Source organism: Arctopsyche grandis, chromosome 10 (genome assembly GCF_051622035.1).
Source record: "Arctopsyche grandis isolate Sample6627 chromosome 10, ASM5162203v2, whole genome shotgun sequence".
Lineage (NCBI taxonomy): Eukaryota > Metazoa > Arthropoda > Insecta > Trichoptera > Hydropsychidae > Arctopsyche > Arctopsyche grandis.
In genome coordinates, this window is record NC_135364.1 from 32,028,708 (window position 1) to 32,100,796 (window position 72,089).

Here is a 72,089-nt window from a genome sequence, read left to right on the forward strand (position 1 = left end):
ATTGGACTTTGCCAAAATATCCACAAGACAAGCTTACCTCACCATATTTTATCCAACCTAACCTTACTATCACTGAAGTCAGAGAATTCGACATTGCCAAAATTTCCACAAAAAGTTCTTATCCTACCAAACCTCAGCCATCTGAACCTAACCATCACCGAAATTAAAGAATTTGACATTGCGAAAATATCCACAAAACGTGCTTGCCTCACAATACCTAACCCAACCTAACCTAACCATCACCGAAATCAGAAAATTCGACATTGCCACAATATCCACAAAAAGTGCTTATCCTACCAAACCTCACCCATCTGAACCTAACCATCACCGAAATCAAAGAATTGGATATTAAAAAAATATCCACAAAACGTGCTTGCCTCACAATACCAAACCCAACCTAACCTTACCATCACCGAAATCAGAAAATTCGACATTGCCAAAATATCCACAAAAAGTTCTTATCCTACCAAACCTCACCCATCTGAACTTAACCATCACCGAAATCAAAGAATTGGACATTGCGAAAATATCCACAAATCGTGCTCACCTCACAATACCTAACCCAACCTAACCTAACCATCACCGAAGTCAGAGAATTCGACATTGCCGAAATTTCCACAAAAAGTTTTTATCCTACCAAACCTCACCCATCTGAACCTAACCATCACCGAAATCAAAGAATTTGACATTGCGAAAGAATACACAAAACGTGCTTCCCTCACATAACCTAACCCAACCTAACCTAACCATCACCGAAGTCAGAAAGTTCGACATTGCCAAAATATCCACAAAAAGTGCTTATCTTACCAAACCTCACCCATCTGAACCTAACCATCACCGAAATCAAAGAATTGGACATTAAAAAAATATCCACAAAACGTGCTTGCCTCACAATACCAAACCCAACCTAACCTTACCATCACCGAAATCAGAAAATTCGACATTGCCAAAATATCCACAAAAAGTGCTTATCCTACCAAACCTCACCCATCTGAACCTAACCATCACCGAAATCGAAGAATTAGACTTTGCCAAAATATCCACAAGACATGCTTACCTCACCATATTTTATCTAACCTAACCTTACCATCACCGAAGTCAGAGAATTCGACATTGCCAAAATTTCCACAAAAAGTTCTTATCCTACCAAACCTCACCCATCTAAACCTAACCATCACCGAAATTAAAGAATTTGACATAACGAAAATATCCACAAAAAGTGCTTACTTCACAATACCTAACCCAACCTAACCTAACCATCACCGAAGTTAAAAAATTCGACATTGCCAAAATATCCACAAAAAGTGCTTATCCTACCAAACCTCACCCATCTGAACCTAACCATCACCGAAATCAAAGAATTGGACATTGAGTAAATATCCACAAAACGTGCTTACTTCACAATACCTAACCTAACCTAACCTTACCATCACCGAAGTCAGAGAATTCGACATTGCCAAAATATCCACAAAAAGTTCTTATCCTACCAAACCTCACCCTTCTGAACCTAACCATCACCGAAATCAAAGAATTGGACATTGCCAAAATATCCACAAGACGTGCTTACCTCACAATACCTAACCCAACCTAACCTTACCATCACAGAAGTCAGAGAATTCGACATTGCCAAAATTTCCACAAAAAGTTCTTATCCTACCAAACCTCACCCATCTGAACCTAATATCACCGAAATCAAAGAATTTGACATTGCGAAAATATCCACAAAACGTGCTTCCCTCATAATACCTAACCCAACCTAACCTAACCATCACCGAAGTCAGAGAATTCGACATTGCCAAAATATCCACAAAAAGTTCTTATCCTACCAAACCTCACCCATCTGAACCTAACCATCACCGAAATCAAAGAATTGGACATTGATAAAATATCCACAAAACGTGCTTACTTCACAATACCTTACCTAACCTAACCTTACCATCACCGAAGTCAGAGAATTCGACATTGCTAAAATTTCCACAAAAAGTTCTTATCCTACCAAACCTCAGCCATCTGAACCTAACCATCACCGAAATTAAAGAATTTGACATTGCGAAAATATCCACAAAACGTGCTTCCCTCACAATACCTAACCCAACCTAACCTAACCATCAATGAAGTTAGAAAATTCGACATTGCCAAAATATCCACAAAAAGTGCTTATCCTACCAAACCTCACCCATCAGAACCTAACCATCACCGAAATCAAAGAATTGGACATTGATAAAATATCCACAAAACGTGCTTACTTCACAATACCTTACCTTACCTAACCTTACCATCACCGAAGTCAGAGAATTCGACATTGCTAAAATTTCCACAAAAAGTTCTTATCCTACCAAACCTCAGCCATCTGAACCTAACCATCACCGAAATTAAAGAATTTGACATTGCGAAAATATCCACAAAACGTGCTTCCCTCACAATACCTAACCCAACCTAACCTAACCATCACCGAAGTCAGAAAATTCGACATTGCCAAAATATCCACAAAAAGTGCTTATCCTACTAAACCTCACCCATCTGAACCTAACCATCACCGAAATCAAAGAATTGGACATTAAAAAAATATCCACAAAACGTGCTTGCCTCACAATACCTAACCCAACCTAACCTAACCATCACCGAAATCAGAAAATTCGACATTGCCACAATATCCACAAAAAGTGCTTATCCTACAAACCTCACCCATCTGAACCTAACCATCACCGAAATCAAAGAATTGGACATTGATTAAATATCCACAAAACGTGTTTACCTCACAATACCTAACCCAACCTTACCTTACCATCACCGAAGTCAGAGAGTTCGACATTGCCAAAATATCCACAAAAAGTTCTTATCTTACCAAACCTCACCCTTCTGAACCTAACCATCACCGAAATCAAAGAATTGGACATTGCGAAAATATCCACAAAACGTGCTTACCTCACAATACCTAACCCAACCTAACCTACCCATCACCGAAATCAGAAAATTCGACATTGCCAAAATATCCACAAAAAGTTCTTATCCTACCAAACCTCACCCTTCTGAACCTTACCATCACCGAAATCGAAGAATTGGACTTTGCCAAAATATCCACAAGACAAGCTTACCTCACCATATTTTATCCAACCTAACCTTACTATCACCGAAGTCAGAGAATTCGACATTGCCAAAATTTCCACAAAAAGTTCTTATCCTACCAAACCTCACCCATCTGAACCTAACCATCACCGAAATTAAAGAATTTGACATTGCGAAAATATCTACAAAACGTGCTTATCTCATAATACTTAACCCAACCTAACCTAACCATCACCGAAGTCAGAGAATTCGACATTGCCAAAATATCCACAAAAAGTGCTTATCCTACCAAACCTCACCCATCTGAACCTAACCATCACCGAAATCAAAGAATTGGACATTGCCAAAAAATCCACAAGACGTGCTTACCTAACAATACCTAACCCAACCTAACCTAACCATCACCCAAATCAGAGAATTCGACATTGCCAAAATATCCACAAAAAGTTCTTATCCTACCAAACCTCACCCTTCTGAACCTAACCATCACCGAAATCGAAGAATTGGACTTTGCCAAAATATCCACAAGACATGCTTACCTCACCATATTTTATCTAACCTAACCTTATTATCACCGAAGTCAGAGAATTCGACATTGCCAAAATTTCCAAAAAAAGTTCTTATCCTACCAAACCTCACCCATCTGAACCTAACCATCACCGAAATCAAAGAATTGGACATTGATAAAATATCCACAAAACGTGCTTACTTCACAATACCTTACCTAACCTAACCTTACCATCACCGAAGTCAGAGAATTCGACATTGCTAAAATTTCCACAAAAAGTTCTTATCCTACCAAACCTCAGCCATCTGAACCTAACCATCACCGAAATTAAAGAATTTGACATTGCGAAAATATCCACAAAACGTGCTTGCCTCACAATACCTAACCCAACCTAACCTAACCATCACCGAAATCAGAAAATTCGACATTGCCACAATATCCACAAAAAGTGCTTATCCTACCAAACCTCACCCATCTGAACCTAACCATCACCGAAATCAAAGAATTGGACATTGATTAAATATCCACAAAACGTGTTTACCTCACAATACCTAACCCAACCTTACCTTACCATCACCGAAGTCAGAGAGTTCGACATTGCCAAAATATCCACAAAAAGTTCTTATCTTACCAAACCTCACCCTTCTGAACCTAACCATCACCGAAATCAAAGAATTGGACATTGCGAAAATATCCACAAAACGTGCTTGCCTCACAATACCTAACCCAACCTAACCTACCCATCACCGAAATCAGAAAATTCGACATTGCCAAAATATCCACAAAAAGTTCTTATCCTACCAAACCTCACCCATCTGAACTTAACCATCACCGAAATCAAAGAATTGGACATTGCGAAAATATCCACAAATCGTGCTCACCTCACAATACCTAACCCAACCTAACCTAACCATCACCGAAGTCAGAGAATTCGACATTGCCGAAATTTCCACAAAAAGTTTTTATCCTACCAAACCTCACCCATCTGAACCTAACCATCACCGAAATCAAAGAATTTGACATTGCGAAAATATCCACAAAACGTGCTTCCCTCACAATACCTAACCCAACCTAACCTAACCATCACCGAAGTCAGAAAGTTCGACATTGCCAAAATATCCACAAAAAGTGCTTATCCTACCAAACCTCACCCATCTGAACCTAACCATCACTGAAATCAAAGAATTGGACATTGCCAAAATATCCACAAGACGTGCTTACCTAACAATACCTAACCCAACCTAACCTAACCATCACCAAAATCAGAGAATTCGACATTGCCAAAATATCCACAAAAAGTTCTTATCCTACCAAACCTCACCCTTCTGAACCTAACCATCACCGAAATCGAAGAATTGGACTTTGCCAAAATATCCACAAGACAAGCTTACCTCACCATATTTTATCCAACCTAACCTTACTATCACCGAAGTCAGAGAATTCGACATTGCCAAAATATCCACAAAAAGTTCTTATCCTACCAAACCTCACCCTTCTGAACCTAACCATCACCGAAATCAAAGAATTGGACATTGCCAAAATATCCACAAGACGTGCTTACCTAACAATACATAACCCAACCTAACCTAACCATCACCCAAATCAGAGAATTCGACATTGCCAAAATATCCACAAAAAGTTCTTATCCTACCAAACCTCACCCTTCTGAACCTAACCATCACCGAAATCGAAGAATTGGACTTTGCCAAAATATCCACAAGACATGCTTACCTCACCATATTTTATCTAACCTAACCTTATTATCACCGAAGTCAGAGAATTCGACATTGCCAAAATTTCCAAAAAAAGTTCTTATCCTACCAAACCTCACCCATCTGAACCTAACCATCACCGAAATCAAAGAATTGGACATTGATAAAATATCCACAAAACGTGCTTACTTCACAATACCTTACCTAACCTAACCTTACCATCACCGAAGTCAGAGAATTCGACATTGCTAAAATTTCCACAAAAAGTTCTTATCCTACCAAACCTCAGCCATCTGAACCTAACCATCACCGAAATTAAAGAATTTGACATTGCGAAAATATCCACAAAACGTGCTTCCCTCACAATACCTAACCCAACCTAACCTAACCATCAATGAAGTTAGAAAATTCGACATTGCCAAAATATCCACAAAAAGTGCTTATCCTACCAAACCTCACCCATCAGAACCTAACCATCACCGAAATCAAAGAATTGGACATTGATAAAATATCCACAAAACGTGCTTACTTCACAATACCTTACCTTACCTAACCTTACCATCACCGAAGTCAGAGAATTCGACATTGCTAAAATTTCCACAAAAAGTTCTTATCCTACCAAACCTCAGCCATCTGAACCTAACCATCACCGAAATTAAAGAATTTGACATTGCGAAAATATCCACAAAACGTGCTTCCCTCACAATACCTAACCCAACCTAACCTAACCATCACCGAAGTCAGAAAATTCGACATTGCCAAAATATCCACAAAAAGTGCTTATCCTACTAAACCTCACCCATCTGAACCTAACCATCACCGAAATCAAAGAATTGGACATTAAAAAAATATCCACAAAACGTGCTTGCCTCACAATACCTAACCCAACCTAACCTAACCATCACCGAAATCAGAAAATTCGACATTGCCACAATATCCACAAAAAGTGCTTATCCTACAAACCTCACCCATCTGAACCTAACCATCACCGAAATCAAAGAATTGGACATTGATTAAATATCCACAAAACGTGTTTACCTCACAATACCTAACCCAACCTTACCTTACCATCACCGAAGTCAGAGAGTTCGACATTGCCAAAATATCCACAAAAAGTTCTTATCTTACCAAACCTCACCCTTCTGAACCTAACCATCACCGAAATCAAAGAATTGGACATTGCGAAAATATCCACAAAACGTGCTTACCTCACAATACCTAACCCAACCTAACCTACCCATCACCGAAATCAGAAAATTCGACATTGCCAAAATATCCACAAAAAGTTCTTATCCTACCAAACCTCACCCTTCTGAACCTTACCATCACCGAAATCGAAGAATTGGACTTTGCCAAAATATCCACAAGACAAGCTTACCTCACCATATTTTATCCAACCTAACCTTACTATCACCGAAGTCAGAGAATTCGACATTGCCAAAATTTCCACAAAAAGTTCTTATCCTACCAAACCTCACCCATCTGAACCTAACCATCACCGAAATTAAAGAATTTGACATTGCGAAAATATCTACAAAACGTGCTTATCTCATAATACTTAACCCAACCTAACCTAACCATCACCGAAGTCAGAGAATTCGACATTGCCAAAATATCCACAAAAAGTGCTTATCCTACCAAACCTCACCCATCTGAACCTAACCATCACCGAAATCAAAGAATTGGACATTGCCAAAATATCCACAAGACGTGCTTACCTAACAATACCTAACCCAACCTAACCTAACCATCACCCAAATCAGAGAATTCGACATTGCCAAAATATCCACAAAAAGTTCTTATCCTACCAAACCTCACCCTTCTGAACCTAACCATCACCGAAATCGAAGAATTGGACTTTGCCAAAATATCCACAAGACATGCTTACCTCACCATATTTTATCTAACCTAACCTTATTATCACCGAAGTCAGAGAATTCGACATTGCCAAAATTTCCAAAAAAAGTTCTTATCCTACCAAACCTCACCCATCTGAACCTAACCATCACCGAAATCAAAGAATTGGACATTGATAAAATATCCACAAAACGTGCTTACTTCACAATACCTTACCTAACCTAACCTTACCATCACCGAAGTCAGAGAATTCGACATTGCTAAAATTTCCACAAAAAGTTCTTATCCTACCAAACCTCAGCCATCTGAACCTAACCATCACCGAAATTAAAGAATTTGACATTGCGAAAATATCCACAAAACGTGCTTGCCTCACAATACCTAACCCAACCTAACCTAACCATCACCGAAATCAGAAAATTCGACATTGCCACAATATCCACAAAAAGTGCTTATCCTACCAAACCTCACCCATCTGAACCTAACCATCACCGAAATCAAAGAATTGGACATTGATTAAATATCCACAAAACGTGTTTACCTCACAATACCTAACCCAACCTTACCTTACCATCACCGAAGTCAGAGAGTTCGACATTGCCAAAATATCCACAAAAAGTTCTTATCTTACCAAACCTCACCCTTCTGAACCTAACCATCACCGAAATCAAAGAATTGGACATTGCGAAAATATCCACAAAACGTGCTTGCCTCACAATACCTAACCCAACCTAACCTACCCATCACCGAAATCAGAAAATTCGACATTGCCAAAATATCCACAAAAAGTTCTTATCCTACCAAACCTCACCCATCTGAACTTAACCATCACCGAAATCAAAGAATTGGACATTGCGAAAATATCCACAAATCGTGCTCACCTCACAATACCTAACCCAACCTAACCTAACCATCACCGAAGTCAGAGAATTCGACATTGCCGAAATTTCCACAAAAAGTTTTTATCCTACCAAACCTCACCCATCTGAACCTAACCATCACCGAAATCAAAGAATTTGACATTGCGAAAATATCCACAAAACGTGCTTCCCTCACAATACCTAACCCAACCTAACCTAACCATCACCGAAGTCAGAAAGTTCGACATTGCCAAAATATCCACAAAAAGTGCTTATCCTACCAAACCTCACCCATCTGAACCTAACCATCACTGAAATCAAAGAATTGGACATTGCCAAAATATCCACAAGACGTGCTTACCTAACAATACCTAACCCAACCTAACCTAACCATCACCGAAATCAGAGAATTCGACATTGCCAAAATATCCACAAAAAGTTCTTATCCTACCAAACCTCACCCTTCTGAACCTAACCATCACCGAAATCGAAGAATTGGACTTTGCCAAAATATCCACAAGACAAGCTTACCTCACCATATTTTATCCAACCTAACCTTACTATCACCGAAGTCAGAGAATTCGACATTGCCAAAATTTCCACAAAAAGTTCTTATCCTACCAAACCTCACCCATCTGAACCTAACCATCACCGAAATCAAAGAATTGGACATTGATTAAATATCCACAAAACGTGTTTACCTCACAATACCTAACCCAACCTTACCTTACCATCACCGAAGTCAGAGAGTTCGACATTGCCAAAATATCCACAAAAAGTTCTTATCTTACCAAACCTCACCCTTCTGAACCTAACCATCACCGAAATCAAAGAATTGGACATTGCGAAAATATCCACAAAACGTGCTTACCTCACAATACCTAACCCAACCTAACCTACCCATCACCGAAATCAGAAAATTCGACATTGCCAAAATATCCACAAAAAGTTCTTATCCTACCAAACCTCACCCTTCTGAACCTTACCATCACCGAAATCGAAGAATTGGACTTTGCCAAAATATCCACAAGACAAGCTTACCTCACCATATTTTATCCAACCTAACCTTACTATCACCGAAGTCAGAGAATTCGACATTGCCAAAATTTCCACAAAAAGTTCTTATCCTACCAAACCTCACCCATCTGAACCTAACCATCACCGAAATTAAAGAATTTGACATTGCGAAAATATCTACAAAACGTGCTTATCTCATAATACTTAACCCAACCTAACCTAACCATCACCGAAGTCAGAGAATTCGACATTGCCAAAATATCCACAAAAAGTGCTTATCCTACCAAACCTCACCCATCTGAACCTAACCATCACCGAAATCAAAGAATTGGACATTGCCAAAATATCCACAAGACGTGCTTACCTAACAATACCTAACCCAACCTAACCTAACCATCACCCAAATCAGAGAATTCGACATTGCCAAAATATCCACAAAAAGTTCTTATCCTACCAAACCTCACCCTTCTGAACCTAACCATCACCGAAATCGAAGAATTGGACTTTGCCAAAATATCCACAAGACATGCTTACCTCACCATATTTTATCTAACCTAACCTTATTATCACCGAAGTCAGAGAATTCGACATTGCCAAAATTTCCAAAAAAAGTTCTTATCCTACCAAACCTCACCCATCTGAACCTAACCATCACCGAAATCAAAGAATTGGACATTGATAAAATATCCACAAAACGTGCTTACTTCACAATACCTTACCTAACCTAACCTTACCATCACCGAAGTCAAAGAATTCGACATTGCTAAAATTTCCACAAAAAGTTCTTATCCTACCAAACCTCAGCCATCTGAACCTAACCATCACCGAAATTAAAGAATTTGACATTGCGAAAATATCCACAAAACGTGCTTGCCTCACAATACCTAACCCAACCTAACCTAACCATCACCGAAATCAGAAAATTCGACATTGCCACAATATCCACAAAAAGTGCTTATCCTACCAAACCTCACCCATCTGAACCTAACCATCACCGAAATCAAAGAATTGGACATTGATTAAATATCCACAAAACGTGTTTACCTCACAATACCTAACCCAACCTTACCTTACCATCACCGAAGTCAGAGAGTTCGACATTGCCAAAATATCCACAAAAAGTTCTTATCTTACCAAACCTCACCCTTCTGAACCTAACCATCACCGAAATCAAAGAATTGGACATTGCGAAAATATCCACAAAACGTGCTTGCCTCACAATACCTAACCCAACCTAACCTACCCATCACCGAAATCAGAAAATTCGACATTGCCAAAATATCCACAAAAAGTTCTTATCCTACCAAACCTCACCCATCTGAACTTAACCATCACCGAAATCAAAGAATTGGACATTGCGAAAATATCCACAAATCGTGCTCACCTCACAATACCTAACCCAACCTAACCTAACCATCACCGAAGTCAGAGAATTCGACATTGCCGAAATTTCCACAAAAAGTTTTTATCCTACCAAACCTCACCCATCTGAACCTAACCATCACCGAAATCAAAGAATTTGACATTGCGAAAATATCCACAAAACGTGCTTCCCTCACAATACCTAACCCAACCTAACCTAACCATCACCGAAGTCAGAAAGTTCGACATTGCCAAAATATCCACAAAAAGTGCTTATCCTACCAAACCTCACCCATCTGAACCTAACCATCACTGAAATCAAAGAATTGGACATTGCCAAAATATCCACAAGACGTGCTTACCTAACAATACCTAACCCAACCTAACCTAACCATCACCGAAATCAGAGAATTCGACATTGCCAAAATATCCACAAAAAGTTCTTATCCTACCAAACCTCACCCTTCTGAACCTAACCATCACCGAAATCGAAGAATTGGACTTTGCCAAAATATCCACAAGACAAGCTTACCTCACCATATTTTATCCAACCTAACCTTACTATCACCGAAGTCAGAGAATTCGACATTGCCAAAATATCCACAAAAAGTTCTTATCCTACCAAACCTCACCCTTCTGAACCTAACCATCACCGAAATCAAAGAATTGGACATTGCCAAAATATCCACAAGACGTGCTTACCTAACAATACATAACCCAACCTAACCTAACCATCACCGAAATCAGAGAATTCGACATTGCCAAAATATCCACAAAAAGTTCTTATCCTACCAAACCTCACCCTTCTGAACCTAACCATCACCGAAATCGAAGAATTGGACTTTGCCAAAATATCCACAAGACAAGCTTACCTCACCATTTTTTATCAAACCTAACCTTACTATCACCGAAGTCAGAGAATTCGACATTGCCAAAATATCCACAAAAAGTTCTTATCCTACCAAACCTCACCCTTCTGAACCTAACCATCACCGAAATCGAAGAATTGGACTTTGCCAAAATATCCACAAGACATGCTTACCTCACCATATTTTATCTAACCTAACCTTATTATCACCGAAGTCAGAGAATTCGACATTGCCAAAATTTCCAAAAAAAGTTCTTATCCTACCAAACCTCACCCATCTGAACCTAACCATCACCGAAATCAAAGAATTGGACATTGATAAAATATCCACAAAACGTGCTTACTTCACAATACCTTACCTAACCTAACCTTACCATCACCGAAGTCAGAGAATTCGACATTGCTAAAATTTCCACAAAAAGTTCTTATCCTACCAAACCTCAGCCATCTGAACCTAACCATCACCGAAATTAAAGAATTTGACATTGCGAAAATATCCACAAAACGTGCTTCCCTCACAATACCTAACCCAACCTAACCTAACCATCAATGAAGTTAGAAAATTCGACATTGCCAAAATATCCACAAAAAGTGCTTATCCTACCAAACCTCACCCATCAGAACCTAACCATCACCGAAATCAAAGAATTGGACATTGATAAAATATCCACAAAACGTGCTTACTTCACAATACCTTACCTTACCTAACCTTACCATCACCGAAGTCAGAGAATTCGACATTGCTAAAATTTCCACAAAAAGTTCTTATCCTACCAAACCTCAGCCATCTGAACCTAACCATCACCGAAATTAAAGAATTTGACATTGCGAAAATATCCACAAAACGTGCTTCCCTCACAATACCTAACCCAACCTAACCTAACCATCACCGAAGTCAGAAAATTCGACATTGCCAAAATATCCACAAAAAGTGCTTATCCTACTAAACCTCACCCATCTGAACCTAACCATCACCGAAATCAAAGAATTGGACATTAAAAAAATATCCACAAAACGTGCTTGCCTCACAATACCTAACCCAACCTAACCTAACCATCACCGAAATCAGAAAATTCGACATTGCCACAATATCCACAAAAAGTGCTTATCCTACAAACCTCACCCATCTGAACCTAACCATCACCGAAATCAAAGAATTGGACATTGATTAAATATCCACAAAACGTGTTTACCTCACAATACCTAACCCAACCTTACCTTACCATCACCGAAGTCAGAGAGTTCGACATTGCCAAAATATCCACAAAAAGTTCTTATCTTACCAAACCTCACCCTTCTGAACCTAACCATCACCGAAATCAAAGAATTGGACATTGCGAAAATATCCACAAAACGTGCTTACCTCACAATACCTAACCCAACCTAACCTACCCATCACCGAAATCAGAAAATTCGACATTGCCAAAATATCCACAAAAAGTTCTTATCCTACCAAACCTCACCCTTCTGAACCTTACCATCACCGAAATCGAAGAATTGGACTTTGCCAAAATATCCACAAGACAAGCTTACCTCACCATATTTTATCCAACCTAACCTTACTATCACCGAAGTCAGAGAATTCGACATTGCCAAAATTTCCACAAAAAGTTCTTATCCTACCAAACCTCACCCATCTGAACCTAACCATCACCGAAATTAAAGAATTTGACATTGCGAAAATATCTACAAAACGTGCTTATCTCATAATACTTAACCCAACCTAACCTAACCATCACCGAAGTCAGAGAATTCGACATTGCCAAAATATCCACAAAAAGTGCTTATCCTACCAAACCTCACCCATCTGAACCTAACCATCACCGAAATCAAAGAATTGGACATTGCCAAAATATCCACAAGACGTGCTTACCTAACAATACCTAACCCAACCTAACCTAACCATCACCCAAATCAGAGAATTCGACATTGCCAAAATATCCACAAAAAGTTCTTATCCTACCAAACCTCACCCTTCTGAACCTAACCATCACCGAAATCGAAGAATTGGACTTTGCCAAAATATCCACAAGACATGCTTACCTCACCATATTTTATCTAACCTAACCTTATTATCACCGAAGTCAGAGAATTCGACATTGCCAAAATTTCCAAAAAAAGTTCTTATCCTACCAAACCTCACCCATCTGAACCTAACCATCACCGAAATCAAAGAATTGGACATTGATAAAATATCCAAAAAACGTGCTTACTTCACAATACCTTACCTAACCTAACCTTACCATCACCGAAGTCAGAGAATTCGACATTGCTAAAATTTCCACAAAAAGTTCTTATCCTACCAAACCTCAGCCATCTGAACCTAACCATCACCGAAATTAAAGAATTTGACATTGCGAAAATATCCACAAAACGTGCTTGCCTCAGAATACCTAACCCAACCTAACCTAACCATCACCGAAATCAGAAAATTCGACATTGCCACAATATCCACAAAAAGTGCTTATCCTACCAAACCTCACCCATCTGAACCTAACCATCACCGAAATCAAAGAGATGGACATTGATTAAATATCCACAAAACGTGTTTACCTCACAATACCTAACCCAACCTTACCTTACCATCACCGAAGTCAGAGAGTTCGACATTGCCAAAATATCCACAAAAAGTTCTTATCTTACCAAACCTCACCCTTCTGAACCTAACCATCACCGAAATCAAAGAATTGGACATTGCGAAAATATCCACAAAACGTGCTTGCCTCACAATACCTAACCCAACCTAACCTACCCATCACCGAAATCAGAAAATTCGACATTGCCAAAATATCCACAAAAAGTTCTTATCCTACCAAACCTCACCCATCTGAACTTAACCATCACCGAAATCAAAGAATTGGACATTGCGAAAATATCCACAAATCGTGCTCACCTCACAATACCTAACCCAACCTAACCTAACCATCACCGAAGTCAGAGAATTCGACATTGCCGAAATTTCCACAAAAAGTTTTTATCCTACCAAACCTCACCCATCTGAACCTAACCATCACCGAAATCAAAGAATTTGACATTGCGAAAATATCCACAAAACGTGCTTCCCTCACAATACCTAACCCAACCTAACCTAACCATCACCGAAGTCAGAAAGTTCGACATTGCCAAAATATCCACAAAAAGTGCTTATCCTACCAAACCTCACCCATCTGAACCTAACCATCACTGAAATCAAAGAATTGGACATTGCCAAAATATCCACAAGACGTGCTTACCTAACAATACCTAACCCAACCTAACCTAACCATCACCGAAATCAGAGAATTCGACATTGCCAAAATATCCACAAAAAGTTCTTATCCTACCAAACCTCACCCTTCTGAACCTAACCATCACCGAAATCGAAGAATTGGACTTTGCCAAAATATCCACAAGACAAGCTTACCTCACCATATTTTATCCAACCTAACCTTACTATCACCGAAGTCAGAGAATTCGACATTGCCAAAATTTCCACAAAAAGTTCTTATCCTACCAAACCTCACCCATCTGAACCTAACCATCACCGAAATTAAAGAATTTGACATTGCGAAAATATCTACAAAACGTGCTTATCTCATAATACTTAACCCAACCTAACCTAACCATCACCGAAGTTAGAAAATTCGACATTGCCAAAATATCCACAAAAAGTGCTTATCCTACCAAACCTCACCCATCTGAACCTAACCATCACCGAAATCAAAGAATTGGACATTGCCAAAATATCCACAAGACGTGCTTACCTAACAATACCTAACCCAACCTAACCTAACCATCACCCAAATCAGAGAATTCGACATTGCCAAAATATCCACAAAAAGTTCTTATCCTACCAAACCTCACCCTTCTGAACCTAACCATCACCGAAATCGAAGAATTGGACTTTGCCAAAATATCCACAAGACATGCTTACCCCACCATATTTTATCTAACCTAACCTTATTATCACCGAAGTCAGAGAATTCGACATTGCCAAAATTTCCAAAAAAAGTTCTTATCCTACCAAACCTCACCCATCTGAACCTAACCATCACCGAAATCAAAGAATTGGACATTGATAAAATATCCACAAAACGTGCTTACTTCACAATACCTTACCTAACCTAACCTTACCATCACCGAAGTCAGAGAATTCGACATTGCTAAAATTTCCACAAAAAGTTCTTATCCTACCAAACCTCAGCCATCTGAACCTAACCATCACCGAAATTAAAGAATTTGACATTGCGAAAATATCCACAAAACGTGCTTCCCTCACAATACCTAACCCAACCTAACCTAACCATCAATGAAGTTAGAAAATTCGACATTGCCAAAATATCCACAAAAAGTGCTTATCCTACCAAACCTCACCCATCTGAACCTAACCATCACCGAAATCAAAGAATTGGACATTGATAAAATATCCACAAAACGTGCTTACTTCACAATACCTTACCTAACCTAACCTTACCATCACCGAAGTCAGAGAATTCGACATTGCTAAAATTTCCACAAAAAGTTCTTATCCTACCAAACCTCAGCCATCTGAACCTAACCATCACCGAAATTAAAGAATTTGACATTGCGAAAATATCCACAAAACGTGCTTCCCTCACAATACCTAACCCAACCTAACCTAACCATCACCGAAGTCAGAAAATTCGACATTGCCAAAATATCCACAAAAAGTGCTTATCCTACTAAACCTCACCCATCTGAACCTAACCATCACCGAAATCAAAGAATTGGACATTAAAAAAATATCCACAAAACGTGCTTGCCTCACAATACCTAACCCAACCTAACCTAACCATCACCGAAATCAGAAAATTCGACATTGCCACAATATCCACAAAAAGTGCTTATCCTACCAAACCTCACCCATCTGAACCTAACCATCACCGAAATCAAAGAATTGGACATTGATTAAATATCCACAAAACGTGTTTACCTCACAATACCTAACCCAACCTTACCTTACCATCACCGAAGTCAGAGAGTTCGACATTGCCAAAATATCCACAAAAAGTTCTTATCTTACCAAACCTCACCATTCTGAACCTAACCATCACCGAAATCAAAGAATTGGACATTGCGAAAATATCCACAAAACGTGCTTACCTCACAATACCTAACCCAACCTAGCCTACCCATCACCGAAATCAGAAAATTCGACATTGCCAAAATATCCACAAAAAGTTCTTATCCTACCAAACCTCACCCATCTGAACTTAACCATCACCGAAATCAAAGAATTGGACATTGCGAAAATATCCACAAATCGTGCTCACCTCACAATACCTAACCCAACCTAACCTAACCATCACCGAAGTCAGAGAATTCGACATTGCCGAAATTTCCACAAAAAGTTTTTATCCTACCAAACCTCACCCATCTGAACCTAACCATCACCGAAATCAAAGAATTTGACATTGCGAAAATATCCACAAAACGTGCTTCCCTCACAATACCTAACCCAACCTAACCTAACCATCACCGAAGTCAGAAAGTTCGACATTGCCAAAATATCCACAAAAAGTGCTTATCCTACCAAACCTCACCCATCTGAACCTAACCATCACCGAAATCAAAGAATTTGACATTGCGAAAATATCCACAAAACGTGCTTCCCTCACAATACCTAACCCAACCTAACCTAACCATCACCGAAGTCAGAAAATTCGACATTGCCAAAATATCCACAAAAAGTGCTTATCCTACCAAACCTCACCCATCTGAACCTAACCATCACCGAAATCAAAGAATTGGACATTGCCAAAATATCCACAAGACGTGCTTACCTAACAATACCTAACCCAACCTAATCTAACCATCACCGAAATCAGAGAATTCGACATTGCCAAAATATCCACAAAAAGTTCTTATCCTACCAAACCTCACCCTTCTGAACCTAACCATCACCGAAATCGAAGAATTGGACTTTGCCAAAATATCCACAAGACAAGCTTACCTCACCATATTTTATCCAACCTAACCTTACTATCACTGAAGTCAGAGAATTCGACATTGCCAAAATTTCCACAAAAAGTTCTTATCCTACCAAACCTCAGCCATCTGAACCTAACCATCACCGAAATTAAAGAATTTGACATTGCGAAAATATCCACAAAACGTGCTTGCCTCACAATACCTAACCCAACCTAACCTAACCATCACCGAAATCAGAAAATTCGACATTGCCACAATATCCACAAAAAGTGCTTATCCTACCAAACCTCACCCATCTGAACCTAACCATCACCGAAATCAAAGAATTGGATATTAAAAAAATATCCACAAAACGTGCTTGCCTCACAATACCAAACCCAACCTAACCTTACCATCACCGAAATCAGAAAATTCGACATTGCCAAAATATCCACAAAAAGTTCTTATCCTACCAAACCTCACCCATCTGAACTTAACCATCACCGAAATCAAAGAATTGGACATTGCGAAAATATCCACAAATCGTGCTCACCTCACAATACCTAACCCAACCTAACCTAACCATCACCGAAGTCAGAGAATTCGACATTGCCGAAATTTCCACAAAAAGTTTTTATCCTACCAAACCTCACCCATCTGAACCTAACCATCACCGAAATCAAAGAATTTGACATTGCGAAAGAATACACAAAACGTGCTTCCCTCACATAACCTAACCCAACCTAACCTAACCATCACCGAAGTCAGAAAGTTCGACATTGCCAAAATATCCACAAAAAGTGCTTATCTTACCAAACCTCACCCATCTGAACCTAACCATCACCGAAATCAAAGAATTGGACATTAAAAAAATATCCACAAAACGTGCTTGCCTCACAATACCAAACCCAACCTAACCTTACCATCACCGAAATCAGAAAATTCGACATTGCCAAAATATCCACAAAAAGTGCTTATCCTACCAAACCTCACCCATCTGAACCTAACCATCACCGAAATCGAAGAATTAGACTTTGCCAAAATATCCACAAGACATGCTTACCTCACCATATTTTATCTAACCTAACCTTACCATCACCGAAGTCAGAGAATTCGACATTGCCAAAATTTCCACAAAAAGTTCTTATCCTACCAAACCTCACCCATCTAAACCTAACCATCACCGAAATTAAAGAATTTGACATAACGAAAATATCCACAAAAAGTGCTTACTTCACAATACCTAACCCAACCTAACCTAACCATCACCGAAGTTAAAAAATTCGACATTGCCAAAATATCCACAAAAAGTGCTTATCCTACCAAACCTCACCCATCTGAACCTAACCATCACCGAAATCAAAGAATTGGACATTGAGTAAATATCCACAAAACGTGCTTACTTCACAATACCTAACCTAACCTAACCTTACCATCACCGAAGTCAGAGAATTCGACATTGCCAAAATATCCACAAAAAGTTCTTATCCTACCAAACCTCACCCTTCTGAACCTAACCATCACCGAAATCAAAGAATTGGACATTGCCAAAATATCCACAAGACGTGCTTACCTCACAATACCTAACCCAACCTAACCTTACCATCACAGAAGTCAGAGAATTCGACATTGCCAAAATTTCCACAAAAAGTTCTTATCCTACCAAACCTCACCCATCTGAACCTAATATCACCGAAATCAAAGAATTTGACATTGCGAAAATATCCACAAAACGTGCTTCCCTCATAATACCTAACCCAACCTAACCTAACCATCACCGAAGTCAGAGAATTCGACATTGCCAAAATATCCACAAAAAGTTCTTATCCTACCAAACCTCACCCATCTGAACCTAACCATCACCGAAATCAAAGAATTGGACATTGATAAAATATCCACAAAACGTGCTTACTTCACAATACCTTACCTAACCTAACCTTACCATCACCGAAGTCAGAGAATTCGACATTGCTAAAATTTCCACAAAAAGTTCTTATCCTACCAAACCTCAGCCATCTGAACCTAACCATCACCGAAATTAAAGAATTTGACATTGCGAAAATATCCACAAAACGTGCTTCCCTCACAATACCTAACCCAACCTAACCTAACCATCAATGAAGTTAGAAAATTCGACATTGCCAAAATATCCACAAAAAGTGCTTATCCTACCAAACCTCACCCATCAGAACCTAACCATCACCGAAATCAAAGAATTGGACATTGATAAAATATCCACAAAACGTGCTTACTTCACAATACCTTACCTTACCTAACCTTACCATCACCGAAGTCAGAGAATTCGACATTGCTAAAATTTCCACAAAAAGTTCTTATCCTACCAAACCTCAGCCATCTGAACCTAACCATCACCGAAATTAAAGAATTTGACATTGCGAAAATATCCACAAAACGTGCTTCCCTCACAATACCTAACCCAACCTAACCTAACCATCACCGAAGTCAGAAAATTCGACATTGCCAAAATATCCACAAAAAGTGCTTATCCTACTAAACCTCACCCATCTGAACCTAACCATCACCGAAATCAAAGAATTGGACATTAAAAAAATATCCACAAAACGTGCTTGCCTCACAATACCTAACCCAACCTAACCTAACCATCACCGAAATCAGAAAATTCGACATTGCCACAATATCCACAAAAAGTGCTTATCCTACAAACCTCACCCATCTGAACCTAACCATCACCGAAATCAAAGAATTGGACATTGATTAAATATCCACAAAACGTGTTTACCTCACAATACCTAACCCAACCTTACCTTACCATCACCGAAGTCAGAGAGTTCGACATTGCCAAAATATCCACAAAAAGTTCTTATCTTACCAAACCTCACCCTTCTGAACCTAACCATCACCGAAATCAAAGAATTGGACATTGCGAAAATATCCACAAAACGTGCTTACCTCACAATACCTAACCCAACCTAACCTACCCATCACCGAAATCAGAAAATTCGACATTGCCAAAATATCCACAAAAAGTTCTTATCCTACCAAACCTCACCCTTCTGAACCTTACCATCACCGAAATCGAAGAATTGGACTTTGCCAAAATATCCACAAGACAAGCTTACCTCACCATATTTTATCCAACCTAACCTTACTATCACCGAAGTCAGAGAATTCGACATTGCCAAAATTTCCACAAAAAGTTCTTATCCTACCAAACCTCACCCATCTGAACCTAACCATCACCGAAATTAAAGAATTTGACATTGCGAAAATATCTACAAAACGTGCTTATCTCATAATACTTAACCCAACCTAACCTAACCATCACCGAAGTCAGAGAATTCGACATTGCCAAAATATCCACAAAAAGTGCTTATCCTACCAAACCTCACCCATCTGAACCTAACCATCACCGAAATCAAAGAATTGGACATTGCCAAAAAATCCACAAGACGTGCTTACCTAACAATACCTAACCCAACCTAACCTAACCATCACCCAAATCAGAGAATTCGACATTGCCAAAATATCCACAAAAAGTTCTTATCCTACCAAACCTCACCCTTCTGAACCTAACCATCACCGAAATCGAAGAATTGGACTTTGCCAAAATATCCACAAGACATGCTTACCTCACCATATTTTATCTAACCTAACCTTATTATCACCGAAGTCAGAGAATTCGACATTGCCAAAATTTCCAAAAAAAGTTCTTATCCTACCAAACCTCACCCATCTGAACCTAACCATCACCGAAATCAAAGAATTGGACATTGATAAAATATCCACAAAACGTGCTTACTTCACAATACCTTACCTAACCTAACCTTACCATCACCGAAGTCAGAGAATTCGACATTGCTAAAATTTCCACAAAAAGTTCTTATCCTACCAAACCTCAGCCATCTGAACCTAACCATCACCGAAATTAAAGAATTTGACATTGCGAAAATATCCACAAAACGTGCTTGCCTCACAATACCTAACCCAACCTAACCTAACCATCACCGAAATCAGAAAATTCGACATTGCCACAATATCCACAAAAAGTGCTTATCCTACCAAACCTCACCCATCTGAACCTAACCATCACCGAAATCAAAGAATTGGACATTGATTAAATATCCACAAAACGTGTTTACCTCACAATACCTAACCCAACCTTACCTTACCATCACCGAAGTCAGAGAGTTCGACATTGCCAAAATATCCACAAAAAGTTCTTATCTTACCAAACCTCACCCTTCTGAACCTAACCATCACCGAAATCAAAGAATTGGACATTGCGAAAATATCCACAAAACGTGCTTGCCTCACAATACCTAACCCAACCTAACCTACCCATCACCGAAATCAGAAAATTCGACATTGCCAAAATATCCACAAAAAGTTCTTATCCTACCAAACCTCACCCATCTGAACTTAACCATCACCGAAATCAAAGAATTGGACATTGCGAAAATATCCACAAATCGTGCTCACCTCACAATACCTAACCCAACCTAACCTAACCATCACCGAAGTCAGAGAATTCGACATTGCCGAAATTTCCACAAAAAGTTTTTATCCTACCAAACCTCACCCATCTGAACCTAACCATCACCGAAATCAAAGAATTTGACATTGCGAAAATATCCACAAAACGTGCTTCCCTCACAATACCTAACCCAACCTAACCTAACCATCACCGAAGTCAGAAAGTTCGACATTGCCAAAATATCCACAAAAAGTGCTTATCCTACCAAACCTCACCCATCTGAACCTAACCATCACTGAAATCAAAGAATTGGACATTGCCAAAATATCCACAAGACGTGCTTACCTAACAATACCTAACCCAACCTAACCTAACCATCACCAAAATCAGAGAATTCGACATTGCCAAAATATCCACAAAAAGTTCTTATCCTACCAAACCTCACCCTTCTGAACCTAACCATCACCGAAATCGAAGAATTGGACTTTGCCAAAATATCCACAAGACAAGCTTACCTCACCATATTTTATCCAACCTAACCTTACTATCACCGAAGTCAGAGAATTCGACATTGCCAAAATATCCACAAAAAGTTCTTATCCTACCAAACCTCACCCTTCTGAACCTAACCATCACCGAAATCAAAGAATTGGACATTGCCAAAATATCCACAAGACGTGCTTACCTAACAATACATAACCCAACCTAACCTAACCATCACCCAAATCAGAGAATTCGACATTGCCAAAATATCCACAAAAAGTTCTTATCCTACCAAACCTCACCCTTCTGAACCTAACCATCACCGAAATCGAAGAATTGGACTTTGCCAAAATATCCACAAGACATGCTTACCTCACCATATTTTATCTAACCTAACCTTATTATCACCGAAGTCAGAGAATTCGACATTGCCAAAATTTCCAAAAAAAGTTCTTATCCTACCAAACCTCACCCATCTGAACCTAACCATCACCGAAATCAAAGAATTGGACATTGATAAAATATCCACAAAACGTGCTTACTTCACAATACCTTACCTAACCTAACCTTACCATCACCGAAGTCAGAGAATTCGACATTGCTAAAATTTCCACAAAAAGTTCTTATCCTACCAAACCTCAGCCATCTGAACCTAACCATCACCGAAATTAAAGAATTTGACATTGCGAAAATATCCACAAAACGTGCTTCCCTCACAATACCTAACCCAACCTAACCTAACCATCAATGAAGTTAGAAAATTCGACATTGCCAAAATATCCACAAAAAGTGCTTATCCTACCAAACCTCACCCATCAGAACCTAACCATCACCGAAATCAAAGAATTGGACATTGATAAAATATCCACAAAACGTGCTTACTTCACAATACCTTACCTTACCTAACCTTACCATCACCGAAGTCAGAGAATTCGACATTGCTAAAATTTCCACAAAAAGTTCTTATCCTACCAAACCTCAGCCATCTGAACCTAACCATCACCGAAATTAAAGAATTTGACATTGCGAAAATATCCACAAAACGTGCTTCCCTCACAATACCTAACCCAACCTAACCTAACCATCACCGAAGTCAGAAAATTCGACATTGCCAAAATATCCACAAAAAGTGCTTATCCTACTAAACCTCACCCATCTGAACCTAACCATCACCGAAATCAAAGAATTGGACATTAAAAAAATATCCACAAAACGTGCTTGCCTCACAATACCTAACCCAACCTAACCTAACCATCACCGAAATCAGAAAATTCGACATTGCCACAATATCCACAAAAAGTGCTTATCCTACAAACCTCACCCATCTGAACCTAACCATCACCGAAATCAAAGAATTGGACATTGATTAAATATCCACAAAACGTGTTTACCTCACAATACCTAACCCAACCTTACCTTACCATCACCGAAGTCAGAGAGTTCGACATTGCCAAAATATCCACAAAAAGTTCTTATCTTACCAAACCTCACCCTTCTGAACCTAACCATCACCGAAATCAAAGAATTGGACATTGCGAAAATATCCACAAAACGTGCTTACCTCACAATACCTAACCCAACCTAACCTACCCATCACCGAAATCAGAAAATTCGACATTGCCAAAATATCCACAAAAAGTTCTTATCCTACCAAACCTCACCCTTCTGAACCTTACCATCACCGAAATCGAAGAATTGGACTTTGCCAAAATATCCACAAGACAAGCTTACCTCACCATATTTTATCCAACCTAACCTTACTATCACCGAAGTCAGAGAATTCGACATTGCCAAAATTTCCACAAAAAGTTCTTATCCTACCAAACCTCACCCATCTGAACCTAACCATCACCGAAATTAAAGAATTTGACATTGCGAAAATATCTACAAAACGTGCTTATCTCATAATACTTAACCCAACCTAACCTAACCATCACCGAAGTCAGAGAATTCGACATTGCCAAAATATCCACAAAAAGTGCTTATCCTACCAAACCTCACCCATCTGAACCTAACCATCACCGAAATCAAAGAATTGGACATTGCCAAAATATCCACAAGACGTGCTTACCTAACAATACCTAACCCAACCTAACCTAACCATCACCCAAATCAGAGAATTCGACATTGCCAAAATATCCACAAAAAGTTCTTATCCTACCAAACCTCACCCTTCTGAACCTAACCATCACCGAAATCGAAGAATTGGACTTTGCCAAAATATCCACAAGACATGCTTACCTCACCATATTTTATCTAACCTAACCTTATTATCACCGAAGTCAGAGAATTCGACATTGCCAAAATTTCCAAAAAAAGTTCTTATCCTACCAAACCTCACCCATCTGAACCTAACCATCACCGAAATCAAAGAATTGGACATTGATAAAATATCCACAAAACGTGCTTACTTCACAATACCTTACCTAACCTAACCTTACCATCACCGAAGTCAGAGAATTCGACATTGCTAAAATTTCCACAAAAAGTTCTTATCCTACCAAACCTCAGCCATCTGAACCTAACCATCACCGAAATTAAAGAATTTGACATTGCGAAAATATCCACAAAACGTGCTTGCCTCACAATACCTAACCCAACCTAACCTAACCATCACCGAAATCAGAAAATTCGACATTGCCACAATATCCACAAAAAGTGCTTATCCTACCAAACCTCACCCATCTGAACCTAACCATCACCGAAATCAAAGAATTGGACATTGATTAAATATCCACAAAACGTGTTTACCTCACAATACCTAACCCAACCTTACCTTACCATCACCGAAGTCAGAGAGTTCGACATTGCCAAAATATCCACAAAAAGTTCTTATCTTACCAAACCTCACCCTTCTGAACCTAACCATCACCGAAATCAAAGAATTGGACATTGCGAAAATATCCACAAAACGTGCTTGCCTCACAATACCTAACCCAACCTAACCTACCCATCACCGAAATCAGAAAATTCGACATTGCCAAAATATCCACAAAAAGTTCTTATCCTACCAAACCTCACCCATCTGAACTTAACCATCACCGAAATCAAAGAATTGGACATTGCGAAAATATCCACAAATCGTGCTCACCTCACAATACCTAACCCAACCTAACCTAACCATCACCGAAGTCAGAGAATTCGACATTGCCGAAATTTCCACAAAAAGTTTTTATCCTACCAAACCTCACCCATCTGAACCTAACCATCACCGAAATCAAAGAATTTGACATTGCGAAAATATCCACAAAACGTGCTTCCCTCACAATACCTAACCCAACCTAACCTAACCATCACCGAAGTCAGAAAGTTCGACATTGCCAAAATATCCACAAAAAGTGCTTATCCTACCAAACCTCACCCATCTGAACCTAACCATCACTGAAATCAAAGAATTGGACATTGCCAAAATATCCACAAGACGTGCTTACCTAACAATACCTAACCCAACCTAACCTAACCATCACCGAAATCAGAGAATTCGACATTGCCAAAATATCCACAAAAAGTTCTTATCCTACCAAACCTCACCCTTCTGAACCTAACCATCACCGAAATCGAAGAATTGGACTTTGCCAAAATATCCACAAGACAAGCTTACCTCACCATATTTTATCCAACCTAACCTTACTATCACCGAAGTCAGAGAATTCGACATTGCCAAAATTTCCACAAAAAGTTCTTATCCTACCAAACCTCACCCATCTGAACCTAACCATCACCGAAATTAAAGAATTTGACATTGCGAAAATATCTACAAAACGTGCTTATCTCATAATACTTAACCCAACCTAACCTAACCATCACCGAAGTTAGAAAATTCGACATTGCCAAAATATCCACAAAAAGTGCTTATCCTACCAAACCTCACCCATCTGAACCTAACCATCACCGAAATCAAAGAATTGGACATTGCCAAAATATCCACAAGACGTGCTTACCTAACAATACCTAACCCAACCTAACCTAACCATCACCCAAATCAGAGAATTCGACATTGCCAAAATATCCACAAAAAGTTCTTATCCTACCAAACCTCACCCTTCTGAACCTAACCATCACCGAAATCGAAGAATTGGACTTTGCCAAAATATCCACAAGACATGCTTACCCCACCATATTTTATCTAACCTAACCTTATTATCACCGAAGTCAGAGAATTCGACATTGCCAAAATTTCCAAAAAAAGTTCTTATCCTACCAAACCTCACCCATCTGAACCTAACCATCACCGAAATCAAAGAATTGGACATTGATAAAATATCCACAAAACGTGCTTACTTCACAATACCTTACCTAACCTAACCTTACCATCACCGAAGTCAGAGAATTCGACATTGCTAAAATTTCCACAAAAAGTTCTTATCCTACCAAACCTCAGCCATCTGAACCTAACCATCACCGAAATTAAAGAATTTGACATTGCGAAAATATCCACAAAACGTGCTTCCCTCACAATACCTAACCCAACCTAACCTAACCATCAATGAAGTTAGAAAATTCGACATTGCCAAAATATCCACAAAAAGTGCTTATCCTACCAAACCTCACCCATCTGAACCTAACCATCACCGAAATCAAAGAATTGGACATTGATAAAATATCCACAAAACGTGCTTACTTCACAATACCTTACCTAACCTAACCTTACCATCACCGAAGTCAGAGAATTCGACATTGCTAAAATTTCCACAAAAAGTTCTTATCCTACCAAACCTCAGCCATCTGAACCTAACCATCACCGAAATTAAAGAATTTGACATTGCGAAAATATCCACAAAACGTGCTTCCCTCACAATACCTAACCCAACCTAACCTAACCATCACCGAAGTCAGAAAATTCGACATTGCCAAAATATCCACAAAAAGTGCTTATCCTACTAAACCTCACCCATCTGAACCTAACCATCACCGAAATCAAAGAATTGGACATTAAAAAAATATCCACAAAACGTGCTTGCCTCACAATACCTAACCCAACCTAACCTAACCATCACCGAAATCAGAAAATTCGACATTGCCACAATATCCACAAAAAGTGCTTATCCTACCAAACCTCACCCATCTGAACCTAACCATCACCGAAATCAAAGAATTGGACATTGATTAAATATCCACAAAACGTGTTTACCTCACAATACCTAACCCAACCTTACCTTACCATCACCGAAGTCAGAGAGTTCGACATTGCCAAAATATCCACAAAAAGTTCTTATCTTACCAAACCTCACCCTTCTGAACCTAACCATCACCGAAATCAAAGAATTGGACATTGCGAAAATATCCACAAAACGTGCTTACCTCACAATACCTAACCCAACCTAACCTACCCATCACCGAAATCAGAAAATTCGACATTGCCAAAATATCCACAAAAAGTTCTTATCCTACCAAACCTCACCCATCTGAACTTAACCATCACCGAAATCAAAGAATTGGACATTGCGAAAATATCCACAAATCGTGCTCACCTCACAATACCTAACCCAACCTAACCTAACCATCACCGAAGTCAGAGAATTCGACATTGCCGAAATTTCCACAAAAAGTTTTTATCCTACCAAACCTCACCCATCTGAACCTAACCATCACCGAAATCAAAGAATTTGACATTGCGAAAATATCCACAAAACGTGCTTCCCTCACAATACCTAACCCAACCTAACCTAACCATCACCGAAGTCAGAAAGTTCGACATTGCCAAAATATCCACAAAAAGTGCTTATCCTACCAAACCTCACCCATCTGAACCTAACCATCACCGAAATCAAAGAATTTGACATTGCGAAAATATCCACAAAACGTGCTTCCCTCACAATACCTAACCCAACCTAACCTAACCATCACCGAAGTCAGAAAATTCGACATTGCCAAAATATCCACAAAAAGTGCTTATCCTACCAAACCTCACCCATCTGAACCTAACCATCACCGAAATCAAAGAATTGGACATTGCCAAAATATCCACAAGACGTGCTTACCTAACAATACCTAACCCAACCTAATCTAACCATCACCGAAATCAGAGAATTCGACATTGCCAAAATATCCACAAAAAGTTCTTATCCTACCAAACCTCACCCTTCTGAACCTAACCATCACCGAAATCGAAGAATTGGACTTTGCCAAAATATCCACAAGACAAGCTTACCTCACCATATTTTATCCAACCTAACCTTACTATCACTGAAGTCAGAGAATTCGACATTGCCAAAATTTCCACAAAAAGTTCTTATCCTACCAAACCTCACCCATCTGAACCTAACCATCATCGAAATTAAAGAATTTGACATTGCGAAAATATCTACAAAACGTGCTTATCTCATAATACTTAACCCAACCTAACCTAACCATCACCGAAGTTAGAAAATTCGACATTGCCAAAATATCCACAAAAAGTGCTTATCCTACCAAACCTCACCCATCTGAACCTAACCATCACCGAAATCAAAGAATTGGACATTGCCAAAATATCCACAAGACGTGCTTACCTCACAATACCTAACCCAACCTAACCTTACCATCACCGAAGTCAGAGAATTCGACATTGCCAAAATATCCACAAAAAGTTCTTATCCTACCAAACCTCACCCATCTTAACCTAACCATCACCGAAATTAAAGAATTTGACATTGCGAAAATATCCACAAAAAGTGCTTACTTCACAATACCTAACCTAACCTAACCTTACCATCACCGAAATCAGAAAATTCGACATTGCCAAAATATCCACAAAAAGTGCTTATTCTACCAAACCTCACCCATCTGAACCTAACCATCACCGAAATCGAAGAATAAGACTTTGCTAAAATATCCACAAGACATGCTTACCTCACCATATTTTATCTAACCTAACCTTACCATCACCGAAGTCAGAGAATTCGACATTGCCAAAATTTCCACAAAAAGTTCTTATCCTACCAAACCTCACCCATCTAAACCTAACCATCACCGAAATTAAAGAATTTGACATTAAAAAAATATCCACAAAACGTGCTTGCCTCACATTACCTAACCCAACCTAACCTAACCATCACCGAAGTCAGAAAATTCGACATTGCCAAAATATCCACAAAAAGTGCTTATCCTACCAAACCTCACCCATCTGAACCTAACCATCACCGAAATCAAAGAATTGGACATTGCCAAAATATCCACAAGACGTGCTTACCTAACAATACCTTACCCAACCTAACCTAACCATCACCGAAATCAGAGAATTCGACATTGCCAAAATATCCACAAAAAGTTCTTATCCTACCAAACCTCACCCTTCTGAACCTAACCATCACCGAAATCGAAGAATTGGACTTTGCCAAAATATCCACAAGACAAGCTTACCTCACCATATTTTATCCAACCTAACCTTACTATCACCGAAGTCAGAGAATTCGACATTGCCAAAATTTCCACAAAAAGTTCTTATCCTACCAAACCTCAGCCATCTGAACCTAACCATCACCGAAATTAAAGAATTTGACATTGCGAAAATATCCACAAAACGTGCTTCCCTCACAATACCTAACCCAACCTAACCTAACCATCAATGAAGTTAGAAAATTCGACATTGCCAAAATATCCACAAAAAGTGCTTATCCTACCAAACCTCACCCATCAGAACCTAACCATCACCGAAATCAAAGAATTGGACATTGATAAAATATCCACAAAACGTGCTTACTTCACAATACCTTACCTTACCTAACCTTACCATCACCGAAGTCAGAGAATTCGACATTGCTAAAATTTCCACAAAAAGTTCTTATCCTACCAAACCTCAGCCATCTGAACCTAACCATCACCGAAATTAAAGAATTTGACATTGCGAAAATATCCACAAAACGTGCTTCCCTCACAATACCTAACCCAACCTAACCTAACCATCACCGAAGTCAGAAAATTCGACATTGCCAAAATATCCACAAAAAGTGCTTATCCTACTAAACCTCACCCATCTGAACCTAACCATCACCGAAATCAAAGAATTGGACATTAAAAAAATATCCACAAAACGTGCTTGCCTCACAATACCTAACCCAACCTAACCTAACCATCACCGAAATCAGAAAATTCGACATTGCCACAATATCCACAAAAAGTGCTTATCCTACAAACCTCACCCATCTGAACCTAACCATCACCGAAATCAAAGAATTGGACATTGATTAAATATCCACAAAACGTGTTTACCTCACAATACCTAACCCAACCTTACCTTACCATCACCGAAGTCAGAGAGTTCGACATTGCCAAAATATCCACAAAAAGTTCTTATCTTACCAAACCTCACCCTTCTGAACCTAACCATCACCGAAATCAAAGAATTGGACATTGCGAAAATATCCACAAAACGTGCTTACCTCACAATACCTAACCCAACCTAACCTACCCATCACCGAAATCAGAAAATTCGACATTGCCAAAATATCCACAAAAAGTTCTTATCCTACCAAACCTCACCCTTCTGAACCTTACCATCACCGAAATCGAAGAATTGGACTTTGCCAAAATATCCACAAGACAAGCTTACCTCACCATATTTTATCCAACCTAACCTTACTATCACCGAAGTCAGAGAATTCGACATTGCCAAAATTTCCACAAAAAGTTCTTATCCTACCAAACCTCACCCATCTGAACCTAACCATCACCGAAATTAAAGAATTTGACATTGCGAAAATATCTACAAAACGTGCTTATCTCATAATACTTAACCCAACCTAACCTAACCATCACCGAAGTCAGAGAATTCGACATTGCCAAAATATCCACAAAAAGTGCTTATCCTACCAAACCTCACCCATCTGAACCTAACCATCACCGAAATCAAAGAATTGGACATTGCCAAAATATCCACAAGACGTGCTTACCTAACAATACCTAACCCAACCTAACCTAACCATCACCCAAATCAGAGAATTCGACATTGCCAAAATATCCACAAAAAGTTCTTATCCTACCAAACCTCACCCTTCTGAACCTAACCATCACCGAAATCGAAGAATTGGACTTTGCCAAAATATCCACAAGACATGCTTACCTCACCATATTTTATCTAACCTAACCTTATTATCACCGAAGTCAGAGAATTCGACATTGCCAAAATTTCCAAAAAAAGTTCTTATCCTACCAAACCTCACCCATCTGAACCTAACCATCACCGAAATCAAAGAATTGGACATTGATAAAATATCCACAAAACGTGCTTACTTCACAATACCTTACCTAACCTAACCTTACCATCACCGAAGTCAGAGAATTCGACATTGCTAAAATTTCCACAAAAAGTTCTTATCCTACCAAACCTCAGCCATCTGAACCTAACCATCACCGAAATTAAAGAATTTGACATTGCGAAAATATCCACAAAACGTGCTTGCCTCACAATACCTAACCCAACCTAACCTAACCATCACCGAAATCAGAAAATTCGACATTGCCACAATATCCACAAAAAGTGCTTATCCTACCAAACCTCACCCATCTGAACCTAACCATCACCGAAATCAAAGAATTGGACATTGATTAAATATCCACAAAACGTGTTTACCTCACAATACCTAACCCAACCTTACCTTACCATCACCGAAGTCAGAGAGTTCGACATTGCCAAAATATCCACAAAAAGTTCTTATCTTACCAAACCTCACCCTTCTGAACCTAAACATCACCGAAATCAAAGAATTGGACATTGCGAAAATATCCACAAAACGTGCTTGCCTCACAATACCTAACCCAACCTAACCTACCCATCACCGAAATCAGAAAATTCGACATTGCCAAAATATCCACAAAAAGTTCTTATCCTACCAAACCTCACCCATCTGAACTTAACCATCACCGAAATCAAAGAATTGGACATTGCGAAAATATCCACAAATCGTGCTCACCTCACAATACCTAACCCAACCTAACCTAACCATCACCGAAGTCAGAGAATTCGACATTGCCGAAATTTCCACAAAAAGTTTTTATCCTACCAAACCTCACCCATCTGAACCTAACCATCACCGAAATCAAAGAATTTGACATTGCGAAAATATCCACAAAACGTGCTTCCCTCACAATACCTAACCCAACCTAACCTAACCATCACCGAAGTCAGAAAGTTCGACATTGCCAAAATATCCACAAAAAGTGCTTATCCTACCAAACCTCACCCATCTGAACCTAACCATCACTGAAATCAAAGAATTGGACATTGCCAAAATATCCACAAGACGTGCTTACCTAACAATACCTAACCCAACCTAACCTAACCATCACCGAAATCAGAGAATTCGACATTGCCAAAATATCCACAAAAAGTTCTTATCCTACCAAACCTCACCCTTCTGAACCTAACCATCACCGAAATCGAAGAATTGGACTTTGCCAAAATATCCACAAGACAAGCTTACCTCACCATATTTTATCCAACCTAACCTTACTATCACCGAAGTCAGAGAATTCGACATTGCCAAAATTTCCACAAAAAGTTCTTATCCTACCAAACCTCACCCATCTGAACCTAACCATCACCGAAATTAAAGAATTTGACATTGCGAAAATATCTACAAAACGTGCTTATCTCATAATACTTAACCCAACCTAACCTAACCATCACCGAAGTTAGAAAATTCGACATTGCCAAAATATCCACAAAAAGTGCTTATCCTACCAAACCTCACCCATCTGAACCTAACCATCACCGAAATCAAAGAATTGGACATTGCCAAAATATCCACAAGACGTGCTTACCTAACAATACCTAACCCAACCTAACCTAACCATCACCCAAATCAGAGAATTCGACATTGCCAAAATATCCACAAAAAGTTCTTATCCTACCAAACCTCACCCTTCTGAACCTAACCATCACCGAAATCGAAGAATTGGACTTTGCCAAAATATCCACAAGACATGCTTACCCCACCATATTTTATCTAACCTAACCTTATTATCACCGAAGTCAGAGAATTCGACATTGCCAAAATTTCCAAAAAAAGTTCTTATCCTACCAAACCTCACCCATCTGAACCTAACCATCACCGAAATCAAAGAATTGGACATTGATAAAATATCCACAAAACGTGCTTACTTCACAATACCTTACCTAACCTAACCTTACCATCACCGAAGTCAGAGAATTCGACATTGCTAAAATTTCCACAAAAAGTTCTTATCCTACCAAACCTCAGCCATCTGAACCTAACCATCACCGAAATTAAAGAATTTGACATTGCGAAAATATCCACAAAACGTGCTTCCCTCACAATACCTAACCCAACCTAACCTAACCATCAATGAAGTTAGAAAATTCGACATTGCCAAAATATCCACAAAAAGTGCTTATCCTACCAAACCTCACCCATCTGAACCTAACCATCACCGAAATCAAAGAATTGGACATTGATAAAATATCCACAAAACGTGCTTACTTCACAATACCTTACCTAACCTAACCTTACCATCACCGAAGTCAGAGAATTCGACATTGCTAAAATTTCCACAAAAAGTTCTTATCCTACCAAACCTCAGCCATCTGAACCTAACCATCACCGAAATTAAAGAATTTGACATTGCGAAAATATCCACAAAACGTGCTTCCCTCACAATACCTAACCCAACCTAACCTAACCATCACCGAAGTCAGAAAATTCGACATTGCCAAAATATCCACAAAAAGTGCTTATCCTACTAAACCTCACCCATCTGAACCTAACCATCACCGAAATCAAAGAATTGGACATTAAAAAAATATCCACAAAACGTGCTTGCCTCACAATACCTAACCCAACCTAACCTAACCATCACCGAAATCAGAAAATTCGACATTGCCACAATATCCACAAAAAGTGCTTATCCTACCAAACCTCACCCATCTGAACCTAACCATCACCGAAATCAAAGAATTGGACATTGATTAAATATCCACAAAACGTGTTTACCTCACAATACCTAACCCAACCTTACCTTACCATCACCGAAGTCAGAGAGTTCGACATTGCCAAAATATCCACAAAAAGTTCTTATCTTACCAAACCTCACCCTTCTGAACCTAACCATCACCGAAATCAAAGAATTGGACATTGCGAAAATATCCACAAAACGTGCTTACCTCACAATACCTAACCCAACCTAACCTACCCATCACCGAAATCAGAAAATTCGACATTGCCAAAATATCCACAAAAAGTTCTTATCCTACCAAACCTCACCCATCTGAACTTAACCATCACCGAAATCAAAGAATTGGACATTGCGAAAATATCCACAAATCGTGCTCACCTCACAATACCTAACCCAACCTAACCTAACCATCACCGAAGTCAGAGAATTCGACATTGCCGAAATTTCCACAAAAAGTTTTTATCCTACCAAACCTCACCCATCTGAACCTAACCATCACCGAAATCAAAGAATTTGACATTGCGAAAATATCCACAAAACGTGCTTCCCTCACAATACCTAACCCAACCTAACCTAACCATCACCGAAGTCAGAAAGTTCGACATTGCCAAAATATCCACAAAAAGTGCTTATCCTACCAAACCTCACCCATCTGAACCTAACCATCACCGAAATCAAAGAATTTGACATTGCGAAAATATCCACAAAACGTGCTTCCCTCACAATACCTAACCCAACCTAACCTAACCATCACCGAAGTCAGAAAATTCGACATTGCCAAAATATCCACAAAAAGTGCTTATCCTACCAAACCTCACCCATCTGAACCTAACCATCACCGAAATCAAAGAATTGGACATTGCCAAAATATCCACAAGACGTGCTTACCTAACAATACCTAACCCAACCTAATCTAACCATCACCGAAATCAGAGAATTCGACATTGCCAAAATATCCACAAAAAGTTCTTATCCTACCAAACCTCACCCTTCTGAACCTAACCATCACCGAAATCGAAGAATTGGACTTTGCCAAAATATCCACAAGACAAGCTTACCTCACCATATTTTATCCAACCTAACCTTACTATCACTGAAGTCAGAGAATTCGACATTGCCAAAATTTCCACAAAAAGTTCTTATCCTACCAAACCTCACCCATCTGAACCTAACCATCATCGAAATTAAAGAATTTGACATTGCGAAAATATCTACAAAACGTGCTTATCTCATAATACCTAACCCAACCTAACCTAACCATCACCGAAGTTAGAAAATTCGACATTGCCAAAATATCCACAAAAAGTGCTTATCCTACCAAACCTCACCCATCTGAACCTAACCATCACCGAAATCAAAGAATTGGACATTGCCAAAATATCCACAAGACGTGCTTACCTCACAATACCTAACCCAACCTAACCTTACCATCACCGAAGTCAGAGAATTCGACATTGCCAAAATTTCCACAAAAAGTTCTTATCCTACCAAACCTCACCCATCTGAACCTAACCATCACCGAAATCAAAGAATTTGACATTGCGAAAATATCCACAAAACGTGCTTCCCTCATAATACCTAACCCAACCTAACCTAACCATCACCGAAGTCAGAGAATTCGACATTGCCAAAATATCCACAAAAAGTTCTTATCCTACCAAACCTCACCCATCTTAACCTAACCATCACCGAAATTAAAGAATTTGACATTGCGAAAATATCCACAAAAAGTGCTTACTTCACAATACCTAACCTAACCTAACCTTACCATCACCGAAATCAGAAAATTCGACATTGCCAAAATATCCACAAAAAGTGCTTATTCTACCAAACCTCACCCATCTGAACCTAACCATCACCGAAATCGAAGAGGTAGACTTTGCTAAAATATCCACAAGACATGCTTACCTCACCATATTTTATCTAACCTAACCTTACCATCACCGAAGTCAGAGAATTCGACATTGCCAAAATTTCCACAAAAAGTTCTTATCCTACCAAACCTCACCCATCTAAACCTAACCATCACCGAAATTAAAGAATTTGACATTAAAAAAATATCCACAAAACGTGCTTGCCTCACATTACCTAACCCAACCTAACCTAACCATCACCGAAGTCAGAAAATTCGACATTGCCAAAATATCCACAAAAAGTGCTTATCCTACCAAACCTCACCCATCTGAACCTAACCATCACCGAAATCAAAGAATTGGACATTGCCAAAATATCCACAAGACGTGCTTACCTAACAATACCTTACCCAACCTAACCTAACCATCACCGAAATCAGAGAATTCGACATTGCCAAAATATCCACAAAAAGTTCTTATCCTACCAAACCTCACCCTTCTGAACCTAACCATCACCGAAATCGAAGAATTGGACTTTGCCAAAATATCCACAAGACAAGCTTACCTCACCATATTTTATCCAACCTAACCTTACTATCACCGAAGTCAGAGAATTCGACATTGCCAAAATTTCCACAAAAAGTTCTTATCCTACCAAACCTCACCCATCTGAACCTAACCATCACCGAAATTAAAGAAATTGACATTGCGAAAATATCTACAAAACGTGCTTATCTCATAATACTTAACCCAACCTAACCTAACCATCACCGAAGTTAGAAAATTCGACATTGCCAAAATATCCACAAAAAGTGCTTATCCTACCAAACCTCACCCTTCTGAACCTTACCATCACCGAAATCGAAGAATTGGACTTTGCCAAAATATCCACAAGACATGCTTACCTCACCATATTTTATCCAACCTAACCTTATTATCACCGAAGTCAGAGAATTCGACATTGCCAAAATTTCCACAAAAAGTTCTTATCCTACCAAACCTCAGCCATCTGAACCTAACCATCACCGAAATTAAAGAATTTGACATTGCGAAAATATCCACAAAACGTGCTTGCCTCACAATACCTAACCCAACCTAACCTAACCATCACCGAAATCAGAAAATTCGACATTGCCACAATATCCACAAAAAGTGCTTATCCTACCAAACCTCACCCATCTGAACCTAACCATCACCGAAATCAAAGAATTGGATATTAAAAAAATATCCACAAAACGTGCTTGCCTCACAATACCAAACCCAACCTAACCTTACCATCACCGAAATCAGAAAATTCGACATTGCCAAAATATCCACAAAAAGTTCTTATCCTACCAAACCTCACCCATCTGAACTTAACCATCACCGAAATCAAAGAATTGGACATTGCGAAAATATCCACAAATCGTGCTCACCTCACAATACCTAACCCAACCCAACCTAACCATCACCGAAGTCAGAGAATTCGACATTGCCGAAATTTCCACAAAAAGTTTTTATCCTACCAAACCTCACCCATCTGAACCTAACCATCACCGAAATCAAAGAATTTGACATTGCGAAAGAATACACAAAACGTGCTTCCCTCACAAAACCTAACCCAACCTAACCTAACCATCACCGAAGTCAGAAAGTTCGACATTGCCAAAATATCCACAAAAAGTGCTTATCCTACCAAACCTCACCCATCTGAACCTAACCATCACCGAAATCAAAGAATTGGACATTAAAAAAATATCCACGAAACGTGCTTGCCTCACAATACCAAACCCAACCTAACCTTACCATCACCGAAATCAGAAAATTCGACATTGCCAAAATATCCACAAAAAGTGCTTATCCTACCAAACCTCACCCATCTGAACCTAACCATCACCGAAATCGAAGAATTAGACTTTGCCAAAATATCCACAAGACATGCTTACCTCACCATATTTTATCTAACCTAACCTTACCATCACCGAAGTCAGAGAATTCGACATTGCCAAAATTTCCACAAAAAGTTCTTATCCTACCAAACCTCACCCATCTAAACCTAACCATCACCGAAATTAAAGAATTTGACATAACGAAAATATCCACAAAAAGTGCTTACTTCACAATACCTAACCCAACCTAACCTAACCATCACCGAAGTTAAAAAATTCGACATTGCCAAAATATCCACAAAAAGTGCTTATCCTACCAAACCTCACCCATCTGAACCTAACCATCACCGAAATCAAAGAATTGGACATTGAGTAAATATCCACAAAACGTGCTTACTTCACAATACCTAACCTAACCTAACCTTACCATCACCGAAGTCAGAGAATTCGACATTGCCAAAATATCCACAAAAAGTTCTTATCCTACCAAACCTCACCCTTCTGAACCTAACCATCACCGAAATCAAAGAATTGGACATTGCCAAAATATCCACAAGACGTGCTTACCTCACAATACCTAACCCAACCTAACCTTACCATCACAGAAGTCAGAGAATTCGACATTGCCAAAATTTCCACAAAAAGTTCTTATCCTACCAAACCTCACCCATCTGAACCTAACCATCACCGAAATCAAAGAATTTGACATTGCGAAAATATCCACAAAACGTGCTTCCCTCATAATACCTAACCCAACCTAACCTAACCATCACCGAAGTCAGAGAATTCGACATTGCCAAAATATCCACAAAAAGTTCTTATCCTACCAAACCTCACCCATCTAAACCTAACCATCACCGAAATTAAAGAATTTGACATTGCAAAAATATCCACAAAAAGTGCTTACTTCACAATACCTAACCCAACCTAACCTTACCATCACCGAAGTTAAAAAATTCGACATTGCCAAAATATCCACAAAAAGTGCTTATCCTACCAAACCTCACCCATCTGAACCTAACCATCACCGAAATCAAAGAATTGGACATTGAGTTAATATCCACAAAACATGCTTACTTCACAATACCTAACCTAACCTAACCTTACCATCACCGAAGTCAGAGAATTCGACATTGCCAAAATATCCACAAAAAGTTCTTATCCTACCAAACCTCACCCTTCTGTACCTAACCATCACCGAAATCAAAGAATTGGACATTGCCAAAATATCCACAAGACGTGCTTACCTCACAATACCTAACCCAACCTAACCTAACCATCACCGAAGTCAGAGAATTCGACATTGCCAAAATTTCCACAAAAAGTTCTTTTCCTACCAAACCTCACCCATCTGAACCTAACCATCACCGAAATCAAAGAATTGGACATTGATAAAATATCCACAAAACGTGCTTACTTCACAATACCTTACCTAACCTAACCTTACCATCACCGAAGTCAGAGAATTCGACATTGCCAAAATTTCCACAAAAAGTTCTTATCCTACCAAACCTCAGCCATCTGAACCTAACCATCACCGAAATTAAAGAATTTGACATTGCGAAAATATCCACAAAACGTGCTTCCCTCACAATACCTAACCCAACCTAACCTAACCATCACCGAAATCAGAAAATTCGACATTGCCAAAATATCCACAAAAAGTGCTTATCCTACCAAACCTCACCCATCTGAACCTAACCATCACCGAAATCAAAGAATTGGACATTAAAAAAATATCCACAAAACGTGCTTGCCTCACAATACCTAACCCAACCTAACCTAACCATCACCGAAATCAGAAAATTCGACATTGCCAAAATATCCACAAAAAGTTTTTATCCTACCAAACCTCACCCTTCTGAACCTAACCATCACCGAAATCAAAGAATTGGACATTGCGAAAATATCCACAAAACGTGCTTACCTCACAATACCTAACCCAACCTAACCTACCCATCACCGAAATCAGAAAATTCGACATTGCCAAAATATCCACAAAAAGTTCTTATCCTACCAAACCTCACCCATCTGAACTTAACCATCACCGAAATCAAAGAATTAGACATTGCGAAACAATCCACAAATCGTGCTCACTTCACAATACCTAACCCAACCTAACCTAACCATCACCGAAGTCAGAGAATTCGACATTGCCGAAATTTCCACAAAAAGTTTTTATCCTACCAAACCTCACCCATCTGAACCTAACCATCACCGAAATCAAAGAATTTGACATTGCGAAAATATCCACAAAACGTGCTTCCCTCACAATACCTAACCCAACCTAACCTAACCATCACCGAAGTCAGAAAGTTCGACATTGCCAAAATATCCACAAAAAGTGCTTATCCTACCAAACCTCACCCATCTGAACCTAACCATCACCGAAATCAAAGAATTGGACATTAAAAAAATATCCACAAAACGTGCTTGCCTCACAATACCTAACAGAACCTAACCTTACCATCACCGAAATCAGAAAATTCGACATTGCTAAAATATCCACAAAAAGTGCTTATCCTACCAAACCTCACCAATCTGAACCTAACCATCACCGAAATCGAAGAATTAGACTTTGCCAAAATATCCACAAGACATGCTTACCTCACCATATTTTATCTAACCTAACCTTACCATCACCGAAGTCAGAGAATTCGACATTGCCAAAATTTCCACAAAAAGTTCTTATCCTACCAAACCTCACCCATCTAAACCTAACCATCACCGAAATTAAAGAATTTGACATTGCAAAAATATATACAAAACGTGCTTACCTCACAATACCTAACCCAACCTAACCTAACCATCACCGAAGTCAGAGAATTCGACATTGCCAAAATATCCACAAAAAGTGCTTATCCTACCAAACCTCACCCATCTGAACCTAACCATCACCGAAATCAAAGAATTGGACATTGCCAAAATATCCACAAGACGTGCTTACCTCACAATACCTAACCCATTCTAACCTAACCATCACTGAAGTCAGAGAATTCGACATTGCCAAAATTTCGACAAAAAGTTCTTATCCTACCAAACCTCACCCATCTGAACCTAACCATCACCGAAATCAAAGAATTTGACATTGCGAAAATATCCACAAAACGTGCTTCCCTCACAATACCTAACCCAACCTAACTTACCATCACCGAAGTCAAAAAATTTGACATTGCCAAAATATCCACAAAAAGTGCTTATCCTACCAAACCTCACCCATCTGAACCTAACCATCACCGAAATCAAAGAATTGGACATTAAAAATATATCCACAAAACGTGTTTACCTCACAATACCTAACCCAACCTAACCTAACCATCACCGAAATCAGAAAATTCGACATTGCCAAAATATCCACAAAAAGTGCTTATCCTACCAAACCTCACCCATCTGAACCTAACCATCACCGAAATCAAAGAATTGGACATTGATAAAATATCCACAAAACGTGGTTACCTCACAATACCTAACCCAACCTAACCTTACCATCACCGAAGTCGGAGAATTCGACATTGCCAAAATATCCACAAAAAGTTCTTATCCTACCAAACCTCACCCTTCTGAACCTAACCATCACCAAAATCACAGAATTGGACATTGCGACAATATCCACAAAACGTGCTTACCTCACAATACCTAACCCAACCTAACCTACCCATCACCGAAATCAGAGAATTCGACATTGCCAAAATATCCACAAAAAGTTCTTATCCTACCAAACCACACCCATCTGAACTTAACCATCACCGAAATCAAAGAATTGGACATTGCGAAAATATCCACAAATCGTGCTCACCTCACAATACCTAACCCAACCTAACCTAACCATCACCGAAGTCAGAGAATTCGACATTGCCAAAATTTCCACAAAAAGTTCTTATCCTACCAAACCTCACCCATCTGAACCTAACCAATCACCGAAATCAGGAAATTTGACATTGCGAAACTATCCACAAAACGTGCTTCCCTCACAATACCTAACCCAACCTATCCTAACCATCACCGAAGTCAGAAAATTCGACATTGCCAAAATATCCACAAAAAGTGCTTATCCTACCAAACCTCACCCATCTGAACCTAACCATCACCGAAATCAAAGAATTGGACATTCATAAAATATCCACAAAACGTGTTTACCTCACAATACCTAACCCAACCTAACCTTACCATCACCGAAGTCAGAGAATTCGACATTGCCAAAATATCCACAAAAAGTTCTTATCCTACCAAACCTCACCCTTCTGAACCTAACCATCAACGAAATCAAAGAATTGGACATTGCGACAATATCCACAAAACGTGCTTACCTCACAAAACCTAACCCAACCTAACCTACCCATCACCGAAATCAGAAAATTCGACATTGCCAAAATATCCACAAAAAGTTCTTATCCTACCAAACCTCACCCATCTGAACTTAACCATCACCGAAATCAAAGAATTGGACATTGCGAAAATATCCACAAATCGTGCTCACCTCACAATACCTAACCCAACCTAACCTAACTATCACCGAAGTCAGAGAATTCGACATTGCCAAAATATCCACAAAAAGTTCTTATCCTACCAAACCTCACCCTTCTGAACCTAACCATCACCGAAATCAAAGAATTTGACATTGCGGAAATATCCACAAAACGTGCTTCCCTCACAATACCTAACCCAACCAAACCTAACCATCACCGAAGTCAGAAAATTCGACATTGCCAAAATATCCACAAAAAGTGCTTATCCTACCAAACCTCACCCATCTGAACCTAACCATCACCGAAAACAAAGAATTGGACATTGCCAAAATATCCACAAGACGTGCTCACCTCACAATACTTAACCCAACCTAACCTAACCATCACCGAAGTCAGAAAATTCGACATTGCCAAAATATCCACAAAAAGTGCTTATCCTACCAAACCTCACCCATCTGAACCTAACCATCACCGAAATTAAAAAATTTGACATTGCAAAAATATATACAAATCGTGCTTACCTCACAATACCTAACCCAACCTAACCTAACCATCACCGAAGTCAGAAAATTCGACATTGCCAAAATATCCACAAAAAGTGCTTATCCTACCAAACCTCACCCATCTGAACCTAACCATCACCGAAATCAAAGAATTGGACATTGCCAAAATATCCACAAGACGTGCTTACTTCACAATACCTAACCCAACCTAACCTAACCATCACCGAAATCAGAGAATTCGACATTGCCAAAATATCCACAAAAAGTTCTTATCCTACCAAACCTCACCCTTCTGAACCTAACCATTACCGAAATCGAAGAATTAGACTTTGCCAAAATATCCACAAGACATGCTTACCTCACCATATTTTATCCAACCTAACCTTACCATCACCGAAGTCAGAGAATTCGACATTGCCAAAATTTCCACAAAAAGTTCTTATCCTACCAAACCTCACCCATCTAAACCTAACCATCACCGAAATTAAAGAATTTGACATTGCGAAAATATCCACAAAACGTGCTTACCTCACAATACCTAACCCAACCTATCCTAACCATCACCGAAGTCAGAAAATTCGACATTGCCAAAATATCCACAAAAAGTTCTTATCCTACCAAACCTCACCCTTCTGAACCTAACCATCACCGAAATCGAAGAATTGGACTTTGCCAAAATATCCACAAGACATGCTTACCTCACCATATTTTATCCAACCAAACCTTACCATCACCGAAGTCAGAGAATTCGACATTGCCAAAATATCCACAAAAAGTGCTTATCCTACCAAACCTCACCCATCTGAACCTAACCATCACCGAAATTAAAGAATTGGACATTGATAAAATATCCACAAAACGTGCTTACTTCACAATACCTAACCTAACCTAACCTTACTATCACCGAAGTCAGAGAATTCGACATTGCCAAAATTTCCACAAAAAGTTCTTATCCTACCAAACCTCACCCATCTGAACCTAACCATCACCGAAATCAAAGAATTGGACATTGCCAAAATATCCACAAGACGTGCTTACCTCACAATACCTAACCCAACCTAACCTAACCATCACCGAAATCAGAGAATTCGACATTGCCAAAATATCCACAAAAAGTTCTTATCCTACCAAACCTCACCCTTCTGAACCTAACCATTACCGAAATCAAAGAATTGGACATTGAAAAAATATCCACAAAACGTGCTTACTTCACAATACCTAACCTAACCTAACCTTACCATCACCGAAGTCAGAGAATTCGACATTGCCAAAATATCCACAAAAAGTGCTTATCCTACCAAACCTCACCCATCTGAACCTAACCATCACCGAAATCAAAGAAATGGACATTGATAAAATATCCACAAAACGTGCTTACTTCACAATACCTTACCTAACCTAACCTTACCATCACCGAAATCAGAAAATTCGACATTGCCTAAATATCCACAAAAAGTGCTTATCCTACCAAACCTCACCCATCTGAACCTAACCATCACCGAAATCAAAGAATTGGACATTGCCAAAATATCCACAAGACGTGCTTACCTCACAATACCTAACCCAACCTAACCTAACCATCACCGAAATCAGAGAATTCGACATTGCCAAAATATCCACAAAAAGTTCTTATCCTACCAAACCTCACCCTTCTGAACCTAACCATTACCGAAATCGAAGAATTGGACTTTGCCAAAATATCCACAAGACATGCTTACCTCACCATATTTTATCCAACCTAACCTTACCATCACCGAAGTCAGAGAATTCGACATTGCCAAAATTTCCACAAAAAGTTCTTATCCTACCAAACCTCACCCATCTAAACCTAACCATCACCGAAATTAAAGAATTTGACATTGCGAAAATATCCACAAAACGTGCTTACCTCACAATACCTAACCCAACCTAACCTAACCATCACCGAAGTCAGAAAATTCGACATTGCCAAAATATCCACAAAAAGTGCTTATCCTACCAAACCTCACCCATCTGAACCTAACCATCACCGAAATCAAAGAATTAGACATTGCGACAATATCCACAAAACGTGCTTACCTCACAATACCTAACCCAACCTAACCTACCCATCACCGAAATCAGAAAATTCGACATTGCCAAAATATCCACAAACAGTTCTTATTCTACCAAACCTCACCCATCTGAACTTAACCATCACCGAAATCAAAGAATTGGACATTGCGAAAATATCCACAAATCGTGCTCACCTCACAATACCTAACCCAACCTAACCTAACTATCACCGAAGTCAGAGAATTCGACATTGCCAAAATATCCACAAAAAGTTCTTATCCTACCAAACCTCACCCTTCTGAACCTAACCATCACCGAAATCAAAGAATTTGACATTGCGGAAATATCCACAAAACGTGCTTCCCTCACAATACCTAACCCAACCAAACCTAACCATCACCGAAGCCAAAAAATTCGACATTGCCAAAATATCCACAAAAAGTGCATATCCTACCAAACCTCACCGATCTGAACCTAACTATCACCGAAATCAAAGAATTGGACAATAAAAAAATATCCACAAAACGTGCCTACCTCACAATACCTAACCCAACCTAACCTAACCTTCACCGAAGTCAGAGAATTCGACATTTTCAAAATTTCCACAAAAAGTTCTTATCCTACCAAACCTCACCCATCTAAACCTAACCATCACCGAAATTAAAGAATTTGACATTGCAAAAATATATACAAAACGTGCTTACCTCACAATACCTAACCCAACCTAACCTAACCATCACCGAAGTCAGAGAATTCGACATTGCCAAAATATCCACAAAAAGTGCTTATCCTACCAAACCTCACCCATCTGAACCTAACCATCACCGAAATCAAAGAATTGGACATTGCCAAAATATCCACAAGACGTGCTTACCTCACAATACCTAACCCATTCTAACCTAACCATCACTGAAGTCAGAGAATTCGACATTGCCAAAATTTCGACAAAAAGTTCTTATCCTACCAAACCTCACCCATCTGAACCTAACCATCACCGAAATCAAAGAATTTGACATTGCGAAAATATCCACAAAACGTGCTTCCCTCACAATACCTAACCCAACCTAACTTACCATCACCGAAGTCAAAAAATTTGACATTGCCAAAATATCCACAAAAAGTGCTTATCCTACCAAACCTCACCCATCTGAACCTAACCATCACCGAAATCAAAGAATTGGACATTAAAAATATATCCACAAAACGTGTTTACCTCACAATACCTAACCCAACCTAACCTAACCATCACCGAAATCAGAAAATTCGACATTGCCAAAATATCCACAAAAAGTGCTTATCCTACCAAACCTCACCCATCTGAACCTAACCATCACCGAAATCAAAGAATTGGACATTGATAAAATATCCACAAAACGTGGTTACCTCACAATACCTAACCCAACCTAACCTTACCATCACCGAAGTCGGAGAATTCGACATTGCCAAAATATCCACAAAAAGTTCTTATCCTACCAAACCTCACCCTTCTGAACCTAACCATCACCAAAATCACAGAATTGGACATTGCGACAATATCCACAAAACGTGCTTACCTCACAATACCTAACCCAACCTAACCTACCCATCACCGAAATCAGAGAATTCGACATTGCCAAAATATCCACAAAAAGTTCTTATCCTACCAAACCACACCCATCTGAACTTAACCATCACCGAAATCAAAGAATTGGACATTGCGAAAATATCCACAAATCGTGCTCACCTCACAATACCTAACCCAACCTAACCTAACCATCACCGAAGTCAGAGAATTCGACATTGCCAAAATTTCCACAAAAAGTTCTTATCCTACCAAACCTCACCCATCTGAACCTAACCAATCACCGAAATCAGGAAATTTGACATTGCGAAACTATCCACAAAACGTGCTTCCCTCACAATACCTAACCCAACCTATCCTAACCATCACCGAAGTCAGAAAATTCGACATTGCCAAAATATCCACAAAAAGTGCTTATCCTACCAAACCTCACCCATCTGAACCTAACCATCACCGAAATCAAAGAATTGGACATTCATAAAATATCCACAAAACGTGTTTACCTCACAATACCTAACCCAACCTAACCTTACCATCACCGAAGTCAGAGAATTCGACATTGCCAAAATATCCACAAAAAGTTCTTATCCTACCAAACCTCACCCTTCTGAACCTAACCATCAACGAAATCAAAGAATTGGACATTGCGACAATATCCACAAAACGTGCTTACCTCACAAAACCTAACCCAACCTAACCTACCCATCACCGAAATCAGAAAATTCGACATTGCCAAAATATCCACAAAAAGTTCTTATCCTACCAAACCTCACCCATCTGAACTTAACCATCACCGAAATCAAAGAATTGGACATTGCGAAAATATCCACAAATCGTGCTCACCTCACAATACCTAACCCAACCTAACCTAACTATCACCGAAGTCAGAGAATTCGACATTGCCAAAATATCCACAAAAAGTTCTTATCCTACCAAACCTCACCCTTCTGAACCTAACCATCACCGAAATCAAAGAATTTGACATTGCGGAAATATCCACAAAACGTGCTTCCCTCACAATACCTAACCCAACCAAACCTAACCATCACCGAAGTCAGAAAATTCGACATTGCCAAAATATCCACAAAAAGTGCTTATCCTACCAAACCTCACCCATCTGAACCTAACCATCACCGAAATCAAAGAATTGGACATTAAAAAAATATCCACAAAACGTGCTTACCTCACAATACCTAACCCAACCTAACCTAACCATCACCGAAATCAGAAAATTCGACATTGCCAAAATATCCACAAAAAGTGCTTATCCTACCAAACCTCACCCATCTGAACCTAACCATCACCGAAATCAAAGAATTGGACATTAAAAATATATCCACAAAACGTGTTTACCTCACAATACCTAACCCAACCTAACCTAACCATCACCGAAATCAGAAAATTCGACATTGCCAAAATATCCACAAAAAGTGCTTATCCTACCAAACCTCACCCATCTGAACCTAACCATCACCGAAATCAAAGAATTGGACATTAAAAATATATCCACAAAACGTGTTTACCTCACAATACCTAACCCAACCTAACCTAACCATCACCGAAATCAGAAAATTCGACATTGCCAAAATATCCACAAAAAGTGCTTATCCTACCAAACCTCACCCATCTGAACCTAACCATCACCGAAATCAAAGAATTGGACATTGATAAAATATCCACAAAACGTGGTTACCTCACAATACCTAACCCAACCTAACCTTACCATCACCGAAGTCGGAGAATTCGACATTGCCAAAATATCCACAAAAAGTTCTTATCCTACCAAACCTCACCCTTCTGAACCTAACCATCACCAAAATCACAGAATTGGACATTGCGACAATATCCACAAAACGTGCTTACCTCACAATACCTAACCCAACCTAACCTACCCATCACCGAAATCAGAGAATTCGACATTGCCAAAATATCCACAAAAAGTTCTTATCCTACCAAACCACACCCATCTGAACTTAACCATCACCGAAATCAAAGAATTGGACATTGCGAAAATATCCACAAATCGTGCTCACCTCACAATACCTAACCCAACCTAACCTAACCATCACCGAAGTCAGAGAATTCGACATTGCCAAAATTTCCACAAAAAGTTCTTATCCTACCAAACCTCACCCATCTGAACCTAACCAATCACCGAAATCAGGAAATTTGACATTGCGAAACTATCCACAAAACGTGCTTCCCTCACAATACCTAACCCAACCTATCCTAACCATCACCGAAGTCAGAAAATTCGACATTGCCAAAATATCCACAAAAAGTGCTTATCCTACCAAACCTCACCCATCTGAACCTAACCATCACCGAAATCAAAGAATTGGACATTCATAAAATATCCACAAAACGTGTTTACCTCACAATACCTAACCCAACCTAACCTTACCATCACCGAAGTCAGAGAATTCGACATTGCCAAAATATCCACAAAAAGTTCTTATCCTACCAAACCTCACCCTTCTGAACCTAACCATCAACGAAATCAAAGAATTGGACATTGCGACAATATCCACAAAACGTGCTTACCTCACAAAACCTAACCCAACCTAACCTACCCATCACCGAAATCAGAAAATTCGACATTGCCAAAATATCCACAAAAAGTTCTTATCCTACCAAACCTCACCCATCTGAACTTAACCATCACCGAAATCAAAGAATTGGACATTGCGAAAATATCCACAAATCGTGCTCACCTCACAATACCTAACCCAACCTAACCTAACTATCACCGAAGTCAGAGAATTCGACATTGCCAAAATATCCACAAAAAGTTCTTATCCTACCAAACCTCACCCTTCTGAACCTAACCATCACCGAAATCAAAGAATTTGACATTGCGGAAATATCCACAAAACGTGCTTCCCTCACAATACCTAACCCAACCAAACCTAACCATCACCGAAGTCAGAAAATTCGACATTGCCAAAATATCCACAAAAAGTGCTTATCCTACCAAACCTCACCCATCTGAACCTAACCATCACCGAAATCAAAGAATTAGACATTGCGACAATATCCACAAAACGTGCTTACCTCACAATACCTAACCCAACCTAACCTACCCATCACCGAAATCAGAAAATTCGACATTGCCAAAATATCCACAAACAGTTCTTATTCTACCAAACCTCACCCATCTGAACTTAACCATCACCGAAATCAAAGAATTGGACATTGCGAAAATATCCACAAATCGTGCTCACCTCACAATACCTAACCCAACCTAACCTAACTATCACCGAAGTCAGAGAATTCGACATTGCCAAAATATCCACAAAAAGTTCTTATCCTACCAAACCTCACCCTTCTGAACCTAACCATCACCGAAATCAAAGAATTTGACATTGCGGAAATATCCACAAAACGTGCTTCCCTCACAATAATTTACCCAACCAAACCTAACCATCACCGAAGTCAAAAAATTCGACATTGCCAAAATATCCACAAAAAGTGCATATCCTACCAAACCTCACCGATCTGAACCTAACTATCACCGAAATCAAAGAATTGGACAATAAAAAAATATCCACAAAACGTGCCTACCTCACAATACCTAACCCAACCTAACCTAACCTTCACCGAAGTCAGAGAATTCGACATTTTCAGAATTTCCACAAAAAGTTCTTATCCTACCAAACCTCACCCATCTAAACCTAACCATCACCGAAATTAAAGAATTTGACATTGCAAAAATATATACAAAACGTGCTTACCTCACAATACCTAACCCAACCTAACCTAACCATCACCGAAGTCAGAGAATTCGACATTGCCAAAATATCCACAAAAAGTGCTTATCCTACCAAACCTCACCCATCTGAACCTAACCATCACCGAAATCAAAGAATTGGACATTGCCAAAATATCCACAAGACGTGCTTACCTCACAATACCTAACCCATTCTAACCTAACCATCACTGAAGTCAGAGAATTCGACATTGCCAAAATTTCGACAAAAAGTTCTTATCCTACCAAACCTCACCCATCTGAACCTAACCATCACCGAAATCAAAGAATTTGACATTGCGAAAATATCCACAAAACGTGCTTCCCTCACAATACCTAACCCAACCTAACTTACCATCACCGAAGTCAAAAAATTTGACATTGCCAAAATATCCACAAAAAGTGCTTATCCTACCAAACCTCACCCATCTGAACCTAACCATCACCGAAATCAAAGAATTGGACATTAAAAATATATCCACAAAACGTGTTTACCTCACAATACCTAACCCAACCTAACCTAACCATCACCGAAATCAGAAAATTCGACATTGCCAAAATATCCACAAAAAGTGCTTATCCTACCAAACCTCACCCATCTGAACCTAACCATCACCGAAATCAAAGAATTGGACATTGATAAAATATCCACAAAACGTGGTTACCTCACAATACCTAACCCAACCTAACCTTACCATCACCGAAGTCGGAGAATTCGACATTGCCAAAATATCCACAAAAAGTTCTTATCCTACCAAACCACACCCATCTGAACTTAACCATCACCGAAATCAAAGAATTGGACATTGCGAAAATATCCACAAATCGTGCTCACCTCACAATACCTAACCCAACCTAACCTAACCATCACCGAAGTCAGAGAATTCGACATTGCCAAAATTTCCACAAAAAGTTCTTATCCTACCAAACCTCACCCATCTGAACCTAACCAATCACCGAAATCAGGAAATTTGACATTGCGAAACTATCCACAAAACGTGCTTCCCTCACAATACCTAACCCAACCTATCCTAACCATCACCGAAGTCAGAAAATTCGACATTGCCAAAATATCCACAAAAAGTGCTTATCCTACCAAACCTCACCCATCTGAACCTAACCATCACCGAAATCAAAGAATTGGACATTCATAAAATATCCACAAAACGTGTTTACCTCACAATACCTAACCCAACCTAACCTTACCATCACCGAAGTCAGAGAATTCGACATTGCCAAAATATCCACAAAAAGTTCTTATCCTACCAAACCTCACCCTTCTGAACCTAACCATCACCGAAATCAAAGAATTGGACATTGCGACAATATCCACAAAACGTGCTTACCTCACAATACCTAACCCAACCTAACCTACCCATCACCGAAATCAGAAAATTCGACATTGCCAAAATATCCACAAAAAGTTCTTATCCTACCAAACCTCACCCATCTGAACTTAACCATCACCGAAATCAAAGAATTGGACATTGCGAAAATATCCACAAATCGTGCTCACCTCACAATACCAAACCCAACCTAACCTAACTATCACCGAAGTCAGAGAATTCGACATTGCCAAAATTTCCACAAAAAGTGCTTATCCTACCAAACCTCACCCATCTGAACCTAACCATCACCGAAATCAAAGAATTGGACATTGATAAAATATCCACAAAACGTGGTTACCTCACAATACCTAACCCAACCTAACCTTACCATCACCGAAGTCGGAGAATTCGACATTGCCAAAATATCCACAAAAAGTTCTTATCCTACCAAACCTCACCCTTCTGAACCTAACCATCACCAAAATCAAAGAATTGGACATTGCGACAATATCCACAAAACGTGCTTACCTCACAATACCTAACCCAACCTAACCTACCCATCACCGAAATCAGAGAATTCGACATTGCCAAAATATCCACAAAAAGTTCTTATCCTACCAAACCTCACCCATCTGAACTTAACCATCACCGAAATCAAAGAATTGGACATTGCGAAAATATCCACAAATCGTGCTCACCTCACAATACCTAACCCAACCTAACCTCACTATCACCGAAGTCAGAGAATTCGACATTGCCAAAATTTCCACAAAAAGTTCTTATCCTACCAAACCTCACCCATCTGAACCTAACCATCACCGAAATCAAAAAATTTGACATTGCGAAACTATCCACAAAACGTGCTTCCCTCACAATACCTAACCCAACCTAACCTAACCATCACCGAAGTCAGAGAATTCGACATTGCCAAAATTTCCACAAAAAGTTCTTATCCTACCAAACCTCACCCATCTGAACCTAACCATCACCGAAATCAGGAAATTTGACATTGCGAAACTATCCACAAAACGTGCTTCCCTCACAATACCTAACCCAACCTATCCTAACCATCACCGAAGTCAGAAAATTCGACATTGCCAAAATATCCACAAAAAGTGCTTATCCTACCAAACCTCACCCATCTGAACCTAACCATCACCGAAATCAAAGAATTGGACATTCATAAAATATCCACAAAACGTGTTTACCTCACAATACCTAACCCAACCTAACCTTACCATCACCGAAGTCAGAGAATTCGACATTGCCAAAATATCCACAAAAAGTTCTTATCCTACCAAACCTCACCCTTCTGAACCTAACCATCACCGAAATCAAAGAATTGGACATTGCGACAATATCCACAAAACGTGCTTACCTCACAATACCTAACCCAACCTAACCTACCCATCACCGAAATCAGAAAATTCGACATTGCCAAAATATCCACAAAAAGTTCTTATCCTACCAAACCTCACCCATCTGAACTTAACCATCACCGAAATCAAAGAATTGGACATTGCGAAAATATCCACAAATCGTGCTCACCTCATAATACCTAACCCAACCTAACCTAACTATCACCGAAGTCAGAGAATTCGACATTGCCAAAATTTCCACAAAAAGTTCTTATCCTACCAAACCTCACCCATCTGAACCTAACCATCACCGAAATCAAAAAATTTGACATTGCGAAACTATCCACAAAACGTGCTTCCCTCACAATACCTAACCCAACCTATCCTAACCATCACCGAAGTCAAAAAATTCGACATTGCCAAAATATCCACAAAAAGTGCATATCCTACCAAACCTCACCCATCTGAACCTAACTATCACCGAAATCAAAAAATTGGACATTAAAAAAATATCCACAAAACGTGCTTTCCTCACAATACCTAACCCAACCTAACCTAACCATCACCGAAATCAGAAAATTCGACATTGCCTAAATATCCACAAAAAGTGCTTATCCTACCAAACCTCACCCATCTGAACCTAACCATCACCGAAATCAAAGAATTGGACATTGCCAAAATATCCACAAGACGTGCTTACCTCACAATACCTAACCCAACCTAACCTAACCATCACCGAAATCAGAGAATTCGACATTGCCAAAATATCCACAAAAAGTGCTTATCCTACCAAACCTCACCCATCTGAACCTAACCATCACCGAAATCAAAGAATTGGACATTCATAAAATATCCACAAAACGTGTTTACCTCACAATACCTAACCCAACCTAACCTTACCATCACCGAAGTCAGAGAATTCGACATTGCCAAAATATCCACAAAAAGTTCTTATCCTACCAAACCTCACCCATCTGAACCTAACCATCACCGAAATCAAAGAATTGGACATTAATAAAATATCCACAAAACGTGCTTACTTCACAATACCTAACCCAACCTAACCTAACCATCACCGAAATCAGAAAATTCGACATTGCCTAAATATCCACAAAAAGTGCTTATCCTACCAAACCTCACCCATCTGAACCTAACCATCACCGAAATCAAAGAATTGGACATTGCCAAAATATCCACAAGACGTGCTTACCTCACAATACCTAACCCAACCTAACCTAACCATCACCGAAATCAGAGAATTCGACATTGCCAAAATATCCACAAAAAGTGCTTATCCTACCAAACCTCATTCATCTGAACCTAACCATCACCGAAATCAAAGAATTGGACATTGCCAAAATATCCACAAGACGTGCTTACCTCACAATACCTAACCCAACCTAACCTAACCATCACCGAAATCAGAGAATTCGACATTGCCAAAATATCCACAAAAAGTTCTTATCCTACCAAACCTCACCCTTCTGAACCTAACCATTACCGAAATCGAAGAATTGGACTTTGCCAAAATATCCACAAGACATGCTTACCTCACCATATTTTATCCAACCTAACCTTACCATCACCGAAGTCAGAGAATTCGACATTGCCAAAATTTCCACAAAAAGTTCTTATCCTACCAAACCTCACCCATCTAAACCTAACCATCACCGAAATTAAAGAATTTGACATTGCGAAAATATCCACAAAACGTGCTTACCTCACAATACCTAACCCAACCTAACCTAACCATCACCGAAGTCAGAAAATTCGACATTGCCAAAATATCCACAAAAAGTGCTTATCCTACCAAACCTCACCCATCTGAACCTAACCATCACCGAAATCAAAGAATTAGACATTGCGACAATATCCACAAAACGTGCTTACCTCACAATACCTAACCCAACCTAACCTACCCATCACCGAAATCAGAAAATTCGACATTGCCAAAATATCCACAAAAAGTTCTTATCCTACCAAACCTCACCCATCTGAACTTAACCATCACCGAAATCAAAGAATTGGACATTGCGAAAATATCCACAAATCGGGCTCACCTCACAATACCTAACCCAACCTAACCTAACCATCACCGAAGTCCGAGAATTCGACATTGCCAAAATTTCCACAAAAAGTTCTTATCCTACCAAACCTCACCCATCTGAACCTAACCATCACCGAAATCAAAGAATTTGACATTGCGAAACTATCCACAAAACGTGCTTCCCTCACAATACCTAACCCAACCTAACCTAACCATCACCGAAGTCAGAGAATTTGACATTGCCAAAATATCCACAAAAAGTGCTTATCCTACCAAACCTCACCCATCTGAACCTAACCATCACCGAAATCAAAGAATTGGACAATAAAAAAATATCCACAAAACGTGCCTACCTCACAATACCTAACCCAACCTAACCTATTCATCACCGAAGTCAGAGAATTCGACATTGCCAAAATTTCCACAAAAAGTTCTTATCCTACCAAACCTCACCCATCTAAACCTAACCATCATCGAAATTAAAGAATTTGACATTGCGAAAATATCTACAAAACGTGCTTACCTGACAATACCTAACCCAACCTAACCTAAACATCACCGAAGTTAGAAAATTCGACATTGCCAAAATATCCACAAAAAGTGCTTATCCTACCAAACCTCACCCATCTGAACCTAACCATCACCGAAATCAAAGAATTGGACATTGATAAAATATCCACAAAACGTGCTTACTTCACAATACCTAACCTAACCTAACCTTACCATCACCGAAGTCAGAGAATTCGACATTGCCAAAATTTCCACAAAAAGTTCTTATCCTAACAAACCTCACCCATCTGAACCTAACCATCACCTAAATCAAAGAATTTGACATTGCGATAATATCCACAAAACGTGCTTCCCTCACAATACCTAACCCAACCTAACCTAACCATCACCGAAGTTAGAAAATTCGACATTGCCAAAATATCCACAAAAAGTGCTTATCCTACCAAACCTCACCCATCTGAACCTAACCATCACCGAAATCAAAGAATTGGACATTGCCAAAATATCCACAAGACGTGCTTTCCTCACAATACCTAACCCAACCTAACCTAACCATCACCGAAGTCAGAGAATTCGACATTGCCAAAATTTCCACAAAAAGTTCTTATCCTACAAAACCTCACCCATCTGAACCTAACCATCACCGAAATCAAAGAATTTGACATTGCGAAAATATCCACAAAACGTGCTTCCCTCACAATACCTAACCCAACCAAACCTAACCATCACCGAAGTCAAAAAATTCGACATTGCCAAAATATCCACAAAAAGTGCTTATCCTACCAAACCTCACCCATCTGAACCTAACCATCACCGAAATCAAAGAATTGGACATTAAAAAAATATCCACAAAACGTGCTTTCCTCACAATACCTAACCCAGCCTAACCTAACCATCACCGAAGTCAGAGAATTCGACATTGCCAAAATATCCACAAAAAGTGCTTATCCTACCAAACCTCACCCATCTGAACCTAACCATCACCGAAATCAAAGAATTGGACATTGATTAAATATCCACAAAACGTGCTTACCTCAAAATACCTAACCCAACCTAACCTTACCATCACCGAAGTCAGAGAATTCGACATTGCCAAAATATCCACAAAAAGTTCTTATCCTACCAAACCTCACCCATCTGAACCTAACCATCACCGAAATTAAAGAATTTGACATTGCAAAAATATCTACAAAACGTGCTTACCTTACAATACCTAACCCAACCTAACCTAACCATCACCGAAGTTAGAAAATTCGACATTGCCAAAATATCCACAAAAAGTGCTTATCCTACCAAACCTCACCCATCTGAACCTAACCATCACCGAAATCAAAGAATTGGACATTGATTTAATATCCACAAAACGTGCTTACTTCACAATACCTTACCTAACCTAACCTTACCATCACCGAAGTCAGAGAATTCGACATTGCCAAAATATCCACAAAAAGTTCTTATCCTACCAAACCTCACCCTTCTGAACCTAACCATCACCGAAATCAAAGAATTGGACATTGCCAAAATATCCACAAGACGTGCTTACCTAACAATACATAACCCAACCTAACCTAACCATCACCCAAATCAGAGAATTCGACATTGCCAAAATATCCACAAAAAGTTCTTATCCTACCAAACCTCACCCTTCTGAACCTAACCATCACCGAAATCGAAGAATTGGACTTTGCCAAAATATCCACAAGACATGCTTACCTCACCATATTTTATCTAACCTAACCTTATTATCACCGAAGTCAGAGAATTCGACATTGCCAAAATTTCCAAAAAAAGTTCTTATCCTACCAAACCTCACCCATCTGAACCTAACCATCACCGAAATCAAAGAATTGGACATTGATAAAATATCCACAAAACGTGCTTACTTCACAATACCTTACCTAACCTAACCTTACCATCACCGAAGTCAGAGAATTCGACATTGCTAAAATTTCCACAAAAAGTTCTTATCCTACCAAACCTCAGCCATCTGAACCTAACCATCACCGAAATTAAAGAATTTGACATTGCGAAAATATCCACAAAACGTGCTTCCCTCACAATACCTAACCCAACCTAACCTAACCATCACCGAAGTCAGAAAATTCGACATTGCCAAAATATCCACAAAAAGTGCTTATCCTACTAAACCTCACCCATCTGAACCTAACCATCACCGAAATCAAAGAATTGGACATTAAAAAAATATCCACAAAACGTGCTTGCCTCACAATACCTAACCCAACCTAACCTAACCATCACCGAAATCAGAAAATTCGACATTGCCACAATATCCACAAAAAGTGCTTATCCTACAAACCTCACCCATCTGAACCTAACCATCACCGAAATCAAAGAATTGGACATTGATAAAATATCCACAAAACGTGCTTACTTCACAATACCTTACCTAACCTAACCTTACCATCACCGAAGTCAGAGAATTCGACATTGCTAAAATTTCCACAAAAAGTTCTTATCCTACCAAACCTCAGCCATCTGAACCTAACCATCACCGAAATTAAAGAATTTGACATTGCGAAAATATCCACAAAACGTGCTTCCCTCACAATACCTAACCCAACCTAACCTAACCATCACCGAAGTCAGAAAATTCGACATTGCCAAAATATCCACAAAAAGTGCTTATCCTACTAAACCTCACCCATCTGAACCTAACCATCACCGAAATCAAAGAATTGGACATTAAAAAAATATCCACAAAACGTGCTTGCCTCACAATACCTAACCCAACCTAACCTAACCATCACCGAAATCAGAAAATTCGACATTGCCACAATATCCACAAAAAGTGCTTATCCTACAAACCTCACCCATCTGAACCTAACCATCACCGAAATCAAAGAATTGGACATTGATTAAATATCCACAAAACGTGTTTACCTCACAATACCTAACCCAACCTTACCTTACCATCACCGAAGTCAGAGAGTTCGACATTGCCAAAATATCCACAAAAAGTTCTTATCTTACCAAACCTCACCCTTCTGAACCTAACCATCACCGAAATCAAAGAATTGGACATTGCGAAAATATCCACAAAACGTGCTTACCTCACAATACCTAACCCAACCTAACCTACCCATCACCGAAATCAGAAAATTCGACATTGCCAAAATATCCACAAAAAGTTCTTATCCTACCAAACCTCACCCTTCTGAACCTTACCATCACCGAAATCGAAGAATTGGACTTTGCCAAAATATCCACAAGACAAGCTTACCTCACCATATTTTATCCAACCTAACCTTACTATCACCGAAGTCAGAGAATTCGACATTGCCAAAATTTCCACAAAAAGTTCTTATCCTACCAAACCTCACCCATCTGAACCTAACCATCACCGAAATTAAAGAATTTGACATTGCGAAAATATCTACAAAACGTGCTTATCTCATAATACTTAACCCAACCTAACCTAACCATCACCGAAGTCAGAGAATTCGACATTGCCAAAATATCCACAAAAAGTGCTTATCCTACCAAACCTCACCCATCTGAACCTAACCATCACCGAAATCAAAGAATTGGACATTGCCAAAATATCCACAAGACGTGCTTACCTAACAATACCTAACCCAACCTAACCTAACCATCACCCAAATCAGAGAATTCGACATTGCCAAAATATCCACAAAAAGTTCTTATCCTACCAAACCTCACCCTTCTGAACCTAACCATCACCGAAATCGAAGAATTGGACTTTGCCAAAATATCCACAAGACATGCTTACCTCACCATATTTTATCTAACCTAACCTTATTATCACCGAAGTCAGAGAATTCGACATTGCCAAAATTTCCAAAAAAAGTTCTTATCCTACCAAACCTCACCCATCTGAACCTAACCATCACCGAAATCAAAGAATTGGACATTGATAAAATATCCACAAAACGTGCTTACTTCACAATACCTTACCTAACCTAACCTTACCATCACCGAAGTCAAAGAATTCGACATTGCTAAAATTTCCACAAAAAGTTCTTATCCTACCAAACCTCAGCCATCTGAACCTAACCATCACCGAAATTAAAGAATTTGACATTGCGAAAATATCCACAAAACGTGCTTGCCTCACAATACCTAACCCAACCTAACCTAACCATCACCGAAATCAGAAAATTCGACATTGCCACAATATCCACAAAAAGTGCTTATCCTACCAAACCTCACCCATCTGAACCTAACCATCACCGAAATCAAAGAATTGGACATTGATTAAATATCCACAAAACGTGTTTACCTCACAATACCTAACCCAACCTTACCTTACCATCACCGAAGTCAGAGAGTTCGACATTGCCAAAATATCCACAAAAAGTTCTTATCTTACCAAACCTCACCCTTCTGAACCTAACCATCACCGAAATCAAAGAATTGGACATTGCGAAAATATCCACAAAACGTGCTTGCCTCACAATACCTAACCCAACCTAACCTACCCATCACCGAAATCAGAAAATTCGACATTGCCAAAATATCCACAAAAAGTTCTTATCCTACCAAACCTCACCCATCTGAACTTAACCATCACCGAAATCAAAGAATTGGACATTGCGAAAATATCCACAAATCGTGCTCACCTCACAATACCTAACCCAACCTAACCTAACCATCACCGAAGTCAGAGAATTCGACATTGCCGAAATTTCCACAAAAAGTTTTTATCCTACCAAACCTCACCCATCTGAACCTAACCATCACCGAAATCAAAGAATTTGACATTGCGAAAATATCCACAAAACGTGCTTCCCTCACAATACCTAACCCAACCTAACCTAACCATCACCGAAGTCAGAAAGTTCGACATTGCCAAAATATCCACAAAAAGTGCTTATCCTACCAAACCTCACCCATCTGAACCTAACCATCACTGAAATCAAAGAATTGGACATTGCCAAAATATCCACAAGACGTGCTTACCTAACAATACCTAACCCAACCTAACCTAACCATCACCGAAATCAGAGAATTCGACATTGCCAAAATATCCACAAAAAGTTCTTATCCTACCAAACCTCACCCTTCTGAACCTAACCATCACCGAAATCGAAGAATTGGACTTTGCCAAAATATCCACAAGACAAGCTTACCTCACCATATTTTATCCAACCTAACCTTACTATCACCGAAGTCAGAGAATTCGACATTGCCAAAATATCCACAAAAAGTTCTTATCCTACCAAACCTCACCCTTCTGAACCTAACCATCACCGAAATCAAAGAATTGGACATTGCCAAAATATCCACAAGACGTGCTTACCTAACAATACATAACCCAACCTAACCTAACCATCACCGAAATCAGAGAATTCGACATTGCCAAAATATCCACAAAAAGTTCTTATCCTACCAAACCTCACCCTTCTGAACCTAACCATCACCGAAATCGAAGAATTGGACTTTGCCAAAATATCCACAAGACAAGCTTACCTCACCATTTTTTATCAAACCTAACCTTACTATCACCGAAGTCAGAGAATTCGACATTGCCAAAATATCCACAAAAAGTTCTTATCCTACCAAACCTCACCCTTCTGAACCTAACCATCACCGAAATCGAAGAATTGGACTTTGCCAAAATATCCACAAGACATGCTTACCTCACCATATTTTATCTAACCTAACCTTATTATCACCGAAGTCAGAGAATTCGACATTGCCAAAATTTCCAAAAAAAGTTCTTATCCTACCAAACCTCACCCATCTGAACCTAACCATCACCGAAATCAAAGAATTGGACATTGATAAAATATCCACAAAACGTGCTTACTTCACAATACCTTACCTAACCTAACCTTACCATCACCGAAGTCAGAGAATTCGACATTGCTAAAATTTCCACAAAAAGTTCTTATCCTACCAAACCTCAGCCATCTGAACCTAACCATCACCGAAATTAAAGAATTTGACATTGCGAAAATATCCACAAAACGTGCTTCCCTCACAATACCTAACCCAACCTAACCTAACCATCAATGAAGTTAGAAAATTCGACATTGCCAAAATATCCACAAAAAGTGCTTATCCTACCAAACCTCACCCATCAGAACCTAACCATCACCGAAATCAAAGAATTGGACATTGATAAAATATCCACAAAACGTGCTTACTTCACAATACCTTACCTTACCTAACCTTACCATCACCGAAGTCAGAGAATTCGACATTGCTAAAATTTCCACAAAAAGTTCTTATCCTACCAAACCTCAGCCATCTGAACCTAACCATCACCGAAATTAAAGAATTTGACATTGCGAAAATATCCACAAAACGTGCTTCCCTCACAATACCTAACCCAACCTAACCTAACCATCACCGAAGTCAGAAAATTCGACATTGCCAAAATATCCACAAAAAGTGCTTATCCTACTAAACCTCACCCATCTGAACCTAACCATCACCGAAATCAAAGAATTGGACATTAAAAAAATATCCACAAAACGTGCTTGCCTCACAATACCTAACCCAACCTAACCTAACCATCACCGAAATCAGAAAATTCGACATTGCCACAATATCCACAAAAAGTGCTTATCCTACAAACCTCACCCATCTGAACCTAACCATCACCGAAATCAAAGAATTGGACATTGATTAAATATCCACAAAACGTGTTTACCTCACAATACCTAACCCAACCTTACCTTACCATCACCGAAGTCAGAGAGTTCGACATTGCCAAAATATCCACAAAAAGTTCTTATCTTACCAAACCTCACCCTTCTGAACCTAACCATCACCGAAATCAAAGAATTGGACATTGCGAAAATATCCACAAAACGTGCTTACCTCACAATACCTAACCCAACCTAACCTACCCATCACCGAAATCAGAAAATTCGACATTGCCAAAATATCCACAAAAAGTTCTTATCCTACCAAACCTCACCCTTCTGAACCTTACCATCACCGAAATCGAAGAATTGGACTTTGCCAAAATATCCACAAGACAAGCTTACCTCACCATATTTTATCCAACCTAACCTTACTATCACCGAAGTCAGAGAATTCGACATTGCCAAAATTTCCACAAAAAGTTCTTATCCTACCAAACCTCACCCATCTGAACCTAACCATCACCGAAATTAAAGAATTTGACATTGCGAAAATATCTACAAAACGTGCTTATCTCATAATACTTAACCCAACCTAACCTAACCATCACCGAAGTCAGAGAATTCGACATTGCCAAAATATCCACAAAAAGTGCTTATCCTACCAAACCTCACCCATCTGAACCTAACCATCACCGAAATCAAAGAATTGGACATTGCCAAAATATCCACAAGACGTGCTTACCTAACAATACCTAACCCAACCTAACCTAACCATCACCCAAATCAGAGAATTCGACATTGCCAAAATATCCACAAAAAGTTCTTATCCTACCAAACCTCACCCTTCTGAACCTAACCATCACCGAAATCGAAGAATTGGACTTTGCCAAAATATCCACAAGACATGCTTACCTCACCATATTTTATCTAACCTAACCTTATTATCACCGAAGTCAGAGAATTCGACATTGCCAAAATTTCCAAAAAAAGTTCTTATCCTACCAAACCTCACCCATCTGAACCTAACCATCACCGAAATCAAAGAATTGGACATTGATAAAATATCCAAAAAACGTGCTTACTTCACAATACCTTACCTAACCTAACCTTACCATCACCGAAGTCAGAGAATTCGACATTGCTAAAATTTCCACAAAAAGTTCTTATCCTACCAAACCTCAGCCATCTGAACCTAACCATCACCGAAATTAAAGAATTTGACATTGCGAAAATATCCACAAAACGTGCTTGCCTCAGAATACCTAACCCAACCTAACCTAACCATCACCGAAATCAGAAAATTCGACATTGCCACAATATCCACAAAAAGTGCTTATCCTACCAAACCTCACCCATCTGAACCTAACCATCACCGAAATCAAAGAGATGGACATTGATTAAATATCCACAAAACGTGTTTACCTCACAATACCTAACCCAACCTTACCTTACCATCACCGAAGTCAGAGAGTTCGACATTGCCAAAATATCCACAAAAAGTTCTTATCTTACCAAACCTCACCCTTCTGAACCTAACCATCACCGAAATCAAAGAATTGGACATTGCGAAAATATCCACAAAACGTGCTTGCCTCACAATACCTAACCCAACCTAACCTACCCATCACCGAAATCAGAAAATTCGACATTGCCAAAATATCCACAAAAAGTTCTTATCCTACCAAACCTCACCCATCTGAACTTAACCATCACCGAAATCAAAGAATTGGACATTGCGAAAATATCCACAAATCGTGCTCACCTCACAATACCTAACCCAACCTAACCTAACCATCACCGAAGTCAGAGAATTCGACATTGCCGAAATTTCCACAAAAAGTTTTTATCCTACCAAACCTCACCCATCTGAACCTAACCATCACCGAAATCAAAGAATTTGACATTGCGAAAATATCCACAAAACGTGCTTCCCTCACAATACCTAACCCAACCTAACCTAACCATCACCGAAGTCAGAAAGTTCGACATTGCCAAAATATCCACAAAAAGTGCTTATCCTACCAAACCTCACCCATCTGAACCTAACCATCACTGAAATCAAAGAATTGGACATTGCCAAAATATCCACAAGACGTGCTTACCTAACAATACCTAACCCAACCTAACCTAACCATCACCGAAATCAGAGAATTCGACATTGCCAAAATATCCACAAAAAGTTCTTATCCTACCAAACCTCACCCTTCTGAACCTAACCATCACCGAAATCGAAGAATTGGACTTTGCCAAAATATCCACAAGACAAGCTTACCTCACCATATTTTATCCAACCTAACCTTACTATCACCGAAGTCAGAGAATTCGACATTGCCAAAATTTCCACAAAAAGTTCTTATCCTACCAAACCTCACCCATCTGAACCTAACCATCACCGAAATTAAAGAATTTGACATTGCGAAAATATCTACAAAACGTGCTTATCTCATAATACTTAACCCAACCTAACCTAACCATCACCGAAGTTAGAAAATTCGACATTGCCAAAATATCCACAAAAAGTGCTTATCCTACCAAACCTCACCCATCTGAACCTAACCATCACCGAAATCAAAGAATTGGACATTGCCAAAATATCCACAAGACGTGCTTACCTAACAATACCTAACCCAACCTAACCTAACCATCACCCAAATCAGAGAATTCGACATTGCCAAAATATCCACAAAAAGTTCTTATCCTACCAAACCTCACCCTTCTGAACCTAACCATCACCGAAATCGAAGAATTGGACTTTGCCAAAATATCCACAAGACATGCTTACCCCACCATATTTTATCTAACCTAACCTTATTATCACCGAAGTCAGAGAATTCGACATTGCCAAAATTTCCAAAAAAAGTTCTTATCCTACCAAACCTCACCCATCTGAACCTAACCATCACCGAAATCAAAGAATTGGACATTGATAAAATATCCACAAAACGTGCTTACTTCACAATACCTTACCTAACCTAACCTTACCATCACCGAAGTCAGAGAATTCGACATTGCTAAAATTTCCACAAAAAGTTCTTATCCTACCAAACCTCAGCCATCTGAACCTAACCATCACCGAAATTAAAGAATTTGACATTGCGAAAATATCCACAAAACGTGCTTCCCTCACAATACCTAACCCAACCTAACCTAACCATCAATGAAGTTAGAAAATTCGACATTGCCAAAATATCCACAAAAAGTGCTTATCCTACCAAACCTCACCCATCTGAACCTAACCATCACCGAAATCAAAGAATTGGACATTGATAAAATATCCACAAAACGTGCTTACTTCACAATACCTTACCTAACCTAACCTTACCATCACCGAAGTCAGAGAATTCGACATTGCTAAAATTTCCACAAAAAGTTCTTATCCTACCAAACCTCAGCCATCTGAACCTAACCATCACCGAAATTAAAGAATTTGACATTGCGAAAATATCCACAAAACGTGCTTCCCTCACAATACCTAACCCAACCTAACCTAACCATCACCGAAGTCAGAAAATTCGACATTGCCAAAATATCCACAAAAAGTGCTTATCCTACTAAACCTCACCCATCTGAACCTAACCATCACCGAAATCAAAGAATTGGACATTAAAAAAATATCCACAAAACGTGCTTGCCTCACAATACCTAACCCAACCTAACCTAACCATCACCGAAATCAGAAAATTCGACATTGCCACAATATCCACAAAAAGTGCTTATCCTACCAAACCTCACCCATCTGAACCTAACCATCACCGAAATCAAAGAATTGGACATTGATTAAATATCCACAAAACGTGTTTACCTCACAATACCTAACCCAACCTTACCTTACCATCACCGAAGTCAGAGAGTTCGACATTGCCAAAATATCCACAAAAAGTTCTTATCTTACCAAACCTCACCATTCTGAACCTAACCATCACCGAAATCAAAGAATTGGACATTGCGAAAATATCCACAAAACGTGCTTACCTCACAATACCTAACCCAACCTAGCCTACCCATCACCGAAATCAGAAAATTCGACATTGCCAAAATATCCACAAAAAGTTCTTATCCTACCAAACCTCACCCATCTGAACTTAACCATCACCGAAATCAAAGAATTGGACATTGCGAAAATATCCACAAATCGTGCTCACCTCACAATACCTAACCCAACCTAACCTAACCATCACCGAAGTCAGAGAATTCGACATTGCCGAAATTTCCACAAAAAGTTTTTATCCTACCAAACCTCACCCATCTGAACCTAACCATCACCGAAATCAAAGAATTTGACATTGCGAAAATATCCACAAAACGTGCTTCCCTCACAATACCTAACCCAACCTAACCTAACCATCACCGAAGTCAGAAAGTTCGACATTGCCAAAATATCCACAAAAAGTGCTTATCCTACCAAACCTCACCCATCTGAACCTAACCATCACCGAAATCAAAGAATTTGACATTGCGAAAATATCCACAAAACGTGCTTCCCTCACAATACCTAACCCAACCTAACCTAACCATCACCGAAGTCAGAAAATTCGACATTGCCAAAATATCCACAAAAAGTGCTTATCCTACCAAACCTCACCCATCTGAACCTAACCATCACCGAAATCAAAGAATTGGACATTGCCAAAATATCCACAAGACGTGCTTACCTAACAATACCTAACCCAACCTAATCTAACCATCACCGAAATCAGAGAATTCGACATTGCCAAAATATCCACAAAAAGTTCTTATCCTACCAAACCTCACCCTTCTGAACCTAACCATCACCGAAATCGAAGAATTGGACTTTGCCAAAATATCCACAAGACAAGCTTACCTCACCATATTTTATCCAACCTAACCTTACTATCACTGAAGTCAGAGAATTCGACATTGCCAAAATTTCCACAAAAAGTTCTTATCCTACCAAACCTCAGCCATCTGAACCTAACCATCACCGAAATTAAAGAATTTGACATTGCGAAAATATCCACAAAACGTGCTTGCCTCACAATACCTAACCCAACCTAACCTAACCATCACCGAAATCAGAAAATTCGACATTGCCACAATATCCACAAAAAGTGCTTATCCTACCAAACCTCACCCATCTGAACCTAACCATCACCGAAATCAAAGAATTGGATATTAAAAAAATATCCACAAAACGTGCTTGCCTCACAATACCAAACCCAACCTAACCTTACCATCACCGAAATCAGAAAATTCGACATTGCCAAAATATCCACAAAAAGTTCTTATCCTACCAAACCTCACCCATCTGAACTTAACCATCACCGAAATCAAAGAATTGGACATTGCGAAAATATCCACAAATCGTGCTCACCTCACAATACCTAACCCAACCTAACCTAACCATCACCGAAGTCAGAGAATTCGACATTGCCGAAATTTCCACAAAAAGTTTTTATCCTACCAAACCTCACCCATCTGAACCTAACCATCACCGAAATCAAAGAATTTGACATTGCGAAAGAATACACAAAACGTGCTTCCCTCACATAACCTAACCCAACCTAACCTAACCATCACCGAAGTCAGAAAGTTCGACATTGCCAAAATATCCACAAAAAGTGCTTATCTTACCAAACCTCACCCATCTGAACCTAACCATCACCGAAATCAAAGAATTGGACATTAAAAAAATATCCACAAAACGTGCTTGCCTCACAATACCAAACCCAACCTAACCTTACCATCACCGAAATCAGAAAATTCGACATTGCCAAAATATCCACAAAAAGTGCTTATCCTACCAAACCTCACCCATCTGAACCTAACCATCACCGAAATCGAAGAATTAGACTTTGCCAAAATATCCACAAGACATGCTTACCTCACCATATTTTATCTAACCTAACCTTACCATCACCGAAGTCAGAGAATTCGACATTGCCAAAATTTCCACAAAAAGTTCTTATCCTACCAAACCTCACCCATCTAAACCTAACCATCACCGAAATTAAAGAATTTGACATAACGAAAATATCCACAAAAAGTGCTTACTTCACAATACCTAACCCAACCTAACCTAACCATCACCGAAGTTAAAAAATTCGACATTGCCAAAATATCCACAAAAAGTGCTTATCCTACCAAACCTCACCCATCTGAACCTAACCATCACCGAAATCAAAGAATTGGACATTGAGTAAATATCCACAAAACGTGCTTACTTCACAATACCTAACCTAACCTAACCTTACCATCACCGAAGTCAGAGAATTCGACATTGCCAAAATATCCACAAAAAGTTCTTATCCTACCAAACCTCACCCATCTGAACCTAACCATCACCGAAATCAAAGAATTTGACATTGCGAAAGAATACACAAAACGTGCTTCCCTCACATAACCTAACCCAACCTAACCTAACCATCACCGAAGTCAGAAAGTTCGACATTGCCAAAATATCCACAAAAAGTGCTTATCTTACCAAACCTCACCCATCTGAACCTAACCATCACCGAAATCAAAGAATTGGACATTAAAAAAATATCCACAAAACGTGCTTGCCTCACAATACCAAACCCAACCTAACCTTACCATCACCGAAATCAGAAAATTCGACATTGCCAAAATATCCACAAAAAGTGCTTATCCTACCAAACCTCACCCATCTGAACCTAACCATCACCGAAATCGAAGAATTAGACTTTGCCAAAATATCCACAAGACATGCTTACCTCACCATATTTTATCTAACCTAACCTTACCATCACCGAAGTCAGAGAATTCGACATTGCCAAAATTTCCACAAAAAGTTCTTATCCTACCAAACCTCACCCATCTAAACCTAACCATCACCGAAATTAAAGAATTTGACATAACGAAAATATCCACAAAAAGTGCTTACTTCACAATACCTAACCCAACCTAACCTAACCATCACCGAAGTTAAAAAATTCGACATTGCCAAAATATCCACAAAAAGTGCTTATCCTACCAAACCTCACCCATCTGAACCTAACCATCACCGAAATCAAAGAATTGGACATTGAGTAAATATCCACAAAACGTGCTTACTTCACAATACCTAACCTAACCTAACCTTACCATCACCGAAGTCAGAGAATTCGACATTGCCAAAATATCCACAAAAAGTTCTTATCCTACCAAACCTCACCCTTCTGAACCTAACCATCACCGAAATCAAAGAATTGGACATTGCCAAAATATCCACAAGACGTGCTTACCTCACAATACCTAACCCAACCTAACCTTACCATCACAGAAGTCAGAGAATTCGACATTGCCAAAATTTCCACAAAAAGTTCTTATCCTACCAAACCTCACCCATCTGAACCTAATATCACCGAAATCAAAGAATTTGACATTGCGAAAATATCCACAAAACGTGCTTCCCTCATAATACCTAACCCAACCTAACCTAACCATCACCGAAGTCAGAGAATTCGACATTGCCAAAATTTCCACAAAAAGTTCTTATCCTACCAAACCTCAGCCATCTGAACCTAACCATCACCGAAATTAAAGAATTTGACATTGCGAAAATATCCACAAAACGTGCTTGCCTCACAATACCTAACCCAACCTAACCTAACCATCACCGAAATCAGAAAATTCGACATTGCCACAATATCCACAAAAAGTGCTTATCCTACCAAACCTCACCCATCTGAACCTAACCATCACCGAAATCAAAGAATTGGATATTAAAAAAATATCCACAAAACGTGCTTGCCTCACAATACCAAACCCAACCTAACCTTACCATCACCGAAATCAGAAAATTCGACATTGCCAAAATATCCACAAAAAGTTCTTATCCTACCAAACCTCACCCATCTGAACTTAACCATCACCGAAATCAAAGAATTGGACATTGCGAAAATATCCACAAATCGTGCTCACCTCACAATACCTAACCCAACCTAACCTAACCATCACCGAAGTCAGAGAATTCGACATTGCCGAAATTTCCACAAAAAGTTTTTATCCTACCAAACCTCACCCATCTGAACCTAACCATCACCGAAATCAAAGAATTTGACATTGCGAAAGAATACACAAAACGTGCTTCCCTCACATAACCTAACCCAACCTAACCTAACCATCACCGAAGTCAGAAAGTTCGACATTGCCAAAATATCCACAAAAAGTGCTTATCTTACCAAACCTCACCCATCTGAACCTAACCATCACCGAAATCAAAGAATTGGACATTAAAAAAATATCCACAAAACGTGCTTGCCTCACAATACCAAACCCAACCTAACCTTACCATCACCGAAATCAGAAAATTCGACATTGCCAAAATATCCACAAAAAGTGCTTATCCTACCAAACCTCACCCATCTGAACCTAACCATCACCGAAATCGAAGAATTAGACTTTGCCAAAATATCCACAAGACATGCTTACCTCACCATATTTTATCTAACCTAACCTTACCATCACCGAAGTCAGAGAATTCGACATTGCCAAAATTTCCACAAAAAGTTCTTATCCTACCAAACCTCACCCATCTAAACCTAACCATCACCGAAATTAAAGAATTTGACATAACGAAAATATCCACAAAAAGTGCTTACTTCACAATACCTAACCCAACCTAACCTAACCATCACCGAAGTTAAAAAATTCGACATTGCCAAAATATCCACAAAAAGTGCTTATCCTACCAAACCTCACCCATCTGAACCTAACCATCACCGAAATCAAAGAATTGGACATTGAGTAAATATCCACAAAACGTGCTTACTTCACAATACCTAACCTAACCTAACCTTACCATCACCGAAGTCAGAGAATTCGACATTGCCAAAATATCCACAAAAAGTTCTTATCCTACCAAACCTCACCCTTCTGAACCTAACCATCACCGAAATCAAAGAATTGGACATTGCCAAAATATCCACAAGACGTGCTTACCTCACAATACCTAACCCAACCTAACCTTACCATCACAGAAGTCAGAGAATTCGACATTGCCAAAATTTCCACAAAAAGTTCTTATCCTACCAAACCTCACCCATCTGAACCTAATATCACCGAAATCAAAGAATTTGACATTGCGAAAATATCCACAAAACGTGCTTCCCTCATAATACCTAACCCAACCTAACCTAACCATCACCGAAGTCAGAGAATTCGACATTGCCAAAATATCCACAAAAAGTTCTTATCCTACCAAACCTCACCCATCTGAACCTAACCATCACCGAAATCAAAGAATTGGACATTGATAAAATATCCACAAAACGTGCTTACTTCACAATACCTTACCTAACCTAACCTTACCATCACCGAAGTCAGAGAATTCGACATTGCTAAAATTTCCACAAAAAGTTCTTATCCTACCAAACCTCAGCCATCTGAACCTAACCATCACCGAAATTAAAGAATTTGACATTGCGAAAATATCCACAAAACGTGCTTCCCTCACAATACCTAACCCAACCTAACCTAACCATCAATGAAGTTAGAAAATTCGACATTGCCAAAATATCCACAAAAAGTGCTTATCCTACCAAACCTCACCCATCAGAACCTAACCATCACCGAAATCAAAGAATTGGACATTGATAAAATATCCACAAAACGTGCTTACTTCACAATACCTTACCTTACCTAACCTTACCATCACCGAAGTCAGAGAATTCGACATTGCTAAAATTTCCACAAAAAGTTCTTATCCTACCAAACCTCAGCCATCTGAACCTAACCATCACCGAAATTAAAGAATTTGACATTGCGAAAATATCCACAAAACGTGCTTCCCTCACAATACCTAACCCAACCTAACCTAACCATCACCGAAGTCAGAAAATTCGACATTGCCAAAATATCCACAAAAAGTGCTTATCCTACTAAACCTCACCCATCTGAACCTAACCATCACCGAAATCAAAGAATTGGACATTAAAAAAATATCCACAAAACGTGCTTGCCTCACAATACCTAACCCAACCTAACCTAACCATCACCGAAATCAGAAAATTCGACATTGCCACAATATCCACAAAAAGTGCTTATCCTACAAACCTCACCCATCTGAACCTAACCATCACCGAAATCAAAGAATTGGACATTGATTAAATATCCACAAAACGTGTTTACCTCACAATACCTAACCCAACCTTACCTTACCATCACCGAAGTCAGAGAGTTCGACATTGCCAAAATATCCACAAAAAGTTCTTATCTTACCAAACCTCACCCTTCTGAACCTAACCATCACCGAAATCAAAGAATTGGACATTGCGAAAATATCC